At 37.8% G+C, this 72,089-nt stretch overlaps 1 protein-coding gene, 1 non-coding gene and 1 pseudogene across 2 annotated transcripts; 2 read left to right on the forward strand and 1 right to left on the reverse strand.

Moving 5' to 3' along the window:
• Positions 1-20,589: 20,589 nt before the first annotated feature.
• Positions 20,590-22,587, reverse strand: LOC145005758 (polyubiquitin 4). Its single transcript, XM_078964866.1, has 2 exons — positions 22,478-22,587; positions 20,590-21,840 (listed from the first exon to the last, which is right to left on the reverse strand). Exon 2 carries the CDS (start codon positions 21,838-21,840, stop codon positions 20,695-20,697), a length of 1,146 nt encoding a protein of 381 aa, XP_078820992.1. The 5' UTR covers positions 22,478-22,587; the 3' UTR covers positions 20,590-20,694.
• Positions 22,588-32,713: 10,126 nt separating this feature from the next.
• LOC145006405 (uncharacterized) lies at positions 32,714-34,413 on the forward strand (annotated as a pseudogene).
• Positions 34,414-56,409: 21,996 nt separating this feature from the next.
• Positions 56,410-56,516, forward strand: LOC145007789 (small nucleolar RNA R71). The gene has a single exon (XR_013663154.1). It is a non-coding gene; the product is annotated as a small nucleolar RNA R71 (small nucleolar RNA).
• Positions 56,517-72,089: the final 15,573 nt, after the last annotated feature.

The following is a 72,089-nucleotide window of genomic DNA, read 5'->3' on the forward strand; positions in this document are numbered from 1 at the left end:
GTTATAAAGGCCATGTAAATCGTTAAATGAAAATGTTGATGTACGTATGAAAAACCCTAGAAAATCCCTTATTTCCTATCAGTTTGAGATGTAGTCTTCTACCAAGACCCGAATGTTTTGTAAGTAAAATGATAGTTTTCTTTTAGTTGTTTAGTACTAAAGTACTTAGTCTAACTCATCGTTTATGTGAAAGAATCACAAAATAAAGTAAACAGGAAAATGTACTATTGTAAGTGTTGTCACTGGGTACTAGGACTAACACAGCATATGTAACTGTTATCCCAAGGTACTAGGGTTAACACGACCTATATAACCTAATGAACATCCGAAGATTGTCCAATTGTCCTCTGTAGCAGCAGCAGGGGGAAGGAAGGGTTAGTCCCTGTAAAGGTACTCCTAGTATAAGTAATAACCGTAGGCATCCGTAGATGTTCAATTGGTTCCTCAGGAATTTCTTTAGTTCCACTCGTGCTTGGTTTGTCGAAACCGGAGGGTGTGTTGATGGGTTCTGTAATGTGTCTTCCTTTAACCCTCCATGTAGTCTGCTCAGATAGGCCAACGGTTTCATCTGCGTTGTCAATTGGAGCAGACCAGAAGTAGTCATCGCATCCTTCAACATTATCTTTGTCGACCAAGATTCTTAATTCTGCCGTTTGCCTTTGAGTGACCCCAGTAACAACATAAACCTAATTTAACACATTCTGAACCTTTTGATAGACCATGGCCCTTTCCTTGAGTTTCGGTTTTAGTTCTTTGGACGGACGAGCAAATTCAACCGAGTTTTCTGATATTAGTGGTTTTTCATTCTCGGTTTCATTTTTCATAAACTTAGAGCAATCAACTTCGTCCTCTACAGAGATTTCACTCATCTCGCTTTCCATATCAAATTCAAACATATTTTCTAAGTTTATTTAATGTTCATTGTCAAGTTTGGTAGTTGAGAGATCGAATGATTGAATAGTTTCAGATTTAATTTTTAGCCTATCATTTTCATCTAGGATATCTTTTAGCATGCTTTTGTGTTCCTTAGAGTCGATGAAGGTTTCTATCTTTTCCAGACCTAGCCTATAAGACATAGATGTCTCTTCGGAGGACACTACTGATTCACATTCTGCTATGATCTCATCTTCCTTAAATTCAAGAAAGGGAAATATCATTTTATGAATTTTCTTTCCAATTTCACAGCTTAAATGTAATTGAGCAATATTAGTATACAGTCGCCTAGCAATTAAACAGAAAACATTTCTTTGTTTTAAAAACTTTAAATTGTCTCTTTGCAAATAAATACTTTCGTCCCTAGATCTAACTAACTCTGCTTCCTTCAGCTCAAACCACATTCTTCTTTCCGCACTTTTTGAAGACAACCTGTTGAGTTGGTCAGTTAGGTTAGAATTCGCTAAGCGAGTTTATATGAGGCTACTACTTAGGTTAGAAAATTTAAAGTTTAATTCATTTAATTCTTCTTGATAATCTTTTTTTGGAATTTTTCGCAGTCGTTGATCTTCTCACTCACTGCCTTGGCCGCAAAACACTTATTTTCGGTCAGGTTCGGTTCCTTATCTGCACTTTCGGTTGATGGATCAGCAGTAACAATAAAACACTTTCCAGCTGAACCATCTTCCTTTGCCACAAAAGCCTTTCCATGAGTAGGCCTTCTAACCTATTCATCTTCAAAGTAGGTTGACTAAACTTCTATGCCACCGAACTCATCTTGATTTCCTCTAACTTGCGCATATAATACGCCTCATCATCTTCACCCTCTCTCTTCTCAGCCATTTTTCTCAACATGCAATCTTTGGCAAAATGGTTCTTGCCATGATAGTAGTTACAGTCGTATCCAGAATCTCCTGCAAGCTTGCTCTCCTTTTTCTCTTCATCCTTTTGAGAGGAGACTTTTGGTTCATCCTTTAACTTCTCAGAACTATAACTTCCCTGCCAGTTTCGGTTCTTGCTGACAGGAAATTTTCTCCTTGCAAATTTCTTTGGATTTGTGACCATCATCGCATACTCCTCACTTGTAAGGTCACATTCAGACATATCTGACTTTTCTTCTTCTTCTGCAATACTTTTTCCTTTAGAGACAAGAGCCAACGATCCAACACCAGAAACCACTTTCGCTTCCTTGGTTACTACACTTTCAGGGGACTTAAGTATCCCTACAAGTCTAGCCAGAGAATAAGACTTAAACTGTTCATGTGCCTTCATAGTGGAAACTACAACCATCCATTCCGGTCTCAGTCCGTTCATGAACGTCAATTTTTGTTCGATCAACGTTCTTTCTATTCCATGCTTGATCATCTTACTTAGGAGATGATTAAACCGATCACAAGTCTGTATAAGATTCTCTTCAGGTTTCTATTCGAAGACTCCAAATTCTGACAGTAGTAGGGTTTGAATTGAGTGTTCCAGATCTTCATCAGTTGAGTAAAGTTCCTTCAGCCTATCCCAGATTTCTTTAGCCGTTGTGCATGAACCAACCAACCGAAAGGTGTCAGATTGCAGGGCGAATTTTATCATTCTCATGGCCTTCACGTTACACAAGAGCTTATCTTTCTCATCCTGAGGCATCTTCTCTACATCTGTCACAAGCTTGTTGTAATCCTTTTGGGACTTAACAGTCGTGTTCGTTCCTGAATGTACAAACGGTCCAAGAGTGATAGCTTCCCAGATGAGATAGCCATTATCTTCAGATCCAACCACGTAGTCTTCAAAGTGATGAGCCCATACTTTGTAATCTTGAGTATAGAGTATGGGTACCCTTATTGTAGATCCAATGTTGTTTGAGAAGTTGATGGGGTTTGTATACGAATCATCGTGAGACATGGTGAGTTGTTAGAATCAAACCTGTAATCTCAAGATTATGGTTTTATTAGAAATTGAGTTACCGTCGATATGAAGAAGACGGCTTCTATTTATACGATAAAAGCGGAAACCCTAAAGTAATCTGAATACAGAAGGAATGTGTATTGATCACACAATCTCCAGCTCTGATACCAATTGTTAGAACTAAGTTCTTTCATGATCGAATGATTCTAAGCAAGTTAATAAATAATAACGTAATAAAGAACATGAGAATTGCACTGAATAGGTCAAATGATTATAACTTCAACACCTCAGATGAGCTCGACGAAGAACTTGAACTGTAGAGGAGTTTAGGGTTACAATGATAAACGTAATGAACGACCGCCTTCTATTATGAATACATGCATGCATATTTATATCAAAACCCTATTAGCTAATCCAGATAACTATCAAACTATTCTAGATAACCACGGATGGACAGGCCCAATCCGGGTACAAAACTTATGGCCCAAGACGCAACACAAATGGATTCAACAATGTCTCTACAATTATGGGGTCATAGTAGCCACCATGATGCAAGAAACTTTTATTGTATACTTGTAGTGTTTTTCATAAGCAACTATCTCTTTAGGAGTGTCCTTCATTTCATCGATCTAATCAAGTGGCTTTTCAAGGACGTATTCCTTATCCTCAAAGCGAAGCACCATCTTTATATTATGCATCCAACCATTGTAGCTGGTGTTATCCAATTGCACCTTTGCGCAAATGTTCAAAAGGGAGAAGTTGTTGTTGGAGGAGGAGGAGGAACTAGAAGCATCGATAGGATTAGACATCTGAAAGAAAAGAAAAGAAAGTTTTAGTTAGATAATACAATTCTTTAATATAACACCCAAATGAAATATCAAGTCTAGGATCCAACTTCACCATCAAAAACGAAATTTTAACGAATTAAGTTTTGAATGAAATTCCTAGATCTTTTGATAATCATCGAACTTTTCAATGACATATTTAATCCCGATTACGAACTTCTATTTGTGACTGGGATACCGAATATCACAAATAAGATGTGAATAACCATGCAAATTAACTTAGTACTCTCGATGTCATTTATTATCTCATTTTACTATGCCGGTAAGCCACACGCACTCCATTAATCAACGATAATTTACGAGATACCCATTACCAACATTATTAGTCGATATTATGTCCCGGTTAACCACACACGCTCCACTAACGACCAATAAGGTGTAATGTGTAATTTCATGGGTTAGCATACAATTTCACATTTTTCCTAAAGTAAGTAAGATTGAGAATTCTTGTAAAATGTATTTAGTTACTTTATAGTTCATTATACTTATTAAAGAGGATTAAGTGTCCTATCAAAGCGATTCGGCTAACGATCCTCCACCAATCAAGGGAGTGGTGGGTAAGAGTGGATACCCAATGGTAGTTATTTTCACGCTTCCTTAAACTCCCTTTATAGATCGGTTTCGTAAATGAGGCACACTAACGGTTCGACTGACTTGTTATATATATATATATATATATATATATATATATATATATATATATATATATATATATATATATATATATATATATATTAGACTTTTAATGTTACATATAGTATAAGGGTGTATTTTTAAAACTTTTCAAAAATACTATGTTATATTTTGAAATTTCAAAATTAATGTTCAATTAATTAATATAACCAATCATGAATTCAAGATATGGATATCAAATTACGTTTTAAAATTTTCAGTTTTATCTAATTAAAACAATATTAAGGTAATTATCTTTATCAATCCATGAGATATTTGAAAAAAAAAACAATTTTTTTAGGATCTGACAGCACAATATGTCGTGGTGAGCAAGCACCACGCCGTGTTGGGTCTAGAAAACGTAGATCAACACGCCATGTTTGAGGAGCTCCACGATGTGTTCCAAGAACAAAATGTCGATTCTATTAAAACCTCCTTGTTCAAGTTCACATTAGTATCAAGTCAATAGAAAACTAAACCTGGCTCTGATACCACTAATGAGTTTTGAGCATACCAACAATCATATATGTGCATGCAACCCTAAAAATTGATCTACGTTTTCTCTACATGAACATACCATGTGAACAACAATAAGTAAACCCTATGATATTAGCATATAATTGAAAATTATATTATAAAGGGTTACAAAACGTACCTTGATTGTTATTAAGCAATACCAATCTAATTCCTTGATGTTGTTGAAGCTTTGAGAACAAGTGTCACAATAGTCACACCTCTAATGGCTCACACCCAACACTAGCAATTGAAGGAGATTAAGGAGAAGTATAGAGGAGGAATAATTTTGGCTAGGTTTCTCTAAGAACAAGTGGCTGAAATCCTTAGGGTAAACCCATTTATATACTGTAGTTAGGAAACCCTAGATAAGCCCAAGTCCAAGATAATCTTAAACCGGATAATTATCCACTTTCCTGATTATTCAATTATAAGGACTATTCTAGAAACCATAAGGCATGTTAAAACCATACATTGCCTATGGAGGGTTCTAGATTGCCTCTTGCTCAACTATTGAGCAATTACATTTCAATCCCTGCACTTTTAATTAATTTTTTTAATCCCAAAATTAATTATAATTAATTTCTGATTAAATATTAATTCAAAATTGCTATTTCTAATTAATGTATTATTCTCATAATATATTAATAAATTAATTAATATAATTTATTAATCAAATTAATAAATCAATCTCTTTCTCCAAAATCTTTCTTCCTAGTTGCTAGTCTTGAGGGCAATCCAAAAGGATTATGCTACAATCAATTCAAGTACATACCAATTATAGTTATGCACTTAGACACCTAATCCAACAGTATAATGATATCATATACATTTATATATGATGATGGTGGAATGGTATTAGGCCATGAGCATACATATTCGATAAGATGGAACAGTATTGGCCCGTAATCTTATGTGTTCGATAGGGTGATGATGGAACAGTATTGGATAGTAAGCATATAGGTTCAATAAGATGATGACAAAAGCCTATAGGTCTGATGGGATGATGGTGAGTGCCTACATGCCAAAGAGGATGGTAGCGGAACAATATTATACTGCGAGCCTACATGCTCAGAAGGATGGGGAGTTAGAATGAGATCATAAGCCTATAGTTTGTATGAAAATTATATGTGATGGAATATGTGGTGTATTGGGGAACTCACTAAGCTTTGTGCTTACTCGTTGTTTATAAAATATTTTTTAGGTTATTCCAGTGATAAGGATAAGGGTGCAACATAATTGTACTCACATCTTTATTGTGATTATGTTTGTTTAGATTTCCACTTAACTCTATGATATGATTTTATGATGTTTGAACTTAATGGATAACTATGCTTCTTTTTAAGAATATGGGTTTTGGTTGTTTAAATTATAATTCAAAAAAATAGTTGAAAATATGGGATGTTACAACTAAATTGGTCAAAATCTTAGACCAATTCATGGTATTCCTCCTGCACTGTCTCTCTAGGATATCTACCACAAAATCCATGCTCTGACATATACAATAGTCACACTCGAATTGTATCTTCATCTGATAACTTATTAAGTAAGTTATTGAAGACATGTTTTAAATTAATAACTTTCACCGAGTCTAATGTTATTCCAACTAGAAACATGCAGTTTCTAATTTGTATGACCGATAAACAAGCTCCTAAATATTACTAAACCACAAACTCATGGCAAGGCAAAAAAACTCACTTATCAAAACAGAGTTGGTTGTCGTCTATAACAAATCATTATTCCCTAATATACAAGTGAACATAGATCACTAGATCCTTGCATTATAAGTAATGACATAGTAATGAGTGACATTCTACACCCATCAGCGCATTGACCCACTGACCGAAATAGGCTTCCTTGAAAAGGATAACTCGTGTCAAGGTAGGCTACAACCTAGCCTTTATTTCCCGAACCAATTCGGGTTTGCATGTTGTAGTGACAAACGCGTCATATGTTTTGCCATGCTACAAAATTACTAAATCTAGCATATTATCTCGAAATAGGAGTTTCAAGTGTTACAACTCATTATAGAATTTTTCTATGTGTGTTGAACTAGTTCTATGGATTCCAGATTAGTTCTTCAAGTTCCAGAGAGTGTTATGGAATGTTCCAGAGACTATTTTCTAAGATTTTTCTTGTCATAATTGTTCCTAATACAAATATAACTCACATAAAAATCCTAAATACCACAAACATCTACTTAAAACAAATTAATAGATAAAAATATAGAATACACTACATTATGGATCATATAATAATAAAAAAAGCGAATAATAAGATTAAAATAATGACAAGTGCCAAAAAAATGAAGTTTTTCACTATATGGCGACATTTTGATCAAAATATTGCTTGTCTGAAACGCATGTATAATCTGAAATGTCCGAAATGTGTTTATGGACTCTGGAATTTCAAGTTTGAAATATGAATCTTAAACAATTCACCGACATGGTACATATAGGGGCCACAATTATAGATTGGGTTAACCATGTAAGTGACCTGTAAAAAAACAAAAAAGTACATGCCCAAATTTTGAAATGTCATGTTCTCAAATATATAGTTAGTTTGCAAAAAGAAATGGTAATTTATAAAATAAAAAATATTAAAAAAAAACCTCAAATATATGTTTTGTTTAATCACATTCTCATATATATATATATATATATAATCTAGTTGACAAATACAATAAATCTTTATAAAAACTTAGAAGATTCTCAAAGGATTACCAAAACTAAAAGTTAAAAATTAAATTTTTTTAAAGATCATTAAAAAGAATTATCAAAAGGTAAACAATATCACCGTCTTTAAACCTGAGATGGATCAATAATTTTATTCATGTATGATTGATTTAAACCTTATTTAAGTGGTTCTTTATGCCCTCACCATAAAGAATACCTCTTTTTATCTAGCCATGTGGAAGAAATTAAGGAGTTGCATTCTATGTGTTTAATGAAATGCCTAAGTGAAACTATCCTTCATGTTTTGCCCCTGTATCCAAACTAATTAAATCATGTTCACCCTAAAGTATATGAAAACAGTAAACATTGTTATATTTTTCTTTTATAACTGCTAAATAGTGAAGTTACAAATCTTTCTAATCCTTTGTTTTTAATTTCTTTTTCTGTAATAAAATAATGACATATGCAAATCTTTATGTTATTTATCTTTTAATGAAATATCTTAAACAATTTTGAACTTTGTATTGTTCTTTGATACTAAGATCTCATTTTAAATATGTGTATTCTATATTACTAATCAAATTGTGGAATGGTTCAAATGTATCTTTTTGGGTTCGAAACCCAGATCTTGCCAAGGTAACTGTTGAAGGAAGTAGTCTAATGATAACCATTTTTCTGGTAGGATGTAAATAGTTAGTGTTTCCACTTTGGCTGGAGCATGGTAAAATATTAATATTGTTGGCTATTGTCTACTAATTTTATATAATTAATGATTGTTGCAACTAGTTTAAGTGTCATGTCTTTTTTTCATTAGACTATATTTGACTATTTTACGATTATTAAATATTATTTTAACTAATTATCTCTCTATTGAACTTTGTAGCTTCTAGAGTTTGCAAAAGGCATTTTCTCCAGATGATAACAGGTAACAACTACCATCTTGCTCTTTATACACATATTCTAATTCATTTACTTATTCATATACATATGTATATAATTATGAATATACATAACCACATGTATATGCATATATTTATATGCATGTGTATTAGTTGCATATGTATATATTTATATGCATATCCATATACAATATATATATATATATATATATATATATATATATATATATATATATATATATATATATATATATATATGAATCATATGCATATAAGCATATTTCAATCTTGCTTTCGCTCAATCGTTTCAAAGCATTGAGATTGCCTTGTGTCGATTTGTAGGGGTTGAAGATATATTAGACACTTCTTTAGCCATAGAAATTCAAATTTGGTTTTGTTAATTCGTTGGTTTGCTCCATTGAAGTTGTTCGTCATTGAACCTGCACGCGCGCGCGCACACACACACACACACATATATATATATATATATATATATATATATATATATATATATATATATATATATATATATATATATATATATATATATATATATATATATATATATATATATATATATATATATATATATATATATATATATCAATTTGTTATTAGAAAATCTAGTTGGCAAATACAAATAAATCTTTATAAAGCCTTAAAGATGCTCTAAGGATTACCAAAAACCTAAAATTGAAAATTAAAATTTTGTAAACATCATTAAAAAGAATTAGCAAAATCTAAACAATATCGTATCTTAGGGTATTGTCTGCAATTATCCATGAATCTTAAAATCAAAAAAATAAATTAATATGTTGTGTCGTATAATCCTTAAATTTAACGACGTTTGGAAAATAATACATGAATTACAGACAAACTCGAATTTTTACCTACACGTATATAAAAAGAAATCAAGTAAGTTTTTTTTTAAAAACTAACGAATGAAAGTTCTAAATTTACGTTGAAACATTGACTACATCAAATTTATACCGACACACACACATACACACACACACACACACACATATATATATATATATATATATATATATATATATATATATATATATATATATATATATATATATATATATATAAGTTTGTAAAAATTGGGTTTTGTAAAAATTAGCGAAAAAAAAGTTATTAATGGAAATGGGACTATGTATACTATCGGTGATAAATACGAAAGTTTATAAAATAAAAGGGGTGAAAGAGATTTTAATAAACTCAAAGTTGAGGGGGTGAAATGATATTATAAAAAGTGAAGGAGTTGAAAATATAATTTTAGAAAGTAGAGGGGTTGAAATGATATTTTACAAAGTAGATGAATGCAAATTGTCGATGGTAAAAATCAAGTGGATCAAAATGACATTTTAAAAATTGAATGAGTAGAAAAAGTCATTTTCTAAAGTAAAAAGTGCAAATAAAATGTTATCTTACGAAGTAAAGAAATGCAAATTATCGATTATAAAAGTCCCGGAGCTCAAAGTGATATCTTAAAACGTAGAAATGTTAAAAAAAAAAAAAAAAAAAAAAAAAAAAAAAAAGACATTTTTCAAAGTAAAGGGTTGCAAATTGTCGGTGGAAACATCCATCGACATTGTTCTGTAATATATAACGAGGATGTTTCTTTTGTACGTTGAATTTTAATAACTGTATTGATAAAAGTTAGGAAGTGTTGCATTTGTTTGTAGATAGATATACAAGGTCGATGTAACGCTCATTGTCAAGTATTTCCATTTCAGCCCTTAATATTTTAATTTGTTGCAATTAAGGCCAGTACGTTGTGCGTACTAGGCTGGTACGTCGATTGTAAGTCATCAAGTGAGACGCGTCAAAGGTGGAGTACGATGGACGTACATGTAAGTACGTTGGGCATACTTATGCAGTCCTTAAACCCTAAATTTTTAGGGTTATGTACCCAATTTAAACATATTAATCTCTCGTGGCCTTTCTTATGACCAACCTCCATCCCTCTGAACCCTAAAATCAAAACCCTAGCTCTTACGAGCGAGATTTGAAGCTTGAGAGTGATATTTGAGTGTTCTTGGTAGTGAAGGAAGATCATTCAAGAAGTGTTTGTGAATTCAAGCCTTTAGATCCAGGATCTACATCTCTTTGTTCATCTTTTGAAAGTATAAATTTCATACCTTGGAGCTTTTTTTGCTAGATCTTATTTAGGCCTGGATTCATATTATTTTTCTCCCAAAACCTTGATCTTTGTGAGTATGGGATACTCCATAGCATATAATTTGTCCTTTCAGACATTTTAGGGTGCTTAGATTCATAAAATTGTTAGCTTAGTCCTCTCATTTCTTCCATGCATGAGTTATGGTGTTTTTAGTGAAGTGAAATGTTAGGGTTTTGAGATTAAGCTCTCTTTATCCATGTAAAGGCTTAGAGTGAGAAACTTTATGTTTTAGGATGTCCTTTAAAGGTCAGATCTAAGGTTGGAGTAATTGTCTTAATGATTAATACATTAAAAGTTGAGTTATGAGATTCAATCGTGTACACCGAGCATAATCCTAGCTACGACCAGCGTAGCCAGTTGCGAGCTCATTCCTTCCTAGCCAAGTACTCTACGCCTAACATGGAGTTATGTCTGCCATGCATACAACCCTTGGTTGACTTTCTTTGACTTTTGGGCTAATTGTGTTTGTAAGGAACTAGTGAGGGTTTTGGTCTTGGAAGGGGCAAAATGGTCTTTTTCCCTAAATATGGATTAGACTTGGCTTGGGATTAATGGAGTATGGAAATTACCTTAATTACTGATTAGGGTTAATTGGTGTAATTATTAGGCGAAGTCTAGTTTTGGCACTTCAGGTGTAAGTATAATTAGTTATTTGTGCAAAGTGAGTCTCCTCACTATTCTTACATGTGTGGTAGAATATATTTGTATATGTGATAACCAGGTGGTTCTATGTGTTATTATTGTGATATGTGTTAATGTGTGTTTTGAGACTTCGGGTAGTCTCCAGGGTTGCTGATAACCCAAAGGGCATGTTGTTTGCTTACTAAGACTTTAGGTAGTCTCGATGGTTGTTGATAACTCATAGTTGTCTATTTTGTGTTGTGTTGTATGAGTTATTTTAGGGAACTCAATAAGTTTTTTGCTTACAGTTGTTGATTAAATGTGTTTCAGGTACTTCTGAGAATCATAGAAAGGCGAATGCTTGATCGTACTCATTCGCTTGCAGTTTATGATTCTAGATATTTTGGGACACTCTGATATTTTGATGATGATTTGTATTTGACTTTGGTGATTTTCTTGAGATAGTTTTTATGAACAATGTTTTTATATGAATTTAAAAATGAAAAATATGGGTTAAAATTTTGGATGTTACACTCAGTATCATTAACTAACTCCAATATATACCGTTGAATAAAAAGCATATTATATTGACCAAATTCATATGTAGGAAACATACTTAAAAATAAGCACGAAAACATAAAGAAGCTGGAAGCCTATTATATGTGACCTAACTCATACAAAACATAAAAAACAATAAACATCAAAAAAATTACGACGAAACATAGATAAACTCGAATTTATACCGATGCATATATAAAACAGTTAAGTTTTTTTTTCAAAAATTAACGAATGAAAGTTCTAAATTTATATTGTAACGTTAAACATCTCAAATTTATGTCGATACATATAAAAAAGAGAAATGGAAAAAGTAGTCTCTTTAAGTCAACGAACGCAAGTTATTAAGGAAAATCAGTATATATATTATACAGAGAAAATCGAGAAAGTTTACAAAATTGAGATAGTAAAACCATAAAGATGTTGAAAGTGATATTTTAATGAGTAGAATTGTGAAATATATTATTTTATAAAGTTTTTTTAAAAGTAAAAGGACAAATAAAGTCAATTACAAAAGTGGAAGGATCCCAACGTGAGTGGAAACTTACTGACATTTATTTAAAAAGAAAATACTAAATGGCAACTTAAAACTTTAATTAATATATATATATATATATATATATATATATATATATATATATATATATATATATATATATATATATATATATATATATATATATATATATATATATATATATATATATATAATCTCTCGGTATTATTAATAATAATACAAGAATTGAATTCACCATCTGTGGTTTTATATAATATCAGAACGATGAAGTCACTTCACGCCTTTCAACCTTAATCGACGCTAAATCAAGCATCAACATCAATCTTTTCTACTAAATCCATTTTTCTACCCTCCAATCACAATGGTTCAAATTCTTATCCCTTTCATTGCAACCAAAAATGTTGCTCATTCTCACCATCGATGGGCCTTCCTTCTAAACCGAGAGAACTTTCAGTTCTGGAAAACAATGGTGGAGCCTTTCTTCTCAACATACAAACTTGATGGGTATCTTCATGGAACAATTCCATGTCCTTCCTCTAAAATGCTAGCTGCAGAAAACACCATTGTACCTAACCCTAACTTTTCCATCCGGATAGAAAACGGCGTTTGTGTAAATATGGTTCAGTTATCATCAATATCAGAGCAAGACTATGATAACTTTTATGGAAAACACATCTCCCATGAAATATGGGACGCTTTACACCGTACCTAAGAACCTACAACTCTCTCCCATGAACTCACCCTTAAAACCAATCTTCTCAAAATTGAAATTGAAAGTGATGAGTCTATTATGGCCTACCTACAATGTGAAAAAGGATATGTTGATTCCCTTGCCTCAATTGGTGAACCAGTACGTGAGAAGGATCTAGTTCTAACAGTTCTAGCTGCATTATCACCTCGTACAAAACTAAACAGACTGGTTACCAATCTTGCTGCTCGTGGTACTGTCATTCACATCGACGGTGTTCAAGTTCTTCATGCAGATCATGAATTCGTTCACAGGAGAATCCAAACCAAACATAAATCAAGCATACAATGTCCACACCAATGCACCCATATCAAAGAACCAACCACTAACCAAGTATCTTTGATCTTTGGCTCCAACCTGGTTATCTGATACTCGAGCAAACAGCCATGTATCTCATGACTTATCCAACTTGGATTTTTCTAAGGCCTGTCAAGGCCCTAACACTCTACACGTTCGTAATGGTAAAGTCTTTTTATTCTCCATGTAGGCTCAAGTAATATTCACTCACCATACAAACACTTTCACTTGTCAAATATTTTACACTTTCCTTTCATCTCTAACAATCTTTTTTATGTTCAAAAAGAATTGCGCTGATAATAACTACTACTTTGAATTATATGTTCATTTCTTTTTTGTGAAGGATCCGTTCACTCAAACTACCTTCATCATCGGGTCCAAGCAATAATGGACTATATACTCTTAACCTTCCTCAACCTCAGTCAATAAAGTTGATCAACTTATTTGTTGAACGTGCCTCCTATGATACATGGCACCAACGCCTTGGGACATCCAGTTCATCCTCGATTACTTCAATTCCAATGTCAAATAAAACTTTGAATCAATTATGTACAACTTGTCTGTAAAAGCCACGTTTCTAGATACAAGTTTTTATTTTGTAAGTTGAGAATTTTGGGATTTTGCCAACACCACGGCGACGTAAGGAGTGGACCATGCTACGGGACACGTCATTAAGTGGCGGCGTGGTGGCAGCTGGGTTCAAAACCCTAGATTCCGAGCCTTGAGCCTTATTTAAGCAACCTTATGATTAGGATTTCAGCTCATTCTCAGCCTCCACCCTCCAATTAAGAGAAACTCTAAGTTAAGAGTGTGTGTCTTTATATGTGTTCTTGGTGTTTCAAGTGGTTGAGAGCTTTTAGGAGAAGAAGAAGAAGGTGGTCATTCATTGTTAGTAGAGTTGTTGGTAGAGAGTTTTGTTGAAAATAAGCTAGACTAGTTGTTATTGTGGCATATATTAAATGGTTATTAGGGTAGTTAAGATTAGTTATTTCAGGGTATAACTATCAAATGAAAGGGTTCTTTGAAAGGTTATACCTAGGGGTGAGCATTTGGACCGGTGGACCGGACCGGACCGGTGAACCGGACCGGACCGGACCGTTTTTTTGGACCCCCGAGCCGGTTCTTGATTCTAAGATTTCTCGCCGGTCCGGTCCGGTTTTTACCGGGTTTAGAACCGGTTGGACATGATTAAAAATTTTTGTGATGTTTTTTAAACACACATAACTCATTTGTTTTAAGTCGGATTGACCTGCGGTTTTTTCCAACATTTAGTTTACAGTTTGTAGATGAATTTAGACTATAATTTTGTTTATTTTGGTATTATATTTACCGTGTTACAATCCTTCAAAATAGAGCTATCAAAGCTGAAAAAATTCAGCTTTTCAGCAACATTTTGTAAGTTGTGATGTTTTTTAAACACCCATAACTCATTCGTTTTAAGTCGGATTGACCTCCGATTTTTTCCAACATTTAGTTTACAGTTTGTAGACGAGTTTAGACTATAATTTTGTTTATTTTGGTATTATATTCACTGAGTTACAATCCTTCAAAGTAGAGTTTTCAAAGTTGAAAAAATTCAGCTTTTTAGCAAGATTTTATTATCTGTGATGTTTTTTAAACACCTAAAACTCATTCGTTTTAAGTCGGATTGACCTACGGGTTTTCCAACATTTAGTTTACAATTTGTAGATGAATTTAGAATATAATTTTGTTTATTTTGGTATTATATTCATTGAGTTACAATCCTTCAATGTAGAGCTATCAAAGCTGAAATATTTCAGCTTTTTAGTATTATTTTATACTATAATTCCGAGTCCGCGTTTAGCACTTGTGGTAGAGTTGTAAGTAAGTATCAAACTAGTTTATCGACATTGATAGTTGAAGCTTTGTTATGTACCCAAAATTAGGTGATAATGTTTACAAATCCGATAGTTGACAATGTTGATGACATCTTGAACGATGATGATATAGCTTTGGGTAAAAAAAATTACAATCTTTATTATTTTTTTATACAATTATTCCTTTTTATTAAATACTAACAACATTTTCATTTTTGTTTATGTAGAGATTGCACAAGCTTTAAATATGTTACATATGGATGATAATGATATGGGGAAGAGGCCAATGGAAGATTAGATTATAGGTTTATGAAATTTGATAGTTTGATTGATTTTAAAGTTTAAACTATGATTTTTGTTGTTACGGTAATACTTTTGTATGTTTGTCTTAAAATTGTTTAACTTTTGTTGGTGAACTTGATTTATATATTAGTTTCTTTTATTTGGAAAATTAATTTTTGCAAATTGCAAGTTATAATATTATACATCAATGTAGATTAGTTAGACGTGAAACGGAAACATATTAATTTTGCAAGTTATAATATTATACATCAATGTAGATTACTTATTATACTCTAAACAATTAAAGTTGTACCGGTCCAAACGGATCCAAAAACCGGAAAACCCGGACCTGGACCCGGACACGGACACGGACACGGACACGGACACGACTCATCCGGTCCGGTCCATGGTCCACAAAATTCTCTATAACCGGTCCGGTTCGGTCTGGGCCGATCCAAATGCTCACCCCTAGTTATACCCGTTGAATTGGTTGCACTTGTTACAAACGATGCAACTATTAGAATATTTATTTATATGTGTCCACTCTTGTAATTATGTGGGTGTTGTTTTTTTATTAATAAAAAAATTCTATTTGTTTCTTGCACAATATCTCCTTCTATCTTCTTGTTTTGATATGCTTTTTTCAACAAAGTGGTATCAGAGCCCGGTTGAGAAGAAATGGAGAAAGCGTTGAATTGAGAGGCAGAAATAGGAGAAGAAAGAGATGAGGGTTTGTAGAGCCATCAATGGTAAGAAATGGATAAAACCCATGGAGGGTCTTTGGTTTCTTTTAGAATAAGGAAGAAGAATCGCAGAAAAGAAAACAGAGGATTATCGGGAGACCTCGTTGAATATTTTTTAAGCGATCGTTATTTCCAGATTGTTGGTGTTTCTTCTCGGTATCATAAGAAGATCAGATACATGGCATGTGGTTTATTGCAATACATGGTATCGATATGTTATGACTTTAAAAGGTTGCACCAAATATACTAGGGTAAGAAGACTAGAAGAGAGGAACTATTGGGTAATAAGGCTGTGGGGAGTGGTCGCACCTAACCCACTGTAAAGTGTTGTCACCTCTGCGCCACTATAACTTCACTACCAACCCACTAGACATTGAAAATGGTTACCACTTAACAAATGCATTTTTGTATTTCTTTTATTTTTTTTTTAATATTATATTAAATAAAAAACAAAATACAAACCATAATTTAAATAAAAAACACACGTTACATTAAAATTAAAAACACATTACATTAAACACAAATTAAAATCCTAAAATTCTTTTAAAAAAACATAAAACAATTAAAATCCTAAATTACTTAAAACCATAAATATTATAACCTAATTTTTATATTTGTTCCGGACTTGTTGTTGAATTTTAAGAAATGTTGCAAGATTTTCCGGGTCGATATCTGGTTGGAGCTTTGTGTTTATGATTTGAAGATCGGTAAGAGCTATTTTTGGCGACGAGCTACCTCCGTTGTTTCGTATTATTTTTTCTAGAAAAACTAGCACTTTATCTATGGATGCCGCAAGCCCGTCTTCGCTAGTTGTTGGTGTTTTTCCGCTTGAAAACACTCCCTTTCTCGCTTTGTCCCTTCCCGGTGGTCAACGAAGTTGGACGTCCGGTGGACCTTCCCTCTCGGTGGCGTCGAAGTCATCGTTGAGGTCGAGTCCAAAACCCACATCCAGCTCAGACATTCTTGCCCTTTTGTTGAAACCGGTGGTATATCCCGAATGTGCCGTTTCCGGATATAGAACTCATTTTGGACCGTTACGACAAACTTCCCACGTTTTTTGGTGGCCGAACGGTTTACCATTGGTGGTAATTTTGTATTTGTAGGCCGTGGTTGCTAAAATGTTAAAATTGTTGCTATCACTTCTATGCATATTTTTAAGATTATCAAATATGACAATGAATTTGGTACAAGCCGCTCGTAAGTCACGTCGTTTTACATTGATCGAGTCGTACGTACGCTCCGTTTTCTTTCCAAATAATGTGTGGAAGTGATCTAAACTACGACACCAAAAACTTTGAGCCGTTTGCGAGTTTCCGACATCCCGTCTTGCGATATAAAAATGCAAGCTTTCGCTAAAACTTCCTCCTTGTCTTCGTTCCATTCGGTAGTTCTTTTTTTTTGGATCTTTTATTTTTTTGCCTTCGACAAGTTTGTTGTGTTTTTTGGACCCGTTCGTCGTCGTCGTCATTGTCGAGATTTATAGGTTGAGATTGAGATAATGGGACTTGAGATGGTCAAAATTGTTGAGGTTTAAAAGAAGGTTGTTAAAACTATTGAGAATGTTGTTGTTGAAAGGCTTGGAATTGGAGTTGATTGAATTACTGTGGTTGTTGTTGGTAGAAGTTTGGGGGGTATGAGGTGGTGAATAGAAGTTGTTGTTGGATTGGAGAGATTAACAATTGCATGTAGCTAACATTTGCATTTGGAGTGTTTGGGATGTTTTGATTGAAATCCATGTAGAGAGAAAAAAATATATAAGAGAGATGAGTGTTTTTTGTAGATGGTAATAAAATGCAGTGTCTTTTGAAGTGTAAAATGTAAATAGAATAGTAAGTAATTTATAAGTAAAGTTGATTGTGTTTAAATTTTAAAAATAAATTTTTTTTTTTTATTTCTTAAACGGTCAAAAAAGCTGCTTCCCCACCAAAATCCACCCGTTACAAAAGAAAGCATCTCATTGGTTGTCACATCTCGTCTCCGGAGCCATGTCACACGCAACCCACCGGAGTTGGGGATTGTGTTCACGCGTGGGGAGCCCATCCACATCAGCCAAGACGCTTGGATACTCCCCCATACCAGATAGCCTGAAAATCGGGGTGCAGCGGGAACCTATCATGTGAAGTTATGGATACATAAAACAATATGGGGAATCTATCAAAAGATATGCACGAGTACGGACAAAAGCCATCGTGATGTTTTTATGTTCAAAAGAAAAGAGAATTAGGACAACTCATGTCCTTTGGCTGTCAACTCAACAAAAAATTAATGAAGAAAAAAAGAGATCACCTGGGTATGAGAGAGGATGTCAGAAGTGAATAGTGAAGAAGATTTTTTATACGAAAGGAGTAAAAAGGCTTCAGTTAGTAGTGTGTGTGTGTGTGATTAAAGACCCAAAAGAAAATACTTTGGGCAATGATCTCTAGCACAGTGGAGATCGATGAAGGCTTGTTTGTTCTTTTGTGAATATGACTTTCGGTTGATTGCTGCAATTCGTGGTGTATGATGAAACCAAGTGAGAAGATCTTGGTTAGATTGATGATATGTGGAGTTAATAAAATGTATGTTAGTGTAGACAACCTTGTTACCATCTTCATTTGCAGGAAATGTTCTTGTAGAAGATGATGTTTGAGGGTAACTTCAACAAATTTTGTATGAGGCTAAGATGAATAGCCTCGAAACCAAGTGAAAAGATCTTGGTTGGTTTGTTCTTGCAAGTGCAAGAAATTCTTTGTTTAATGTATGGCTTTGGATGATGCTCTCCATAGCATTTTCAATTTGGTGTTGGAAGAATGGATTGATGTTGATGTTCTTCAAGATATTGGTTAAGTCTAGCTTAAGGGGGAATGTTGAAAATAAGCTAGACTTGATGTTATTGTGGCAGTTATTAAATGGTTATCAGGGTAGTTAAGATTAGTTATTTCAGGGTATAACTATCAAATGAAAAGGTTCTTTGAAAGGTTATACCGATTGGAATGGTGGCACTTGTTACAAACGATGCAACTATTAGAATATTTATGTATAGATATGTTTAGTCTTGTAATTATGTGGGTGTTGTTTTTTGATTAATAAAAAATTCTATTTGTTTCCTGCACAATATCTCCTTCTATCTTCTCGTTTCGATATGCTTTCTCCAACAAGTTTATCATTCAAGCTTTTTCAGGCTTTGAAGGTATAAAGTTCACACTTTTCTTCTTAATAAAAAATTCTATTTGTTTCTTGCACAATATCTCCTTCTGTCTTCTTGTTTCGATATGCTTTCTCCAACAAGTTTATCATTCAAGCTTCTGAAGGAATAAAGTTCACACCTTTCTTCTTATTAAGTTTTTATGCATTCTTAAATGTTCATTAACGGTGACCATACAAAGATTTATGAAGACTAAACCTGGTGCATGTAAACCTTCTTAGAAAGGATGTCACAAAAAAATGCATTCTTCGTACTATGCTAATGGACGGATCGATGATGGGAGATGGCAAGACTAAGGATGGTATATATACTCATTGCTTTAGCTGCCATACTTGAAGCCCATCGTAGTCGTGTCCTTATTGTTGACTTTTACCATTTGCAACCAGACGTGCTTTACGACTAAGGATATCCCAAAATGAAATTTTGTGTTTGAAAATGCACATGGTGTGAACTGTGAAGGGCAATAGTACCCACGGGTCAAGGAACACGAGTCTAAGTCTAACTTGTAACAAGAGCAAGGCAAACCGATAGGGGTATGATATTCAAGTATTCAACCTTATATCTAGGTTTGGAAATACCACGTTGAGATCAAGTAAGCATTGGATGTTTTGGGTGGGGGGATGTAATCGGTTGCCGTAAGCTTGTCAGCTTGTCGTATATGGTAAACTAGTCCTAACGGCTAGAATGTCAAGCTGGTAGATATGTTTGAAACCAAACTGGTTTCAAACAAACCAGTTACATTTTCAGATCAGTTTCGGTTTACAAATCAATTTCGTATCATGAACCGGTTTTTTTCCCCACCACTATAGAATAGATAACATCTCTATTGTTTTATAAGCATAAAGTTCATGGTTGTCTTGACAGGTAGTGCCAGATGAAAGCCAATTGCAAGCGTAGTTGCAAGTAGGAAGGTTGTAAAAAACTAAAAATAATGGGTTATGAGAAAAGGTCGTGGTCATAGGTTGTAGATTACCACTAGTTTTGATGACGATTGGACCCGATAAGAGGATAATCAATGTTGAAGGTGATGATTGATGAAGATGGAGGAGATAAGAGAGAAGAACATTCGAGTACATTAAAATGAACCTAACGTAAGAGATGAAGCTGATCTACATGATTCAAAAAAAAAAAAAAAAAAAAAAAAAAAAGCATTCAAAACAGATCAAGCTAAAACAAAGTAGAATTATTCACCAAATGAGTTCATTATTCTTATTTAAACGAAACCAGTACCATCGATCAAACACTTAAAACCATCCATGAAATCTCACACATCCCTAACACAAAAGTTTCAATTTCCTCCACGGAGACGAAGAACAAGGTGGAGGGTTGACTCCTTCTGAATGTTATAGTCAGCAAGGGTCCGGCCATCCTCAAGCTGCTTTCCGGCGAAGATCAGCCTCTGCTGATCCGGTGGGATACCTTCCTTATCCTGAATTTTCGCCTTGACATTGTCAATGGTGTCGGAGCTTTCCACCTCCAATGTTATCGTCTTCCCAGTCAAAGTCTTGACAAAAATCTGCATACCACCTCTCAAACGAAGAACCAAATGGAGAGTTGATTCCTTCTGAATGTTGTAATCTGCAAGAGTACGGCCGTCCTCCAGTTGTTTTCCGGCGAAGATCAACCTCTGTTGGTCAGGTGGGATTCCCTCCTTATCTTGGATCTTAGCCTTCACGTTGTCAATGGTGTCGGAGCTCTCAACCTCCAGAGTGATTGTCTTTCCGGTGAGGGTCTTCACGAAGATCTGCATGCCTCCCCTGAGACGGAGGACAAGATGGAGGGTGGATTCCTTCTGGATGTTGTAGTCGGCGAGAGTACGGCCGTCTTCAAGCTGCTTTCCGGCGAAGATCAACCTCTGCTGGTCTGGAGGGATGCCTTCCTTATCTTGGATTTTGGCTTTCACGTTGTCGATGGTGTCCGAGCTTTCGACTTCAAGGGTGATGGTCTTTCCGGTGAGGGTCTTCACGAAGATCTGCATCCCTCCCCTGAGACGTAGGACAAGATGGAGGGTGGATTCCTTCTGGATGTTGTAGTCGGCGAGGGTACGGCCGTCCTCGAGCTGCTTTCCGGCGAAGATCAATCTCTGCTGGTCTGGGGGAATACCTTCCTTGTCCTGGATTTTTGCTTTCACGTTGTCGATTGTGTCGGAGCTCTCGACCTCGAGGGTGATGGTCTTTCCGGTGAGGGTCTTGACGAAGATCTGCATACCTCCCCTTAGCCTAAGAACAAGATGGAGGGTTGACTCTTTCTGGATGTTGTAGTCGGCGAGGGTACGGCCGTCTTCGAGCTGCTTTCCGGCGAAGATAAGCCTCTGCTGGTCTGGGGGAATGCCTTCCTTGTCTTGGATTTTGGCTTTCACGTTGTCGATGGTATCGGAGCTTTCGACCTCTAGTGTGATGGTCTTACCAGTGAGGGTCTTAACGAAGATTTGCATCTGTAGCCAAAGAACGAACACGATAAGAATATAAACAACCAATAGTAACACAAATCATATAAAATCAGATGTAAGGTCATATATTATGAAGCCTATAACATCAATCGAATATAAAGCCGCAGATTTCTTGATCAAGACAAAAGATGATATCATAAATCAAAATAATGAAATCAAATAGAGCATCTAAGTTAATGTTACAGTTGAGATGACAATCACAGATTCGTAGTCTATTGCGAACATCAATTTCGATTATACGATTCAGATCTAAGAGACCTGTTGATCAGATCAATATAACTCCAACAAACAACAGCGGATCGTGATCATATCAACATCTAACGAATTGAGACAACAAAACTCTGAAGATAATACGAGAAGCGAAAGAGCGATCAATAAATTTTACCAAATCGCTGTTTACGGAAGATTTTAGAATTATTCGTCAAGATTATAACTCAATAAATTCCAAAAATTTGTTGCAAAAAAACACAAATTCAAAGAATAGAGTTGCAGATCTAATCGATCTGTTAAACAAGATCGAATTCGATGCAACAAACAACCACCGACCGGAATAATTAACCTAGCAAAAAATTCACGAAAATAAAAAGAAATCGAGAACACTAAAATGGAAAAGGCAACATACCTTGAGAGAATTGAAGACAAACAAGAACAGATGAAGATTGAGAAGATCGTTGTGTATGAAACTGAATGAATATTGAGGTTGATTTATAGGATGAGAAAGAAGAGGCGGTCTCCGATAGAAAAATAAACGTGACGTAGGAATCAGAAGAAATCGGTTGATAGTGCGACACGTGTACGGTAAAGATTGAAAGGTGGATATGTAGTTGCTGTCAAGTTGTGCACCACACGGCAGGGTATGGAATCTAGAAAGGGTGTGGTGCGTAGTTTCCGGGTTGCCTTTCTTTTGACTTTGGATAAACAAATTGTCAAATTGAACAAAAGCTAAAGCTAAAGGGTTAAATACTTAAATGGCATTTTCGTCATTCACAACTCCAATCATCGACCTAAAACGTCATTTACGCCACTTGCTTATTTATCTATTTACTTTTTGGAAGACCAAAGTAGTGGTGATGATGGTGACAAGCTCCACCCAGTAGCGTCGTGGTACCAATCAACTTTTTTTATGAGAAAGAGAGACGGGCATGGTAGTCATAATACGTTTGCATTTTATTGATAGATTTCAAATCTTTTTATATACAATACAATAAAATCATAAAAACCTCTTACTAGAAAATAGGAGATAATAACAAACCGAATATATTCAAATCAATTTTAATATTTTCTCTTAAGTTGGACATTGTCGGGAAGAAAACAAAGATGTTGAGTACATAATCATTTTGTGAACATGTGAGCAAGTTGCAAGTTGGTATCAACCTGCAAAGGTTGAACTTTTTTTGATTCAACTCTCTCACCAAGGAAATATCAATCTATCTACATATGTTTTGTGTGTTCGTAGAAGACAAAATTATTAGCAATGTGACGGGTAGCTTGATTGTCACAAAAAAAGAATTGTAGAACCATGTTGTTCAACGTCTAATTCCTTTAACATCCAATGCAACCAAATAATTTCACTTACAGTAGTGGTAGTGGTCATGGCTTTATATTCAACTTCAATGGAGGATCGAGAAACAATGATTTTTTTTTTGTCTTCCATAAAATTGGAGCCCCTCCTAAAAGAAGGAGATAACATGTGCGGGAACGCCTTGTCATAGGACATCCAAGCCAATCTGTGTCGAAGTAAGCTAAAAGACGAGTTCCACCTTACCGAGGTAATATAATTCCTTGACCTGGGGTAGCCTTGAGATAATGAAGTACTCAAAGAAGGGCATCTAGATGATGTTGCCTAGGATCTGTAACGAACTGGCTAAGAACGTTGACAGTAGGCTATGTTGGCTCTAGTTGCTTGCAAGTAGAGGAGTCTCCCAATCATTCGTCGATATTGATTTGCATCAACCTTTGGTTGACTTTCATCTTGATCAATTTTATGGTTTTGCTCTGTTGGAAACGAACTAGGTCATGCCCCCATCATACCACTGTCTTTCAGAATGTTGAGAGTGAATTTTTTCTGACTGATCATCGAATGTCTTTGCCACCTCGATGCCAAGGAAATACTTTAGAGCACCTAGATCCTTGGTGCTGAATTTAGTATGTTGACACTCCTTTGTTTCTTAAATATAGTATGCATTGTTACTCACAATGATCACATCATCAATATAAATGAGAATAGCAAGAAAGATGTCATTATGATTAAAAAGGAAGAGTGAATGATCATACTTAGACTGTTTGAAATTAAGACTCGAGAGAATAGTAGTGAACTTTTTTGTACCATTTTTTAGATGCTTGTTTCAAACCATATAGAAACTTTCGCAAATGATAAACTCTCGTATCATTAGCTTTAGAGAATCCTTAGGGAACTTTCATATAAATGCTTCATCCAGATTACCATGTAAAAATACATTATTGACGTCAAGTTGGTGTATCATGAGCTTTACAACGGGAGAAAATGTGTCGTGAAAATCAACTCTCTCGGTTTGAGTGAAGCCTTTAGCAACAAGTCGGGCCATATATCGTTCTATCTCCCCATTAGGCTTGTATTATATTTTGTAGACCCACTTAGAGTCAATTACTCGTTTTCCCTTTGGGAGAGTCTCTAGAGTCCACTTCTCATTTTGTTCAAGAGTGTGAATTTCCTTTTTCATGGCATCAACCCATCTTGATCATGCATGGCTTGTTTGAAACAATTGGCTCTTCATTTGAGGTGATGTTCGCTAAAAACATTTAATGAGAGTCAGAAAATTTATCATAAGATAAAATGTTGGCAATTGAGTGTACCGTTGAGGAACTTTGGTTTGGTGCAAGTTGTGTGTGGTCAACCAAAGTGTAACGTCCCCTTAAATAATGACATAAAATTGTTATTTCTAAATTACTAAATCAGTAACCTATATCATTGTTCCAAAACCAAGTCAATAAAAATGGATCTAAACATCATCCAATCAAAGTAAAATCACATAATACATAAACATGTAGTGTGTGCTCTACAATCATCCCGTGCTCTGCCATTTGAAAACTGAAGTATCTGAAACATAAACTAAAAAGCGTAAGCACAAAGCTTAGTAAGTTTCCCAATGTACCACATACCACACATACATAAATAAATAAACACATAACGGGCCCCGCCCTGTCATCAGGCCCCACCCGACATCAGACCCCATCCAGCATCGGGCCCCGCTTGGCGTCGAGCCCCACGCGATATACAGATCCGTTAGTCATCAGGCCGCGCTTGGCATCGGGTCCTGTCCGTTATAAACATATAAACATATAAGCACACAACATATGCCATCATCACAGACATACATAGCATACAGACTAGCCTCCGGGCCTCGCCCAACATCGGGTCACACCCGGTAGTCATAAAACACCTACATATAACTAGCATAAAGTATACTCATCAAGCCCCGCATGGCATCAAGCCTCGCTCGGAAAAATAAAACACATAACACATGCAGGAGTCATGCAAACAACAAGCATACTATGTATAACGAACCATGGGTCGGCATTTGTGTCTTCAACCTGCTAAATATAATGAGGAAACTCGCCTTGCACTGTCAAATCATACAGAAAAATCCCTAGCAAAAGAGGATATATATATATATATATATATATATATATATACACACACACACACAAGGATTGTTAGGTAGGTTTAGACTCTTATTGATTTGTGAATGATGGGTTGTTACATATAGGTAATTTGGGAAAACTTACTTGAACTCAACTGATTGCATGCACCCCATCTTCTTTTAGAAAATCTTTTACTTAAAAAAATATATTTCTTTCCAAATCCTCAGTTTGAGTTCATAAACACTTGAGAATGTGTCTGAATCCCTCAAAACAAGGCTCTGATACCAACTTGTAACATCCCTTTAAATAATGACATAAAATTTTCATTTTTAAATTAATAAATCAATAACCCATATCATTGTTACAAAACCAAGTCAATGAAAATGTATCTAAACATCACCCAGTCAGAGTAATCACAAAATGCGGAAACATGTGGTGTGTGCTTTGCAATCATCCCGAGCTCTACCATTTGAAACCGAAGTATCTGAAACATAAACTTAAAACCGTAAGAACAAAGTTTGGTAAGTTCCCCAAGATACCACATACCACACATACATAAATAAATAAACACATAATGGGCCCCGCTCTGTCATCGGGCGGGCATCTGACCCTATCCGATATCGGAGCTCGCCTGGTATCGAGCTCCGCTCGGTATACAGATCTATCGGTTGTTAGGTCTCTCCTGGCATCGGGCCCCGCCCGATATAAACATATAAGCATATTAACACACAACACATGTCATTAGTGATGTCTCTTTGAGGTTCATTCTCTGCGACAAGATGATAAGTTAATCCTAAGCCTGGTGTTGGCGAGGTAACGAGAATTTGGGTTTTGATGGCAGTGAAGTCGTTGTCGGGACCCATAAGAAATTCATACAATTTATCCTACTTGTAACATCCCAAACGTACTAAGTAAAATTTATGTTATTGCATGGAAGACCCTGGGGGAGCTCGTGACAGTTGGATATAAGACCATATGGGGTAGCTTATGGCATTCCCATGTAAAGACCATGTGGGGTAGCCCATGACACGATGATATAAGACCCTGGGGGAGTCGATGACATCCTTACAGGTTTATGTATGTGTATCTATTATGTTAGACACTTCTGTGATATGATATGCTAGGTTGATTATGTATATTATTGCATGAAAGACCCCGGGAGGAGCCCGTGGCAGTTGGATATAAGACCATGTGGGGTAGCCCATGACATTCCTAGGTAAAGACCATGTGGGTTAGCCCATGACACGAAGGTCTAAGACCCTGGGGGGAGCCCACGACATCCTTACATGCTTATGTATGCATGGCTTATGTGGTATATGTAGCTTTTATAGCTAATCTGATATGTGTCACGTGGATTGTGTGTGGGGTATGCTCTGGGGAACTCATTAAGCAGTAGCTTACAAGTTGTGGATTTCTTTTAGGTACATCAGATCCCAAAGGTAAAGGGTGTGGCGTGATGGCGCGGCGTGCACTCTCACACATGCATTTTATGGATACTCTGATATTTTAAATAAAAGTTGTAATTAATATGAGTTTGAAAAAAATATATATATGAGATTTTGTAATTTTATGGAAATGTGTTTGGATAATCAAAAATGAAAATTTTCTTTTGAAAAATCGGGTCGTTACAAAAAGCCAGATCCATAAGCTCCTCCTTGATTCCCATCTTTGCAACAAGCTCCATCTTCTTGAAAATGGGGCAAACATCCCAAAAATGGACTCTATAAGCTCAAAATGTCATCATGAATGATATATGATGATTTCTAGGGTTTTAGAGGGTGGGATATGAAGATATTAGGGTAGGGTTATGAGATAAGGAGCTTAAATAGGGTCCAAGACCCTTAAATAGGGTTCTGATCTAACTAGCATACGCCCAACATAATTATGGTACGCCGAGCGTACTTCGAAGAACATTCACGACTATCCTGGTCAGTACACACAACATACTCCAAGGTATGCCCCACATACTGCCTTCTTCACTAGTATGACCCGCGTACTCTTTGTGTACGCCCCGTGTACTCGGCTAAGCCTAAAAACCAAAAAACTTCCGAAGGCCATAACCTCTTCTTTCTAAGCTCGATTCTGATGATCCTTATATCCACATAAAGGTAATGAGAAGCCCTACACTTATATTAACTCATACTTTTCTTAAAACCTTCCCTACAAAAATCCATTTTCCCACAAAAGCCCGAACTACCACTTTACCGAAATACCTCTAAGCTCCGAAACACGAATTGAGCATCCAGATCACTTCTAATACATCAACCGTACCCAAATAGGCCTAGATCTTACCTTCTTAAAATCCATAATCCTTAACAACAGCCTCGGACTAGGAGTCAATTTAGAACAGGCGTTACAAGAACACTCCAAGGTGGATTAAGGTTTTGTGGCTAAGGTTTAGGCTGATGGTGACATTAAATGAGGCCAACCCTTGGAGGTTAAGGTGCTTAAATAGTATGCAAACCCCGAAAATTAGGGTTTCACTCTAGCAACTTTACTCGTCGAGTTGGGGGCTCCCAACACGTCGAGTAGGTCTCTCAAATCCCGCGCCCAATTTCCATTTCTACTCGATGAATTTGGGGCTTCCAACTCGTCGGGTCCCTTTGCAAAAAATAAGAATTCTTATTTAAAATACCTACCAGGAACCGAGTGTTATAGTACGTCCAACATACTCGACGAAGACCGCGTCCATTTTAAGTGACCTACACCCAAAGTACGCATCAGGTATAACCTACGTAGGGACTAATTTTGCAATAAATTGTTATTTTTAGCTGGAAATGAAAATACCTGGAAACGAATGTTACACTTTTCTTGGTGTTCAAGAAGACATCTGATGATTCCACAAGTGTACCCATTTCAAGTACTTTGGCGTAGGAAACATTGATTGTATCTTATCCCAAAGGGATTTCAACTTGATGTAATAAGCTGATATAGAGGTCTCGTCTTGTCGAGTGGTAGTGAGTTGGTTCTTGAGTTCATAATCCCTGGGAGCACTTTCCTTCCCAAATATTTCATGAAGATCAAACCAGATTTCCGAAGCAGTATTTGCGTACTTGAAGCTGCTTCTTATTTCCTTTTCCATGGTTGTGGTAAGCCATCTCTTTATCATCGCATCACACCTCATTCATGCCATGTGATCCTTTGACATCTTTTCTGGTTTCACAATGGTGTCGTCTATGAAGCCAATCTTGTTTTGGCAAACAAGGAGTTCTCCATCTCTTGGACCCAATCAATGTAGTTCTTATTAGACAAAGCCTTGTTGACTTGCATTTGTATTGGATAATCGGATGAGTGAAGATAGTAGGGTGAGTCATGATCCGATGTATTATTGTTGTTCTTGTTGGAAGAGCTGGCATCGTCCCCTGGCATGTCGATGCAGGTTTAGGGTTTTGTAGAGTAGCTAGGTATCTTGCTCTGATACCATCATAAATTTGATACGTTGTTATTTTATTCATAGATCTCAAATCCTTTTATATACAATACAATAAAAGGATAAAAACATCTAATTATGTAATAGGAGATAATAACAAACAATATATATTCAAATCAATTTCAATTGGTAGGAGAATAGACAAATAAGAGAGAGTATGACAAAAAGATGTTGAGGGGTTGAAACTCGGCATGATGAGGCTGGGGACAATATTTTCTGAGCCTAAACTTTGCCGAATAACATGCAAGACTATACACCATAGCCTAAAAATAGTAGGGAAATTTATTAAAATAAGGAAACAGTTGACGAAAATGGCAATAAAACAATACAGCTTAACCAAACACATACAACGACTAAAATCAAGAAAAACAACAAAGGAAGCACCATGATTTTTGATAACAAAACTGTAAATAATAGTTATTATATATTAAAAGATGATGCAAGGTAGAAAATCTCATATATAAATAGAAATATTATCCATGATAATGGCTAGAAAAAGACCAAAATTTTAAATGAAATAAATGTTTGGGTGGTTTGTAAAAAAAACAAAGAGTTTAGGCATAACTTCTATAAATTGGATGATTGTTGAATAACAAAGAAGAATGAAGGGAATATTTCTGTAATTTGAATTGAAAACTCAGTAAAATACGGTACATCGTTAGTTTTTAAAGGTATTAAAAAATAAATAAAAAAAAAAGTCTCCAAAAGATTCAAACTTGGGCACCTCTTATTAGTTGGTATGTTACTAACCATCTAACCTAAGAAAATGTTGCATAAATTTTAAACACAATTCATATATATAAAGTAAAAGACAGATATAATTTTGGGGCTTCAAACCGTAACGAGGCCCAAGGCCGTCGCCCGGCTTGCCCGCCCTATTGGGCCGGCCATGTGAGATTCATAAAATGATTCTTCACGATGATTATGTTTGTTTTTATAATTTTGACTTTAGATGTGTCAAAATCTTGAGTGGACTACTCGAACATGAACATAGTGTTTCTTTTTCTTCCCGGGTATTGCATTCTAGTTGCTGATAAAATGTCAATGATAACTTTTCTTTCTTAGCAACATATATGTATATATAGCCATGACATTTCCAATCTTTATTTAACAAATTAACAAAGTCTGTCAAATTAATAAAATTCACAAATAACAAAGGTTTTTACAAAAAGAAGACAATCATAACCATCAAGGAAAAGAAGTAAACAACAAATTTTAATGATCAAATGCTCGAGCATAACAAAAATCAATATACATACCATACATACTAAAATTCATATTACTTGTAGATAATACTTTCATTATTACTACACACATTCATGGATCTAATATCTACATACTAAATTGCGTACATTTACTGAACAATATAACTGGTGGAATATTTAGCTGAATCAAATATAACAACATTCAGATTAATAGTTAGAGAATCTTGGATATATATGAGTATTGATTTGAATGTTCTAAATACAATCGTTTTACAGCTTTTATTGAATAAGAATGGATTGGTAAACCAAAAACTGTTAGTTACCATTTACTAATCAAAACGAGATGAACGATGATGCCCCATAAAAATTGCAATAAGATCCATTTCCATATACTCAAGAAAAGGAAACCTTTTGAAGCTAAAATTACATATTTAAACATTGCCATCCTTTTATAGAAATGATGATAAAGGTTTGGATCACAAGGTTCCTCTATTTTGTCAATTTTGAAATTTAAAGGGTACAATTATATGAAATGATTAATAATAAAGATTTCCCCTTAAACTATGTGAGGTTAACATTTTTCTCACTATTATTGGCTTTAACAATCTTGTATGAGTGTTCGGATAGACGCATTTACTTTCAGGCAGAAACACAAACACTTCCATTTGTTCGATGATTTATTATTAAATTTGAATTTCTGTATCAGGTTTTTTTATGCAGTATAGTTTAGTGATTTGTGATTACATTAGAATTTCTACGTGTTTAGTAATTTCTAATACATCTGAGTTTATACAGGTTTGGTGTTCGGATTGCATTTGAATTTCTACAAGAGCTAAATTAACTATTTCAAGATTGGGTTTTATTTTTTTTATATTTTTTTCCCTTAAATATTCATATGGAATTAAACCACTCACCAAATAGGTGGCAAGGTAGCACTACAAAAGGACAAGCATACCCAAGTAGTAGGAAGAATAAATCGTTGTGCTAATCCCGTGTAGGCATCTATCATTAATGCATGAATAAAGAGTTGAAATCTGTTTGAAATAATCTTTGAATACCAATCTTCGAATTTTTATATGAGTAATCATATTGTTAATTATAATTTTTTTCTGGCTTGATAGTTAATCAGGTTGAAGATTAACAGTAAATTTTTGTTATGTTTTTTATGAGATCTGATTATTTTCAGGGATGTAATGATGATGTCATCAACAAGATTAGTGAATGTAAAAAGACCAATTATATAGCTTGATTGCAAGCCTTGAAATTGGATTAAAAGTTATCGTTTAGACACAATGCTCCACTGAAATGTATGTAATTCTAAGTTTTATTGGATATGCACTGTCTAAGATTTAGATGGGGTTTATTTAGCACTACATATTAGTGCATTCATAGTAGGGTTTTTTTTCTGTTTTTTCTCGGAAATCAAAGACATTGTTTTTGACTGAACTATCAACCCATTAAGAGAGGAACACCTTGTCAAACACCTTAATGATGTCCATTAAGATATATAAAAAAGAACCCATAAGACTAACTAATCATCAATTTTTTACTTAAGCTCATCTCACCAATTCAGTTTACAGTCTTTATAGAATTCATTATGTTTAACAAACACTATATAACATGTGTTGTGTGTATGGTCTGATTTTGATATGTAGATTAAAACATGATCTTTTGTTGGTTCACTACAAGAAATGGTGACATTAGCGGCGACATGTAATGGATGCGTTACATGTCACCGCTAATACCCGGTGTCGCAGCTAAAGGTGTCGCCGCTAATGACTACCTAATGGAGATCCGCGTCAAATGAGCCCTATCCGTCTCACTTCACTTTAATCCAAGGGTAAAAAAACGCGCATATTTTTCCCTCTAGGTGTCTCCGCTAATAGACCCTTGCCGCCGCTATTGCCCGTTGCCGCTAAAGGTCTTTACAGATAACCCCCCATCCGCTTCCTTTTCTGTTTCACTCGTGACTACTGCGCGCCTTCGTTCCTTTCCTTTCTACGCTTCCTCCGTTTTCTGTGTAAAGTCCGGTGACCAAAGGCGCTTTCCCAGCCACTGCCACTCCGTCCCTCAATCCTCCATTACTGAAGACTTGGACCAAACAGAGCTAAAACCATGTAATATACATATTGTTTAAAAGCTCTTTTAATATTTAATATTTTTTTAATAAAATCATCTAATAAACGATTACACGAATATCTAACATAATGCATGATACAAAACATGGGAAAGAATCTCATGAGCTTGAGAATGTTGTTTTAAGAAAGAAAAAAAAAACCTATTAACTTAGAAACAATACATTTGTATTGTATAAATTTATCCCACATCGTTGAAAAATATAAATGGGACGTTTCCGTTCTCTTATAAAACGTAAGACATGTGAGCTATTTTTGTAGAGACCTGTGCTGTAAATCTATTGAGGTTTTCTTTTATCTCCCATTCTTTCGAGATTGATCATTATAGTTTTCTGCAATATTCTTAGAGCCTTTTATATTGAAAAATGTATGTACTTCCAGGATCTTGGGTTTCTATTTTGCGTTCCCTTTTCAAATTCACAAAAAGTTTTATTTGAATTTGATCGGCTGAATCGCGTCTTGGTCGTTTAGTTAAGTTGAAGATTGGTTGCCTAATCCTAATCCGAATGAGATCTTTTCACTCGTTTGTATTATTGTAATAATGGAAGAATAAATCAATCAACTAGAACACCAATTATATCATGATAACAGTCGTTTGGTTAACCAGTGCCCTAATGGCATCACTGCAAGACAGTATGAATAGCTTCAAGAAGCAACAAGAGAAATGCCAGTCAAGCCCAAAGAGCAAAAGCATTGCAGGTTCTAAAACAATCGTTAAGACAGCAACACCTGCAAACACCTAGACCAAATTATCTTCTCCTTCATTTATATTCCCCAATGACACGAAGAGGTTGCAGCATATTAATAATATAAGGAAGTGACCTATTGAAGCTCAGATCTATCGTGCGATTGATCTGCTGTTTAAGGTACAAACCTTATATGAACCTTGGTTCGAGTATATTTTCTAGAGAATCGAGAAATATTTTGTATATTTTATTTGTGCACCTAGTTACAGTTGTATTCAACAGTATATGTTTATAAAATATGAATGTAATGTAACAATGTCAAAAATATAACATGGTCAATTATGTTTATTTAACTTCTTCAAAGTATCTTTTTGGTGGAATTTTTGATAGTTATGGGTGCATCTTATTCTATTAGTTAATTTATAGAATTAGGACACATGGGTTATAAAAGTGCCATTGACATATTTTCTTGGCACATCGTTTTGTTTTTGTTTTCATTATCTGTATTTGCAGTCTGATTATATGATATTGTGAATTAGTGATAATGTTTATAAGCCCATAAATGGTTTGGTTTGTTTTTGGTATATGTTGGATTTCTTTAGATGATATTCTCTATTTAGCCATGTTAGTGATTGGTATTCACCAATAATTAATTAGGGTATTTAGGTTATAATTACACAAATATATGAAAGTGCATTGCTAAATTTATTAATATATTATATATACAGAAAAGGCAATCCTTCACAGCGGAGCAAATAACTGAAGCATGTTGTGATGATGTCAAAGGCAACAAGGCCGTGTTTCAAAGTTTAGCAAACAACCCAAAAGTTAATTATGATGGAAAGCGCTTCTCTTACAAGGTACTTTAAATCTTTTAATGATATATAATCTGTTAACATTTAGTGAAATAAATTTTTTTTTTTTTTTTTTTTTTTTTTACAGTTGAAGTATAATGTGAGAGACAAGAAGGAACTTTAGAGTTTAATACAAACATTTGCAGAAGGTATTTCTGTTGCTGATCTTAAAGATGCCTACCCTACTATCGTGGAAGATTTACAGGTAATTCTAGCATCCTTAGAGTCATTGTTGAATTCTTTTAACAACTCGGTCTTCATGTTGACAAATATTGTTCAATTCAGGCCCTGAAAGCTGCTACAGAGATATGGCTATTATCAAATCCCGACTTGAAGGAAGACATAGCCTACCCCAATGATCCTCAGGTTCCCTTTAAGGTTGATGATGAACTGAAAATTTTATTCAGGGCAATTGAGTTGCCACACGACATGCTAGAGATCGAGCTTGATTTGCAGAAAAATGGCATGAAGCCTGCAACCAATGCTGCTATGAGAAGAGTAATGGCACAAAATGGTAATATATGTAACAAACCAAAAGAAAAGAAGAAGAAGAAGGCCAAGATTAGTAAATGCACAAAGCCTACAAACGCTCATCTTCGTGAGCTTTTCCGAAACCTTAATGGGTAGTTGGATTGCTAACGTGTATCGAGAGAGTGGTAGTATTACTAAGAATATGAAAACTATGTTATGATAAATGTAATGTATGTTTTATAATTTGTATCAAGATTTAGGGTGTGTATGGGGCGGTATGATTCGGTTATCGGACAAAATCGAGTCATAACCATTACAACTGATTAATGCATTTCAGTAGCCATTGGGTATGGTTAAGATTCGTTATGGATAATGGTTTTTATTAGTTAATGGTTAATCTTGATTAACAATAATGTTTAAATATGATATAAAAAACGAAAGTGCATTGTTAAAAAACTACACTGTTATAAAAAAGTGAAAACAGAAAAGCATGTTATATATATATATATATATATATATATATATATATATATATATATATATATATATATATATATATATATATATATATATATATATAGGATAAGGATAACATAAGAATACCAAAAAGATTGAGAATGCTAAAACACTTTTGGACCAATCATTTTGCAAGGGTATATTAGTAATTGTATATTTAATTTAAATTAAAACAAATTAAATTCAAATCTTAATTTCCTATGTGAGACCCACTATTTCTCTAATACCTTTACAATATTATTACTCCAAACATGCTACATGTATATTCATAAACATATTTTATATACATGGTCTTATTACAAAAAGACTGGATACAAACCGACAATTAAGATTTTTACAAAGTTTTATATATTACATAACTTCCTAGGAAATTATAAACTAAATACAAAAACTATAATATTATCTGTTCTACATCTTCTACCACTACATGACTATACTGGATGCTTATCACCTGCAATAGTTTGAACATTGAGAGGGATAAGCGGGTGACGTTTAGTGAGTTTAATAACAGTTTCAGTATAACGTTATGCATACACATATCAATATGACAGAAGCAAAGAGGGACAAATAACAACAAAGACATATGTAAATCATATGCCAAACTTTCCATATCAACAAATGATATGCTTCAAAGATTTACAATCAATGAGATATAACAATTTAAACTTGATATACATCAATAAGACTTTAGACCAAGTGGCACATAAAATAAACGATTTTTGAATTAACATTTTGCTAGAATATACAAGTTTTCAGCCCTATCTAGCATTCTGCATATGCCAAAGTGATGCTTACTCATTCACTTCATGTTCAAAGGCTACATACCAATCTATCTAAGTGATGCTTAGTCATTCACTTCGTCGTTAAAGGTATAGCTTATTATCATAATAACACGGGAAAACACATTGCACATATAACACATAACATACAGTTATCCCTATATTGAACTCACCGTGGAATAACCGAATGATAAAATGCTGATTTGGGTAGCACTTCGTCTCTAAAAATGACTTTCTTTAACGAAATCGGAGATTTTTGTTGAAAAACTGGCCTTGCGCGGGTAGAGTCTCAACTTGAAAATATTATTTTCTCGGGTCTTCGGTGCGTCGGGACTTGCTTCGGATGTCGGGGATGTTTCCTAGGCTTAGGGGTGGTTTAGATAGGCTAAAAATAGAATATAGAGTGAAAGAGATTCCAAAATTGTAAAACAAATCCGGAGACCTCGCACCCCTTTTATAGGTGGCCGAAGCCTCAGAGTATGCTAGGCGTACTTCGGTACGTTGGGCGTACGAGGTCTGGCATCTGCTCGATTGTCGAGTCTCAGACGTGTCATCCATGCGAGATACATGAATTTACGTGAAGGAAGGGTCGACGTGGCTGTCTCCGGATCACTTACGTGCGAAGTACGCTGGGCGTAGCCTCGTGTATGCTAGGCGTACAGCTTGAGACCAGCCTCGAAGTTTGTGTCCAAAACTTCAAAATTTTGTATCTTTCGCATACAAGCTCTATTTTGACATTATTTGTATGCATGCATAGGTGAAATTATGCTCTACAACTTTCGTTTAAACTCCGTCGGCTAATTTTAACTTTATTTTTAATATTATATTTTTAATAGACCGGGATAGAAAAATATGTTAAAAATTCATAACTTCTTCATCCGATGTACGTTTTCGTCTGTCTTTTTACCGTTGTACTACTATTGACGAGAACTTCGATTCTCGTTTAGGTTGAGTCGGCTAAAAATCACTCGATCTTTATTTCGAGTTTTTAGCTGCATACTACTATACCGAAACTTAGAAAAATCATAACTTCCTCATACGAAGTCATATTTGGACATTCTTTTTATGAAAATTCTCGGTTTAACGAATACTACGACTTTCATTTAGATCAATAAAACTAAAAAGTAGTTTATTGAAAACTCATTTTTTACGCTAAATAGTGCTTTGCCGGTTTTGTCGCAGATCTTCAATAAGTCATAACTTCTTCGTTATAACTCGGATTGCGATGATGTTTCCCCTAAATGTTTCTAACGAGATAATCTACAACTTTCAATAACATTATTTTTAATTATTTCTAACTTTATATTTTCGTTAATTTCAATAGTGGACTTTTGATCGGATTGTCATAAGACTTCCAATACTTCCCAAATGATTCTAAACATAGTTTTACAACAATTCTCGTAAAAACTATCTTGTTAGAACTGAACACTCAAAAACATATAATATTATTCATTTTTAAACAAAACACGATAACTGAACGTGTATGTTACAAATACCTCATCCTTTTGAGTATTTCGTCCCCGAAATTACAATGATTTAAACAAATGGGGCTATTTCACTCTTATCTCATTCTTATTTTCCTAAGTATAATTTGGGCCTCGATGATGTTTCCACTTAATAAGCACCAACTCCACTTCTTTATTATGCCGTTGAATCATAAAAGTGACCCCTTAAACTTAGTCTACCGCAACCTTCCAAGATCCGCAGTCAACTCTGATCAGCAACTCATCCGAAGTCATCATCATCTGCACCTGACTATCTAGTTTTCTTAGTTTAACTCTTTATCTGCTTTTCTTAGAATACTCTCTTTTGTCCAGCATGCCTTGCATGGCTACGCTTAGATAGTTGAACAAATATAATTTTCGAGTCTCTATAAATAGAGCTCAATACTTCTTATTCAATACATCTGATAACACTACACATCTTGAATCTCATATCTTGTGTGATTACTCTCATCTCCTTCTTACTCTCAAAGTTAAGCTGAATATAACTGAATATTATCTCTCTTCGGAGCAAGTCATTTTTGACTTAATCACTAAGTTTGATCTCACTTACTAACTTGGTTTGAATGCATTCCTTGTTAAGAATCAACTTATGTGTATACTTGATATAATAACTGCTGTCATTTACATTTCCTTATATTTCCGCACCTAAATCTCTAATTATCTAACTCTAACTTATTATTATTGTTGAGCTTTTAGATCCTTTGAGATAAAGTATTTCGCAACTATACTTGTTCTAACGTTTGTTCAAGTGTGTCTCAAGTTTTTCTCTCAACATACGCAATTCAATCCTTCTTTCGTTTACGATCTCTTCAGGCTCTTCTACATATCTTAATTTTTTATCCAGTTTCACTTTGGATAACGGAACCATTTCATTGTATATGGTTAAACATTTACGCAGATAACTCACATAAAACACATCATGAATACATGCCAAATCTTCAGGTAATTCCAAGCGGTATGCTTGTTTACCAATGCTCTGGATGATTTTGAAAGGACCAACAAATCTAGGACTCAATTTTCCTTTCTTCCCAAATCGTATAATGCCTTTCCATGGGGGACACGTTAAACATTACAAAATCACCCACTTGGAATTCCATGGGTCGTCTTCTCTTTTCTGCTTTGAAGTTCTGTCGATCCTGGGCCGCTTTCATTATTTCTCGTACAATTTGAACCTTGTCAATGGTGTCTTGGATCATTTCAGGGCCTCCAAGGATTTTCTATCCTACATCACACCAACATAATGGAGTACGACATTTACAGCCATATAATGCTTCATATGGTGGCATTTTGATTGAAGTATGGTATCTATTATTATATGAAAATTCGACAAGAGGTAAGTATTTATCCCAGTTACCACCAAGTTCCAGGACACATACACGAAGCATATCTTCCACTGTTTGGATTGTTCTCTCTATCTGACCATCTGTCTTGGGATGATATGATGTACTGAGAGCAATCCGATATCCCAATTCACGTTGCATACTAGCCTAAAAATGAGAAGTGAAGCGAGTATCATGATCGGAAATAATCTTTAGTGGCACACCATGTCTCGTAATAATTTCATATTAGTATACTTGTGCATATTCCATTGGATCTGTTTCATGCATGGCAAGATAATGTGCGCTCTTATTCAGTCGATAGATAATTACCCAAATGCTATCATTCTGTCTCGCAGTCTTTGGCAATTTAGTAATAAAATCCATGGACAGCTCCTCCCATTTCCACATAGGGACATTAATACTTTCTGGACTCCCGTATGGCTTTTGGTGTTCCTCTTTGACTTGTAAGCACACTAAACATTCCTGCACGTATCTTCCAATGTCTCTCCTCAATCCAGGCCACCAATAATTAGCTCGTAAATCATATTACATTTTACTTGTACCAAGATGTATTGACAGTTTAGACTTATGGGCTTCATCCAAAATCTTTTGTCTTAATCGATTGATCTCTGGAATCCATAGCCGATTCTTACATACTTTCAGTCAACGTGGATCATCAAGTAAAATATCAGCATAATGTACCATCCCTTTATTTTTCACATTTTATGGCTTTAAGGCCTCTACTTGCCATTTCTTTAGTTCATCAAGAATAGTGAACTTTACGGTAGGTTAGGTAAAAACATAACACACACTACTATGATAAACCTTCCTGCTAAGTGCATCGGCAACTACATTGGCCTTTCTATGATGATACATGATTTCACAGTTATAATCTTTGATCAACTCCATAGCTTGCTGTTCTCTCGTATTCAATGTTTGCTTACTGAATATATACTTGAGACTTTTGTGGTCAGTAAACAATTGGCATTTTGTAACAATTGGCATTTTGTACCAAAAAAATAATGCCTCCAAAGTTTTAGGGGAAACACTACTGCAGCGAGTTCGAGGTCATGGGTGGGATAATTCTTTTCATACTCTTTTAGTTGTCTTGAATCATAGGCTATTACTCTACCACACTGCATCAATACACAACTGAGTCCCAACCCAGAAGAATCGCTATATACGGAGAAATCATTATCACCTTCTGGAAGTAATAAGATTGGACCATGAGTCAAAAGATCTTTTAGAGTTGAGAAAGCTTTTTCTTGGGCTTCACCCCATTCAAACTTTGTTTCCTTTCATGTAAGACTTGTGAGGGGTACAACTAAACGTGATAAATCTTTAATGAATCTACGGTAATACCCCGCAAGACCCAAGAAACTGCATATTTCAGAAGCCTTACGAGGCGCTTCCCAATTCTGAATGACTTTAATTTTGGTAGAATCTACTGATATACCGTCACCAGTAATAACATGGCCAAGAAATTGAATTTGGCAAAGCCAAAATTCACATTTGGAGAATTTAGCATATAGTTTCTCCTTTCGAAGAAGTTCTAATATTTCATGAATATGAATGACATGATCAGCTTCAGACTTGGAATAGATTAGAATATCATCAATGAATACGATGATAGATTTATTGAGCATTGGATGACATACCCGATTCATCATATCCACAAATATGGAAGGAACATTTGTCAAACCGAATGGCATGACAAGGAATTCATAATGCCAATAACGAGTATGGAAAGCAGTCTTCGGTACATCCTGCTCGTGTACTTTGAACTGATGATAGCCAGACCTCAAATAAATCTTTGAGAAATAGCTAACACCCTGAAGTTGATCAAACAAGTCATCTATGCGAGGTAGTGGATACTTGTTCTTGATGGTTACCTTATTTAGCTCACGGTAATCAATACACATTCACATCGAACCGTCCTTCTTCTTGACAAATAGTACTGGAGCACCCCAAGGAGAGGTGCTCGGTCAAATAAAGCCTTTGTCAAGTAATTCCCACAGTTGGATCATAATTTCCTTCATCTCATCTGGCGCAAGACGATAAGGAGTCTTTGCAATCGGAGCAACACCATGCACAAGGTTAATTCGTAATTCTACTTGCCTATCCGGAGGAAGTCCAGGCAATTCTTCATGGAGAACATCAGGATATTCATTAACAACAGGAACATCATTTACAATTTTCTTCCCCTCTCTTGAAATATCAACTATATAGGCTAGATAAGTAGAACATCCATTCGATATGAAATTACGAGCTTTTAGGAAAGAGATTATTTTAATGATTTTAAGTCTTTGTTCACCGTAGACATAAATAGGATTCTCCCCTTCAATAGGAATGTGTACTAGCTTTTCATAGCATAAGAGTTTTTCATGGTTCTTTGACAATCAATCCATGCCGAGAATAATATCAAAGTTGGGCAAGGAGATAGGAATCAGGCTAGCAAGAAAATTATAACCTTCAATTTCTATGACACAATCCCTATAGACTTTATCAGCAAGTAATGATTTACTTCCCACAATATCTACATGAAATGGTTACGCGAGTGCATAGCAAGGAATTTGAAAGGAATGCGCAAATTCATGAGAAACAAAAGAATCTGAGGCACCAGAATCAAATAAAATATGAGCATGTCTAGAGTTGATGAGAAATGTACCGGTCACAACATTTGGGCCTTCACGTGCCTCCTCTGTAGTAATTTGGAATGCACAACCTTTAGCTTTTGGCACTTGCTCCTTTTTAGTTGGAGTACTCTTTGGTTGTTGGATGAAAGCTTGACTCCCCGCCATTTGACTAGTAAGAGTAGGGCAGAAACGCTTCATGTGGCCAGTAACACCACAAGCAAAGCATGTAACATTCTTCATCGGGCAAACGGACTTCATGTGGCCTATTTTTCCACATCCATAACAGAGCACTGATCCTTTTTCTAATCTGCATTCTACCGGATAATTCTTTCCACAATTTCGACACGATGGCGACTGGAGAGAAAAAGATTGTGACCTACCGCGACCACGAGAGGTATTATGAGATTGCACTTGTTTGCTAGGTTCAGATCGAATGGATTGAGCTAGTGGAATAAAGGAAACAAGAATAGTTCGATCAATATGTGGATGCTTCAGAAGAGAAAGAGTCGCACCACGTATCTCTAAATCATGCTCGTGCTTTCGAGCATACTCAACTGATTTATCTAATAATAGAAAATCCCGATTAACCATGAAACTGCGGATTTCATACCGTAGTCCTTCCATAAATAACTGAATTTTATCGTCTTCAGTTGGAATATACTTTGCAACAAATTGTGCTTTTTGATTGAATTGAGTTTCATAATCATTCACCGTCATTCCTCCATGTTTAAGCTCGAGGAATTCTTTCTCCAATATTCTCCTTATGTCTAGAGGACAATACTTTCCTAGCAGATGAGTTTTGAACATTTCCCAAGATAAATTATCCTGGTCATACTCGTTGAGAGCTTCAAATGTTGCTTCCCACCAGACCAAGGCTTCTCTGATGAGCATTGCAGAAGCATAATTAGCCTTATCTTCATTAACCACATGAGAAATACGTAATACTTTTTCTGTGTTCTGGATCCATGTAAGAACAACAATGGGATTAAGAACACCTGAAAACTCCGTAGCACCATTACTTTTGAAAGTTTTAAATGAGGGATGTTCCACTTCCACTTTTGAAGATTATCCAGTGGCTTTCTCTTTACCTTTATCATTATTCTTCTTGTGTTATTCGAGAGTCTGCCAAATAACACCAGTAAGTTTATCCACAAGTCGCTCCTCACGAGGGGAAACTGGAGTATTTACTTCATCAGGATGAGGATATCCACCCACATCTGGCGTATGACTACTCACCTGTTCAGCCACTGATCTGAAAATTTGGAGTAATATAGTATTTTAGAATATTATGATTTACCATTACCCAATACTTTACTTAAGTCTTTCCTATGGTTTGTATCCATATAATTACAATGAATCTGTTCATATATTAAACTTCTGACGATGTAAGTCTAAATACAATTATGTGGTATGTAGTTCACTTAAACTACTGGTCCCATACCATGATTGTGAGACCCACTATTTCTCTAATACCTTTACAATATTATTACGGCTCAGATGTTGTCCGCGGTCGAGAATGAGAACCGAGGTGAAAAGGTTAGAAATGATTGTGGCCCAAAGCCTGATCACGGCCCGAGGGTTCTCGGTCCTGTTCACGGTTGTGAGTTTCCTGCTATTCTTGACTACGAGTTGTGGTCCGAAGGGAAAGAAAGAAAAAGAATATGAGGCATCTCGATTCTAAATGCCTCCCTTCTTGAACCATTAACACTTTGAATACAAGGTGTAAACACTTTATAAAACATTATTCGAACTTATTTAAGATAGAATAAGATTTAAGTTAGCCTTACAAGTAGAAAATAACGAAGTGTTACACCTTACCATACCAATGGGTCGAAGGCACCAAGACAGGCCCATTTAATGATATGTGGTACTCTACTTGATGTAGTGTTATGTGGCATGATTGTTGGTTATATGCTAGGAAGTATGATAGTTTTGTATGTTTTATAGTTGTATGAAAGACCATGGGAGAGCCCATGACACTTGGATGTAAGACCAACTGGAGAGCCCATGGCTTTCCTATTAAAGACCATGGGAGAGCCCATGATACTTGGATGTAAGACCATGTGGAGAGCCCATTGCTTTCCTATTAACGACCATGGGGGGAGCCTGAAACATCCCAAAATACAACTCAATTTTTTTTTTATAATAAAATCATATGCTGAACGTCATATCATAAATCCATACGTCAATTATCTCAAACCATAATAAAATGTCGTGATACAATTGTATCAAATCAAACTAAGTATCAAAACAATCTCCCAGGACAAAAACTGAAGCTGTGGTGTGTGTGGTTACATCAACACGAGCTCTTCCCTTCGCTTGCAGAAGTACCTGAAACCAAAACTGAAACAGTAAGCACGAAGCTTAGTGAGCTCCCCCAAATTACCACATACCATACAAACATAAAACAACTACTGGGCCTTGCCCACTACATCAGACCGAAATCCGGAAACTGCATCGGACCGAAGTTCGGAACTAACCAGGGCCTTGCCCTCTGCATCGGACCGAAGTCCGGAACTACTGAGGCCTTGCCTCCTGCATCGGACCGAAATCCGGAACTGACTGCAGCGGACCGAAGTCCGGAACTGAATGCATCGGATAGAAGTCCGGAACTACTGAACATAACATAGCATAAACATATCAACTAACACAACAACACATAGCACGTAAACCTGTCTGAGCCATGAAGGCGTCAAACATACTAACTACTGCATCAGACCGAGGTCCGGAAACTACTGCTAGCTAAACGTGCCAACATTGTGGCCTTAGACCCGTTCCTACTGGAAGGAAACTCACCTCGTGAACTGGCTGCCGAGTGTATGGCTCTGGAAGCTATCTGCTGCTGCTCCAGTATCTCCCCAACTACAATTCCACAAACACACTCAGTCAAATACTAATAACTACATTGGGGTAAAATAACTCTTTTACCCCTGGCTAAAGTCAACTCTCCCGGTCAAAGTCAACTTACAGTTGACCTGACTCGCCGAGTTGGGCCGCCAACTCGCCGAGTCCCTACTCTCACTTCTCAACCCTGTTCACTGCTAATCGTCGAGTATGGCATCAACTCGACGAGTTCCCTTTCGATCCTAAAACTCAGAATATCTACATCCGACTCGCCGAGTTGTATGAATAATTCGATGAGTTGTTCTTGAATCTATGAAGATTGCCTTAGACTCGCCGAGTTGTATGAACAACTCGTCGAGTCCCTCCATTACTGAGTCTGACCTCCGGCTCACTGAGTCCATTCTACTACTCACTGGTCCCCACTCGGAATCACTCAAAAGGGGAAGAATCGAGGACTTGTGGCTCGACTCGCCGAGTCCGAAGAACGATTCGACGAGTCGCATGCATGCAGTTACTAAAAACTCGATTCTGCTTGAATCCAGCGCATATAACTTGTAGATCTGGGCTTCTTATACTCGATTAACACGTAAAGATTCTATCTTTACATGTCCATAAGCATCCATGAAGATTAAAAGGCTCAAAAGGCATAATAAAGGCTAGATATAGGGTTCTCATGCAAGGCAACTCGAAAAAAGGAAATAGATCAGGGCTCTAAAGCTCCTAAATGAACAGATCTAGGGATATCTCGATCCCACAAGGCATCCATACAACTGTAAAGCTTGGAAAACATATTAAAATAGCCTTAGAGGTGTTCTAATGGAGGTTTTAAGCACAAAACAGAATAATTCCAAGATATACCTCTATGAGACGGGTCGTTACAATTCTCCCCCACTTGACTCAGACTTCGTCCTCGAAGTCTGCTACGGCTAAATCTGCAAATAACTCCGGGTAGTGCTCTCTCATCTCATCCTCTGCCTCCCACGTCCACTCAGACCCCTTCCGGTGCTTCCACTGCACCTGCACTAGCTGAATTACCTAATTCCTCAAGGTCTTTGTCTTCCGGTCCAGAATCACGACCGACTTCTCAATATAATTCAGGCTGCTATCAACCTGAATATATTCTAAGGGAACAACTACTGACTCATCCACCAAACACTTCCTCAACTGAGACACATGGAAAGTGTTGTGGATCTGGCTAAGCTCTGCCGGAAGATCCAACCGATAAGCAACCCGACCCACTCGGGCCATAACCCTGAAAGGACCAATGAACCTGGGGCCCAGCTTGCCCCTCTTCCAAAACCTGATGACACCCTTCCAAGGTGAGACCTTCAGAAGGACCATATCGCCTACCCGGAACTCCAAGTCTGAACGCCTCCTTTCGGCGTAGCTCTTCTGCCGACTCTGCGCAGTCTGCAATCTACTACAAACCTGCTGAATCAACTCGGTCGTCTTGAGCACCACCTCCGTGCTCCCAATGACTCGCTGACCGACCTCGCCCCAATAAATCGGGGTCCTGCATTTCCTCCCATAAAGCATCTCAAAGGGAGGTCGATCAATGCTCACTTGATAACTGTTGTTATACGAAAATTCCGCTAACGGAAGATACATATCCCAATTGCCACCGAAGTCTAGGACACATGCCCGAAGCATGTCCTCGAGATTCTGAATCGTCCTCTCGCTCTACCCGTCCGTCTGAGGGTGGAAAGCGGTACTGAAATGGAGATGAGTACCCATCTCGTCGTGAAACCGCTTCCAGAATCTAATTGTAAAACGGACGTCTCGGTCTGACACCACCGATACCGTCACTCCATGACGTGCCACTACCTCCCGCACATAGATATCGGCTAATTTTTCCGCCGATATGCTCTCCTGGATCGGTATGAAATGAGCACTCTTCGTCAACCGCTCCACTACTACCCAAATCGAATCTACCACACGTGCGGTCCTGGGAAGCTTGGTGATAAAATCCATGGTGATGTCCTCCCATTTCCACACGGGAATGTCTAACGGCTGCATCTTGTCGTGAGGCCTCTGGTGTTCTGCCTTGACCTTCCTGCAGGTCAGGCACCTCTCTACATACCAGGCGACATCCCGCTTCATACAGGGCCATCAGTAATCGGGTAGAAGATCTCTATACATCTTCATCGCCCCTGGGTGGATAGAAAATCGAGACTTATGAGACTCGTCCATCAACACCTGCCGTACTCTGCCCTCGTACGGTACCTACACTCTCCCATGAAGGGTCAAAAACCCCCGACTATCATAATCAAACGAAGCTACTCGGCCCACTATCCTCTCACACTTCTGCCTCTCCTCCTTGAGGCCCTCAACCTGAGCCTCCCTGGTTCGTTCCAACAACGGAGTAATCACTGTCATCCTCAGACATAAGTCTCTGATAGGGGCTACTGTCACCTTGTGGCTTAGGGCGTTGGCCACTACGTTGGCCTTCCCTAGATGGTAAAGGATTTCACAATCATAATCCTTCAGCACATCCAACCACCTCCTCTGTCTCATGTTTAGACTCGGCTGATCCATAAGGTACCTCAAACTCTTGTGATCCGTGTAGATGGTACAACGGAGCCCATAAAGGTAATGTCTCGAAATCTTGAAGGCAAACACCACCACCCCCAGCTCTAAATCGTGGGTAGGATAGTTAGCCTCGTGAGGCTTTAACTGTCTCAAGGCGTAAGCTATCACATGCCCTCGCTGCATCAATACTGCTCCCATACCTGTGACTGAGGCATCACAGTAGACTACAAAATCCTCTATTCCCTCTGGCAGGGTAAGGATTGGAGCCTCGCACAATCTCTGCCTGAGGGTCTCAAACGCCGCCTGCTGCTCAGGCCCCCAACGAAACACCACCGACTTCTTGGTCAGTAGGGTGAGCGGTACTGCTATCTTGGAGAAATCCTTAATGAATCTTCTGTAATACCCTGCCAAACCTAGGAAGCTCCGAATCTCGGATGGAGACTTTGGGACCTCCCACTGCATCACGGCCTCTATCTTGGCTGGATCTACCAAAATACCCTTCTGGTTGACGAGGTGACCAAGGAACTGCACCTCATGCAACCAGAACTCGCACTTGGAGAACTTTGCGAAAAGTCTCTCCCTCCTCAAAACTTCTAGCACCTCCCTCAGGTGCTCCTCATGCTGCTCCTAAGTCTTGGAATATACCAAGATATCATCTATGAATACTATCACAGACTGATCCAGCATCGGTCTGCATACGCGATTCATGAGATCCATGAACACGGTTGGAGCATTAGTGAGCCCAAAAGGCATCACTACAAACTCGAAATGACCATAGCGGGTCCTGAAAGCAGTCTTCTGCACATCTTCGCCTCTGACCCACATCTGGTGATATCCGGAGTGTAAATCGATCTTGGAGAACCAAGATGCCCCCTGAAGCTGATCAAACAAATCGTCTATCCTCGGGAGGGGGTAACGGTTCTTCACCGTTACATTATTCAACTCCCGGTAGTCTATACACATACGGTGCGACCCATCCTTCTTCTTCACAAACAGGATCGACGCTCCCCAAGGTGAACTACTCGGCCGAATAAAACCCTTGTCTAGTAGCTCCTGCAGCTGCGTAGATAACTCCTGCATCTCAGGGGGAGCTAGCCGGTACGGTGCCTTAGCTATCGGAGACGCACCAGGAATTAGGTCGATCCCAAACTCGACCTGCCTCTCCGGAGGTATTCCCGGTAAATCCTCTGGAAATACATCCGGGCAGTCTCGCACCACCGAAACATCATCAACTGTCATCTTTCCCTTCACCCGGGCATCCAAGACATAAGCTACATAACCGGCACAACCCTGCTGAAAATAGCGCCTCGCTCTCGCGGCTGAACAAAGAACTGGTCCATGTTGTGGCCTCTCTCCCTAAATCACTAACTCTCCCCCACTGGGAGTACGAACCCTCACTAGTTGCAGCTCGCAATCAATCACCACCCCGTTGGGACTCAACCAATCCATGCCCACTAAAACCTTATTCCCTTGCAGGGGAATAGGGACCAAGTCCACCAGAAACTGCTCGTCAAACAACTGAAGAGAACATCCTCTATGCACTCTGGCGACCCTCACGGTCCTATCATCTACTATCTCGACCTCTAGTGGAAATCCAGCTCCCCTGGAGCTCTACTAAATCTCTTGCTAAGCGCTAGCGATACAAACGATCGGGTAGCCCCTGAATCAAATAATACTGTAGTAGGAATGTCGTTCAAAGAGAACGACCCTATACAAAACATATAACCATAAGCAATAATCAATAATAATATAGGGATGAAGGGAAAAATACATACCCGTTACCACATCAGGAGTCTCTCTTGCCTCCTCTGTTGTCATCTGAAAAGCTCTACTCTTTGCCACTGGCACCTCGGCTCGGCCCTGCTGGCCATCTGTAATCCTCAAAGTAGCAGGGGCAGGTGCAACCACCTTCCATGCTGCAACTAAACTCGGACACTGGGACTTTTTATGTCCTCTCTGATTTCACTGAAAGCAAATCAGATCTAATGTTGCAATAGGGGTAGCAGGGGCCGTACAATCCCTGCTCAAATGCCCAGTCTGAGCGTACTTGTAGCAGCCGGAACTCCCTGCCTTGCACACCCCGTCGTGCAATCTCCCACACTCGCCACATCGACCGTGTCTCTTCTGACTCCTGGATTTGTGATCTGAAACCTTGGGCTTTTTGCCCGAACTACCTGTACCGAAACCGCCTCCGGTTTCCTCTTCTTCTCCATCTCAAGGTCAATCTCCCTCTCCCGAGCCCTAGCAATCATGTCATCCAGCGTTTTACAGCTGGACCGACTCACAAACTGGCGGATATCGCTCCGTAACATCTCATGATAAGGGGCCGTCTTCATTTCGTCATCGGCTGCATACTGAGGAATGAGAAGAGCCCTCTCCCTGAATTTGGCAGTGATCTCCGTCACGGTCTCTGTAGTCTGGGTGAGGTCCTGAAACTCTCTGGCTAACTGCTGCTCCTCAATAACCGGTGCAAACTCCGCCCTGAACCTGGTAGAGAAATCAGCCCAGGTCATGGCATCTAGAGCTGCATCATCTCCAATGGTATGACCAACCTCTTCCCACCAATCCCGTGCTTTGTCATTCAGAAGATTGGACGCCAATCTAACCTTGTCCCCCCGGGACACCTGCTCGTGCGGAAAGCGTTGGCCACATCCGCCAACCATCTAGTACTCGCTATGGGGTCCCGCACCCCATGGTAATGTGGAGCTCCACATGCCCTGAACTCCCTAAATGTAAGTGTGCGCGACCCCATCATGACCGCTACCTCAGCACGGAAAGTACTCAACCTCTCGTCCATCATCTCTAAGATACCCTCCTTGATTGAACCGAAGATCATAGGAGTCTGCTCAAGTATGGTGCGAGTAATCTCTGAAGAGAGAAACTCCCTGGTCTGCTCATCCAACCGCCCGGCCTCCAGGCCTGATCCTGATCCCCCTCCGGCACCTGAACTGCCGACTGCTGGTCTAGGGCGTAATTCCACCATTCTGAAACACAATCATAATAAATGTCAGGAACACTGATATATCTCAAGGGATCATTGATAACAATACTAGCTTCCTGGTCTTGTCTCAGCCTTCCTTGATTCGAGTACGGATCCTCTGCTTTCAGTAGTACGGGCCCATACTACCTTCCACATTTATCCGTACTTTCCTCAAGAACTTCCTTGACTCCACCAAGTCACTTATACTACTATTGATCTCTGCTTCTCTCATCCTAGGCTTGCCCTAGGGAAATCTCTGACTCCACTCAAACCAGTCCTTAGCTGCTGAAGGCCTCCTTGTAATGCTAATTAGCCATCACCTGAATACCATCACATGTGATGAGGCTCAAATAATCCTTCGAGTAAAATACTCGTCCCTACAACGGTTAGACTCAAACAAGAGCTGCGCAATAGGGCCAAACCCAACACTCTGAGATTATTCAACTCTGATCACATGTGACGTGACGTATTCACCTAATGGCTAACTCCCATCACCAAGAGTTCTACAAAGCACAAAGCAAGCAACATTCGGACACAGGAAACTACTCAAGCAAATCTATTCTCATAACGAGAAACTGTAGTAGCATACAATGCTAAGCTCATACTAGCAGGCATAACCTAAACAGGCTATCTTACTATTGTCTACTCAATACTAGCATGCAAATCTTGTAAAGCTGAAACACATAAAGCATCCTCCTAGATCCTTAGTCCTATTCTAGCATGTTGTTCTACTGAAACTAAAACTGACAATCATAACATAACTTGTATGGGTAATTTGGGAGTACTTACTTGAGCTCGGCTGATCGCATGCACCACACCCTTATCTCGTTTAAAAAATTCTTTTCTTTCTAAATGCTTTTCAAAATCTCTTCTGAGAATATATATATATATATATATATATATATATATATATATATATATATATATATATATATATATATATAGTTTTAAAATCCTTTTATCTTTCCCTTAGTTTGAGTTCAGATACACCCGGAAGTGTATCCGAATCCCTCAAACCAAGGCTCTGATACCAACTTGAAACATCCCAAAATACAACTCAATTTTTTTTTAATAATAAAATCATATGCTGAACGTCATATCATAAATCCAACGTCAATTATCTCAAACCATAATAAAATGTCGTGATACAATTGTATCAAATCAAACTAAGTATCAAAACAATCTCCCAGGACAAAAACTGAAGTTGTGGTGTGTGCGATGCCATCAACCCGAGCTCTTCCCTTTGCTTGCGGAAGTACCTGAAACCAAAACTGAAACTGTAAGTACGAAGCTTAGTGAGCTCCCCCAAATTACCACATACCATACAAACATAAAACAACTACTGGGCCTTGCCCACTACATCAGACCAAAATCCGGAAATTGCATCGGACCGAAGTCCGGAACTACTGAGGCCTTGCCTCCTGCATCGGACCGAAATCCGGAACTAACTGCATCGGACCGAAGTCCGGAACTGACTGCATCGGACCGAAGTCCGGAACTGACTGCATCAGATAGAAGTCCGGAACTACTGAACATAACATAGCATAAACATATCAACTAACACAACAACACATAGCACGTAAACATGTCTGAGCCATGAAGGCGTCAAAATACTAACTACTGCATCGGACCGAGGTCCGGAAACTACTGCTAGCTAAACGGGCCGGCATTGTGGCCTTAGACCCGTTCCTACTGGAAGGAAACTCACCTCGTGAACTGGCTGCTGAGTGTATGGCTCTAGAAGCTATCTGCTGCTGCTCCGGTATCTCCCCAGCTACAATTTTAGAAACACACTCCGTCAAATACTAATAACTGCATTGGGGTAAAATGACTCTTTTACCCCTGGCTAATGTCAACTCTCCCGGTCAAAGTCAACTTACAATTGACCTGACTCGCCGAGTTGGGCCGCCAACTCGTCGAGTCCCTACTCTCACTTCTCAACCTTGTTCGCTGCTACTTGTCAAGCATGGCATCAACTCGACGAGTTCCCTTTTGATCCTAAAACTCAGACTATCTGCATCCGACTCGCCGAGTTGTATGAACAACTCGACGAGTTGTTCTTGAATCTATGAAGATTGCCTTAGAATCGCCGAGTTGTATGAACAACTCGTCGAGTCCCTCCATTACTGAGTCTGACCTCCAGCTCACTGAGTCCATTCTACTACTCACTGGTCCCCACTCGGAATCACTCAAAAGGGGAAGAATCGAGGACTTGCGGCTCGACTCGCCGAGTCCGAAGAACGACTCACCAAGTCGCATGCATGCAGTTACTAAAAACTCGATTCTGCTTGAATCCAGCGCATATAACTTGTAGATTTGGGCTTCTTATACTCTATTAACATGTAAGGATTCTATCTTTACGTGTCCATAAGCATCCATGATGATTAAAAGGATCAAAAGGCATAATAAAGGCTAGATATAGGGTTCTCATGCAAGGCAACTCGAAAAAAGGAAATAGATCAGGGCTCTAAAGCTCCTAAATGAACAGATCTAGGGATATCTCGATCCCACAAGGCATCCATACAACTGTAAAGCTTGGAAAATATATTAAACTAGCCTTAGAGGTGTTCTAATGGAGGTTTTAAGCACAAAACAGAATAATTCCAAGATATACCTCTATGAACTCTGACTTTGGCCTTGGATCTTTGCTCTACACTTCCTCTTTTTGATCCTTTCTTCTTCTTCTTCTTCTTCAATCCTTCAAAATTCACACAAAAACACTTTAATCATACATGGAATGGTTTAGGGTTTCTCACAAGCTTTCTGAGGGTGAAGGAGGTGAGTTGGGGGCACAAAACATTGCTTAAATAGTGAGCAAACCCGGGGATTTAGGTTTTCTTCCTGGCAGGCGGACTCGCCGAGTCCCGGATATGGACTCGTCGATTCGCCGACTTACATGTGCTCGAAATCCCCATCTCTACTCGACGAGTCGGGCTATAGACTCGCCGATCCCCTCTTGAAAACTTCAAAATAAATAACATGGAAACAACATACCAGAGACGGGTCGTTACAGAGCCCATGGCACTTAGGTGTAAGACAATGTGGGTAGCCCATGGCATTATAGAGTAAGACCTTGGGAGAGCCCACGACATCCTTATATGTTTGTATGCATGGATTATGTGGTTTATGTAGCTTTTATAGCTAATATGGATTACATGATTGTATGGATTGTGTGGGGGTAAGCTCTGGGGAACTCACTAAGCATTAGCTTACAATTTGTTGATTTGTTTAAGGTACTTTAGAGCCTAAGGTCAATGGAAAGGTTTGATAGTGTGGCATGCACTCTCTGGCATTCGACTCGATGGGACACTCTGATCTTTGAAATAAAATGTTAATGTTATGGATTTGAAAACAATTGTCATTGTTACTTCATATTTCATGGGAATATTTTAGTTAATTAAAAATGAAAATTTTATTTGAAAATTTGGGTCCTTACGTGGTATGACATGAACACCTCTCACTTTCTCCATTAATCACCTCGTATGATTTCAAAGATGGAACCATGACCGAGTTCAACACGCCATATGATTTTACAAAACGTATCACAATGTGTCCCCCGATTGGAAATTTAGTCTCCATGTTTCTTGTGGTTGATGCTAAACATGAGGAGTCGGTGAACAAATCGGTGGATCAATGATCGGATGTAACTTTCTTGAGAAGATTTGGACGCAAACATCCGATTGGAAATTTGTTGCCAAAACATAAAATCTTAAACACCGGGCATAAAACCTCATCTAATAACTTGGTAAAACAAAGAAACGTGTTGTGATATAACTTCATACCTACCATACAAGCCCATCCTCCATGCAAACTCGACAAGGCTACACTTACAATATTACCCACCAAGTCTAAAAGTGATCGCCCTTGGGCACTACAGGTCCATTGTGTTCCTCTAAAAATTAATGACATAAAAGAAAATCAATGATAGCTCCCAATAAAGGGGTTCTTGAAGTGTAAATAATTTTCGCCACCCGTTACAATCAAACGAGAATCCATCACCCTTGTAAATCTTTTCCAAATATTGGTTCAATTGATCCATAATTCCATGATATGTCAACCAAACCCAATCAAGCACAGGAGTAACCACAAAATATCTTGAATCGTTCCAAAACTTCTTGTTGGATATCCTATGGAAATCGGTAAAATGGATGAATATTTGAAACATCACATTGGGCTTGTTGAGAACCTCTCATTGGTGCCATTTCTATCAAACAACAAAAAAAAAACCAACTAAAAGCAATACTCAACAAATTGGCAAGTATAATCATATTGTTTCTATAATCACTGAATTCACGTCGTGACCTACGGTCACATCGTGATATTTTTCGACAACAGTTCACAAATCGGGACTCATGCTGGTCAATTATGGTTCATAATATGCAAAGGGTTTCGAATTTTGACCAAGATAGACATAATAACCTGGCATGAATTCATCATTTCATATTAAAGGAAAGCATTTTTGACAATCAAAACCCTAAAATCGCCCCTAATCTCATATCAAGAAGAATATAAAAATTTAAGTGTAATGGGGAAAATACAGCGGCCCAGGTCGTGATGTCAAGAAAGTGGGATGAAATGTATCTATTTTAGGTTAAAAATGAGAACTACCCCCCCCCCCCATCCTTAAGCCTCGTCATGAATTTTAAAAGGCCACGACATGGTTTTCTGGTGAATCTTAAATGACATAAATTTTCAAATCATCACGATGTAACTTAGAAAACCAAGTCGTGGGTTTTTATAATCTCACAAAGACTCAAAATTTTCAATCAAAATTTAATCTATTTAAATCACAAACATGCTTTAATGGCCCCGCACTTGAATAGACGCATGAAACAAAGACAAGAAGATGAATTATCCTAGACAAAAATTAAAATGAAAAGCATAAATTAATTAAAGAAAATGAAAAGAAAATGCAAACCAAAAAGATCGAGTTGCCTCTTGACAAACCCTTCTTTTGGAGGGGTCGTCAGCTGGACTCCTTCCCACTGTATTTCGTTGTGGGTTGGAGTGGGATCTCCCAATTCTCCTTCATTTCCATCCGCGTTCTTTTAAATTTCACAATGCATCTTTTATATGCCTTCTTTGTGCTTTCCTTCTTCTTTTTGATGGCGTTCTCGTCATGCTTGTGTTTATCCCCTTTGTTTTATCCATCCATCTTAGTACTTTTTTCATCATCTTTATGTCCTTTTATTTCCACATCCATCTTATAAAGTGTAGATTCTTCACTACTATTTTCCTCTTCTTTATCACCATGTTGTTCATCCATAACATATTCCTCAAATTCCACCTTGGGTGTAGTGAATGCAAACACTTCAAATGTCATTGAGGTTGATGATCTATGCTTCATGAGCTTCACATTTGCTTTTGTCTTGGGCCATTTCCAAATTAAAATTTCTTCCGCCATTATTCTTTCTATTTTTTCTAGCTTATTGGCACCTTCCATTTCTTCTTTGTTCTTCATCACATCATCTAGACCCTTCACACATAATACTTCAATCATATATAAATTTTTGGTGTCTTGCTCTTTGGTTCACTCAAACTGTAATTTCTTCGTCTTTCAATCTTAGTGTAAGCTTGGCATCATGGATGTCGACAAAAGCACGAGAGGTGATTAGAAATGGTCTTCCTAAGATAATGGGAAGGCCTTTGTCTTCTTACATGTCTAGTATTGCAAAATGTACAGGAAAAAAAATTTCCACACCTTCACCAATAAGTCTTTAATAATCCTGCAGGTATAGGTAACTGAGTGATCTTCCATGTGTATGGTCATCCTTGTGCTCTTCAACTTTAGCAACTTGAGCTTCCTGCAAATGATAAACGCATTATATTGATACAATCCCCTTAATTAACTAAAGCATTTGTTTTAGTAGAATTGTCGAATTTACAAGCCAAAGTTAAAAGCCCCGGATCTCCCATATTCGTTGGCAACCCTTCAATCATTGCTACAAAACATTGCTCATTTAGTATTATGGTAGAAGTCTTCTCCAACTCTTTATGATTGCTTATCACATCCTTAGCGAATTTTGGAATTTTAGCCATGGGTTTGACGAAAGGTGTGTTAATAGAAAGGGATGGACTTGTTCCATGAATTTCTTCTGCTCTGGCTCTAGTGGGTTTTGTTTGGATTGAGATGGGTAGGGTAATGGTGGTTCATAAGATTTAATAGAAGAAGAATAATCTTCATTTTCCAGTGGCCACGATGTCGTATCGTGGTCACCATGTCATTTAAACTGGAAAAACATGTTCTTCAAGTTTTCCTCTTTTTCCTTTCAGCTGTTGATTAGGATGCTTCTTGCCTTCTTCAAGAAATACCAGAGGCTCAAAAATAGTTCCTTTACCAGTAGATTTAGCCATCACATGAGGTTGTGATTTTAGATCGGCTTTGCTAGGTAGTAAACGCTCATGCATGAGTTTGGTCAATTTCCTGACTTGAGTTTCGACATTTTCTATGTATGCTTGTTGGTTTCATAATGTAGAATTAGTTGTGTCAAGTGGCTGCAAATTATGAAATCATCGACTCAAAATTGGGTTTCTTTTCAGGATTTGGTTGCTCCTTTTCATATCGTGACTTATTTTCCTTTACTTGTCTTCTTTCGCCTTCTTGTATTCATCATATGGCAACCACTATTTCTTATGCTTCCCTCAATCTTTATCATATCGATCACCACTACAGTACAAAACTTGTACTTTCTGGTTTCCATTTCCATCTAGATGACAATCCTTAGTCAAATGGGCCCCGCTAGAATTATCAAATCTCACTTGTATAACATGTATGGATTGACCCATCTTCATAATTCTTTGATCCATTGTATCTAGCTTTGCAAGTATCGAAGCTAATTTCTCATTTACTCTATACAAACTCACCTTGCTTCTAGTGACATCCTCTATTGGTTTGTGGTATTCCCATGAATGTTTGTCAAATTCTTCGATGTGAGCCTTTTTAGTCATTGGGTCTTCTTTATTATAGGTCCTTGGGAGTCTAGGAGTTTACTTGTTGTCACAATTATTCCATAATAGAAAATGGAAATTTCTTGTTGAACATTGAGATTATCCTGTGGGCATTTCCTTATCATCCCCTTAAACCTCTCCCAAGCTTCGTACAAAGATTCACCATCATTTTAATGGAAGTTCGCGATGTTTTGCTTCAACTTGGACACTTTGGAAGGTGGAATAAACTGTTGAATGAACTCAATTTGTAAATTGGCCCGCATCTTGATCGCTCTGAGTGGAAGTGATTTAAGACAATCTTTAGCGGCTCCTTTAAAAGAATCTGGAAGTATTTTTACAAACCAACATCGCGTGAAACATTTGGCACGTTGAAGTGGTTTGTGATTTCTAGCACCTCATCGATATGCTTGTAGGCATCCTCGTGGTCCTTCCCTTAGAATGGGATATCTTTGACCATAGAGAGAATATGTACCTTTAGCTCAATGTTGGTCACTTGTTGAATCTATGGCGGCACAAGACCTGATCCGCTGTCATCTTGCATCCACATTTTATACTCTCTGATGGTTATCTTCGTGATGTATGCCATCGTGTTGTCGGGTTCCCTTTTAACTTCCTCTTCTGAATCTCTATTGGTTTCTATTTCTGGCTCGTACCCAATGCCTTTCTTGTCGGGAGTGTTCTTGAAAGTTTCTACCTTGTATGTTTGGAACTTGCTACTAGATTCGCCAACCTATTTATCCTTTTTGATTTTTGTGAAACACATATTATGGATCTTCAAGTGGTGGCATGATAGGAAAATTTGACCCCTGGTTATATATTACTGAAACTAACAAGAAAAACTGAAAGAACAAACTAAAACAGAATAAACGAAAAACTAATAATGAAAAGTGCCCACCTCGTGACAAGTAAATCGCCATGTCGTGGGAGCTGTTTAAATTGAAAAAAATAATGTAGAAAATTAACATTTGCGGTTTTTAACGCACAAAAAGTGATTGATTAACCAAGGTGATGTTTGGTTTTCTAAAAAAAAACCTCTTCGAACCACTTTCTGCTGCGCGACGCAACACACACGCAACATTTTCCCTCTCGCGACAGTTTGTTCTTTAGAAGACTTCAAACTGCAAAACCTCCGTGTGTGTGCTGTGTGGCGTAGCACTTGACTTACATCTTCAAACCTCTTCACTTTTTTTTTTTTTTTTTTTTTTTTTTTTGTTTTTTTTAGAATTTTGGTATAACTTATTTTTTTTAACTTTCTTTTTTATAAAAAACTTAGATTTTTTTAAACTTTTATTTACGGATTTGATACAATTTCTTATTATAGTTTCCACAAATTTTGTTGAACTTGAGTTTTTAAAAAAAAACTTTAATTTTTTTTTATCGTTTTCTTGTTAATAATATTTTCAGTTTCAATTTCATCTTTTTTAACGTGTGTAATTTTTTACGAACTTTGTAAACATCATTTGCAATTATTTCTTAATTATTATTATTATTATTATTATTATTATTATTTATGTCCTTTAAAATTAGTTTTTTTTCTTCTAGAATAAAGTTGTTAGCTTCTTTTATTTTTTTTGTAAGTTTTAATTTTTATTTTTTTTATTTTTCTACATGTTCTGTTTAATACTGTTTCAATGTTTTAAGAACGGAATTATTTAAATTTCGGTGTTGACAACTATTTTCAGTTTATAAAATTAGTTTATTTAAATTTCAGTTTACTGCAGCAGTCTGCAAATGTTCAAAAACAAACATGCTTCTTCTTATGGCCTGCAACCGTTTGTTCCACCTCTTATGCTACAAAGGATTGCAGAGGTAGTCCACAGAGTTCACGGATTTTCGCTTCGAAAAAACAAACAACACCTAAAAGTAATTAATTTAAAACTAAAATTACTTGTTCCTGACAACAATGCCAAAACATGTTGTGCATAATTATACGTACTTATTTTAAATTTATAAACCAACCCGACTTAACTAATTAAAATGCAATTAGGTAGTGTACCTAGTCCAATTATCGTATAAAAAAGTAAGTTAGTTGTCAAACACATGGAATGAAATTCTAATTATAAAACAACTACTAATAATTAAACTAAGAAACAACTTTAATCGGGGGTTTTTACTAATTTTGCAAGACCGGAAAGTTAAATCAAATAACTTATCAATTAAACAACTATTAAGACTAAGCAAGCAAAGAAAATGATTTTTAATTCAAGGTTTAAGAGTACTTCCGTTTAGTTCCAAATCGCCCCTCTCATATGGTTGATTTCTAGTGGATAACTTATATTGATTACCAATTCATTAAGTTAGTAGTTATCATGTTGTAATTCCTAGCTTTGCCAATTTATGAATTACCATGCAATTATCAAGAACAAGTTAGACACAAAATTGATATAAGCATGAATTTGACTATTAATGATAAATCTATGAAGTATTTATCCTAGAGCAAGACAGGTAAATCAAGCACAAATTAATTATTAATTATGCTCTCTAAGACAATCAAAGTAGCTAACTTTTAATTTCCTATCTCTAGGATTGCTTAAGCACTAGATCTAATTATTTAATGTTCATAAACAACTAGATAACAAATTCATGCAAATAGAGTGATCATCTACTACACAAAACTTGTATAATAAGAAATATACGCTAGAACTTCAACATGCAAGGATTATGATTAATCGAACACTATTAAAACCAATGTAATATTTCCAAAAATTCGAAATCAACACATAGGTTAAGGGTTCATCTTCACCAAATAGAAGTATAATAAGCAATATACGCTAGAACTTCAACATGCAAGGGTTATGATTAATCGAACACTATTAAAACCAATGTAATAGATCCAAAAATTCAAAATCAACACATAGGTTAAGGGTTCATCTTCACCAAATAGAAGTATATGGTGATTAGCCCATGATTAAAGCATAAACAAACATAGAATCAAAGTCAACTAGACTAGACATGGTAAAAGCTAGAAAACTGAATGATTAAATGTTCTTTTTCTTGTAAATCTTTTCAAAGCTTGAACTTCAAACAAAATTTGATCTTTCAAGGGTTCTCTAGACGTTTTTAGTCACAAACCTTAGCTTAATCCTCAAGCCACTCTATCAATTTCGACCTACAAATTGACTTATATAGTTACCAAAAACTAGTCACTATATCAGGGGAATTAGACTTCCCCTTCGTGGCCCTCACTTAAAACATATATGACCCATGTCTCAAAATCATATGTATCCATAAAGGTGGCCATGTCGTGGCATGCATTTTGCACAACTTCTTCTTTTTTGAATTTCAACTTGTTTTCCTCGAAAATGTCCTTTTTGGCTGGAAAAGTAGAAATTTAACATTATAAGTACCAAATATCTTTGCATTTCACCAAATTATAACTTAAATGTATTAAAATAAAGCATAAATATGTGAATAAATATAACAATATCAGTTGACGAGTTCTGTAACATCCCAAAAATCATGACTGTTGGGCTTTGAAGATTGCGTCTTTTGGGCTAATCTGTTTATGCTTTTATTTATATTCCGGTTTGGGCCTGTCCAACCGTGAGTCTTTTATGCTTTGTATATAAGCTAATGCTTGCATGCATATTAGGTTAAGGTTTTAGAGATCTGAGTATACGTTTTTTTTTCCAGACAACAAAAGGTTTCTTTGATCGTTCTTGTAACCTTCCAATCCTCTATAGTTGATGTTCTTAATCGAGCTCTTCTGAGGATTTTGTTTTAATCATTCGACACGTTTGATTCAATCTTGTTCTGTTCTTTTATTTGTGTTCATATCGTCATTATTTACATCCTTGTTCAAGATCTAATTGATCTTCATAGATTAAAAGAAAGTTTAATCTCATCAATTGGTATCAGAGCAGGAGGCTGTGTAATTGATACACATCTTTTCTGTGAAAAAGATTTCCATTAGGGTTTTTCCGCAATCATTAATATTTATTGAGCCGTCATCTCTTTATTGACGTATCTCGATATTTATTACTTTGCCCTAATATGCTTTATTACAAGTCTGATCTTTGAACAGGTTTTTTCGATCATAATGGACGCGACACAATCAAACGTTATTAATATTTCCAACAGCATTGGTTCGACGACAAGGATTCCGATCTTATACACCCACGATTATGAAGTATGGGCACATCATTTCGAAGACTATGTTATTGGATCTGAGGAAAATGGGTATTTGATTTGGGAAGCCATTACCAATGGACCGTTTTCTCACTCTGCAACATCCAGAATCATCAAGACTCAAAAAGAATACAATGATCTGTTAAAGGACGTGAAAGATATTGCTCAAGATGAAAAGGATAAGTTCCAATGCAATATCAAGGCATTAAGATTGATCCGGTTCGCCCTTCAGTCCGATACATTCAGATTGGTTAGTTCATGCACAACGGCAAAGGATGTTTGGGATAGACTTCGCGAACTGTATTCTACAGACGAAGATCTTGAACATTCTATTCAAACTCTACTTCTATCTGAGTTTGGAGAATTCAGACAAGGGGCTGAAGAATCTGTGACCCAGACGTTCGATCGCTTCAATCATCTTCTCAGCAAGATGATTAAACACGATATTGAAAGGAAGCTCATCGAACAGAAGGTTACATTCCTGAATGGTCTGAGGTCTGAATGGAGAGCAGTCGTTTCCACGGTTAAAGCCCATGAGCAATTTAAATCGTACTCTTTGGCGAAACTGGTGGGAATTCTCAAGTCTCAAGAGAAAAACGTGGTGCAAGAAAAGAATGTCGCTTCCGGTCTCGGTTCGTTGGCTCTCCTGTCAAAAAGTAAAGCTGTTATGGAGGATGAAGACCTCAGCCTGGAAGAATATGATCTCACATCAGAAGATTATGCCTTGATGGTGTCCAATCCCAAAAAGTTCATAAAGAAGAGATTCCCCAGCAACAAAAACCGAAACTGGCAGGGGAGTTACAGCTCTGAAAAGGTGGTTAATGAACCGAGAGCTGAGGAGCATAAGAAGGAACCGAAGGTTGACGGCGACTCTGGAGTGAGCTGTTTCTACTGTGGTGGGAAAAATCATTATGCTAAGGACTGTGTCCTCAAGAAAATGGCTGAAAAAGATGATGGGAACGACGAGGAAGCTGTGTTGCAGAAAAGATTGGATGAGTTGAGAAAGAAGAAATCTGCTGCTAACCTGCCGATTAATGCTCTTATTGTGCAGGGTTCTGTTCTAGGTGATGAGTTCGGTAGCACGGAAGTTTGGTCCACCGACTCAGAGGATGAGGAGGTGAGGCAGCCTACTCATGGAAAGGCGTTCGTGTCTAAGAAAGACAGCAGTGGTGGAAAATGCCTCATGGTTTCTGACGTATCTCAAATGAGGGGATACAACACCGATGGAGGCTGTGATGGACAGAAAGTGAAGGAGGACATGAGCTTTACAGCCAAACCGCTCAGCCAGCAGTTCAATGAGCTTGATGAACTGATAAAGAAGGTACAATCTGTTTTTATTTCATGCAAAGTACCATCATCCTCTTATGAGAAAGAACTAAAAAATGTCAATACAAGAATATCTCATCTAGATAGTAGCTTAACTCAAACTCGGGTAACAAATTCTAACCTAACTGATCAATTGAGCAGGGCAGCATCGAAGAGTGAGGAGCGGAGAATGTGGATAGAGTTAAAGGAGTTGGAATTAGTGAAAGTTAAAGATGAAAACATTTATTTGCAAAGAGACAATTTGAAATTGTTAAAACAACGAAATGTTTTTTGTTTAATTGCTAAACGTTTGTACTCTAATATTACTCAGCTTCACTTAGATTGTGAAATAGGCCAAAGAATTCACCGCATGATTTTGCCCTTCCTAGAGTTTAAGGAAGATGAAATCGATGCTGAAGCTTATAATTGTGAGAGTGTGCTATCGTCTGGTCATATCAATCCCACCTACATGTATGGACTGGACAAAATTGAATCCTTCATTAAATCCAAAGACCACAAAGACATGCTTAAAAATCTTTTGGATGAAAATGACAAACTTAAACTGAGAACCGAAACCATGCAAAAATTTGACTCTTTAAACGCCAACGTAAGCTCAGAAAACAAAATTGATGTTGAAAAGGTATCTGAGCTTAACGAGGACGATAACATGAGCGAAATTTCTGTAGAGGACACGGTTGACTGCTCAGAATTTGTTAAAACCGAACCTGAAAATCACAAGAATCTAATTTCTGAAAATTCAGTAGAGTTCGCTCGGTTGTCCCATCAAAAGTCCCCAAAATTAGTCGAGAAAGCTGTGGTGTATCAAAAGGTCAGGACCACTCCAAATCAAGTTTACAAGGTGACAGGAGTAACTGAACATCAAACAGCTGAGCTTGCAGCCATTGTAAACGAAGACAATGCCGATGGCTGTGATGAGTACTTCTGGGAAGCTCCAATTGATAATGCAGACGAAACCATTGGATTATCTGAAAGAACTTCCTGGAAGAGCAAAGGAAGATACATACCTGAGCCCTTGAATAAACCGAACAACTTCAATGAGCCGAGCACCAGTGGTACAAAAGATATTCCTCAGAAGAAGGATCATTCGGCAAAAGAAAAAGTTCTCTCTGCTTCCTCAGCTCAAAGTAAAACTCCTACAGTTAAAAAGCTACTTGCCAGGGAAACAACGAATACGAAAGCAAATTTTCATCATCAACCTTCTCAGATGAGGAACATGAAGAGGGAAAGAAATAACAGATACCGGAAGAACCTTTCGGAAAGGAAACAATTCTGGCATTCCCAGAATGCATATTTCACTCATCAAAACAAGAATCTGAAATGTGAAAACAATCCAGGAGGAAAGAGTGAAAGTCACCAAAACCGAAAGCCAAGGTTCGATTCACAAGAAGAAATTAACCGAAACCAGAGGCTCGGTTCTGACAAGGATTTCAACCAGAACCAAAGGTTCTGTTCCAAAGGCAGCTCCAACCGAACGCAAAGGTTCGGTTCTGAAGACAAAAGAGAACAAAACTCTAAGGTCGGTCCCTCCAATGATCAAAAACAAAAGGGTCACCTAGAGTCTCCTTCCAAGACTTCTTCTCTCTCTAACTCTTCTCATTCTTCTAATTCCTCCTCATCCTCCGTTTTATCTCAATCTCGTTCTAAATCTGCTTCTTCTTATTCTCAAAAATCTCATTCATCAACTGAGCAAAAGTGGAAGCAGAAGGTCAATAAATCCACACCAGAGACCGAATCTAACTCACCTAATCTTAACAGAATCAAGGTTTATACCATTAAAAGGAAAGATGAAGCAACTCTTATAAAACGAACTTATTTTGTTGATGTCTCTGTTATTGTTCCCGTTCCCATGCAAAGCTCACATGGACCCAAGAAAGTTTGGGTTCCTAAATCTATCTAATTCTTGCAGGTTATTAGTGACGAGCAGTTCGACGAAGAATGGTACATCGATAGTGGCTGCTCGCGTCACATGACAGGGAGGAAAGAGGAGCTTAGGGAATACAGATCTCTTGCAAATGGTGGCAACGTCAAGTTTGGAAACAATTCATTCGGCACTATAAAGGGATACGGGATGATAACCAATGGGGACTTCTCTATAAGGAAGGTGGCTTATGTGGAAGGACTCCAACACAACCTCATTAGTGTATCTCAGCTTGTTGGTGGTACAGGACTCAAAGTCTCATTCGATGATGAAGGTTCTGAAATCATAGAGAAAAAGTCAAATAAAGTGATTCTCAAGTCGGAGCGAAAGGGTGAAATGTTTCCCTTAAACATCAAACCCATCAAAGGAAACCCAGCTATATGCTTGTTGTCAAAAGCTCAATCCGACGAAAGCTGGTTGTGGCACCGAAGATTATCTCATCTTAATTTTAAAGATATCAATCGTCTTGTTACTGGAGGTCATGTAAGGGGCCTTCCATTGCTCAAGTTTGACAGGGATCATCTGTGTGCTGCATGCGAAATGGGAAAGCAGAGTCGTCAAAGTCATCCATCTATAATCAACACAAAAGTTGTTGAACCACTCGAATTAATTCATATTGATTTATGTGGTCCTTCATCTATTGAAAGCATCGGTGGCAGCAAGTATATTCTTGTTATTGTTGATGACCTTTCACGATTTACATGGGTGTTCTTTCTAAAGCTCAAATCTGAAGCGACTCAAAAGCTGAAAGTGTTTATCAAGCAAATTGAAGTACAGCTCAAGAAGGTAGTTCGTAACATCAGAAGCGACAATGGTCTCGAATTCAAGAACAGGGAGTTTGAAGAGTTTCTTGCAGAAAAGGGAATCAGTCATAATTTCTCAGCTCCCTACACACCACAACAGAACGGAATAGTTGAAAGACGAAACCGATCCTTGTGTGAAGCTGCCCGAACTATGCTAAGTTTTGCTTCTTTACCTCTTTACTTTTGGGCTGATGCTATTTCTGCTGCTTGTTTTACACAGAACAGGTCATATCTCAACAAAAGGTTCGCGCTCACTCCATATGAGATACTGAACAACAGGAAGCCAAATGTGAAATTTTTCCATGTCTTCGGCTCAAGGTGTTTCATCTTCAACTCTAAAGAACACCGTAACAAGTTTGATGTCAAGGCCGAGGAGGGAATATTTCTGGGTTACTCGCTCACATCCAAGGCATACAGGGTCCTGAACAAGCGTTCGAGAAAGATTGAAGAGACGTATTATGTGACCTTTGATGACAACTATGTCAAGAAGCTACAGGCTAAAGAAGATATCACTGGGGAAATCTTTCCTCTCAATGGCCAAGTTATAGTCTCGGTCGCTAACTTATTCGAGACATTCATGGACCTCTTTGACGAACCGGAGAATGCTTCTCTCTCTGAAGCAGGTGCAGCCGACAACAAGGTTGATCACATGAAGCAGATTGTCGAAGAAGCTGCAAGAAGGATGCATGAAGATTCATCAACCTCTAATGACTCTCCTTTTCCAACTGCCCAAGTTGAGGGGGAGCCAAATGCTCAAGTCCAGGGGGAGCAAAATCCCACAACTTCAACCGAAGAGGCCTCAACACCAGGAAGCTCAGGACCACTAGAATCACATGAACCTCAGGTCTTTCAAAGTGCATCAATTGAGGTGGAACATAATGATGTGACACTCGGTTATGACAGCCAATCTGAGCTAGACGAAATAACTAATGCTGAACTAGACCCAACTTTTGATCCAAATTACCCTCCTCTTATCAAATGGACTAGAGATCATCCCGTCTCTCAAGTAGTTGGGGATGTATCTGAAAAGGTTCTGACCCGATCACAACTGAAGGCAAAACAGACTTCCTTATTTTCAAAAGTTGAGTTTTGCATGTTCAACTCATTCGTATCAAAAGTTGAACCAAAGACAGTTAACACTGCTCTCGATCACTCTGATTGGGTTCAAGCAATGCAAGACGAGCTTAATGAATTTGAAAGGAACAAAGTCTGGCGCCTAATTCCAACTCCTCCAGATGCTTCGGTTGTTGGTCTCAAATGGGTTTTTAGGAACAAAATGGACAAGGAAGGTAATGTTATACGGAACAAGGCTCGTCTGGTTGTAAAGGGATATTGTCAGGAGGAAGGGATAGATTATGAAGAGACTTTCGCTCCAGTAGCTCGGCTAGAATCTGTTAGAATATTTCTGGCTTATGCTGCCCACAAGAACTTTGAGGTTTTCCAAATGGACGTCAAATGTGCATTTCTCAATGGAGAACTTGAAGAAACGGTGTACGTGGAGCAACCGCCTGGGTTCGTGAACGAAAAGCATCCAAATCATTGCTATATTTTGGATAAAGCTGTGTACGGTCTTAAACAAGCTCCGAGAGCCTGGTATGAAACGCTTACAAAATTTTTAAAGATGTCTAAATTCAAACAAGGTTCGGTTGACCCAACCTTCTTTCGTAAAAAGGAAGGTAACCACCTTATGATAGTTCAAATTTACGTCGATGACATCATCTTTGGCTCCACGAATCCCAGCTTAACAGCTGAATTCAGAAAGCTGATGGAGACTAAGTTTGAAATGAGCTCAATGGGTCCAATTAACTTTTTCCTTGGTTTAAACATAAGACAGGGACCCGAAGGCATCTTTATTAATCAGGAAGCTTACACGAAGACTCTCCTCGCAAAGTTTGGTATGATGGGAGACTCAAAAGTTAAAGTCCCAACGGCATTCGGCACTAAGCTTACCCCATCTCTAGACAAACCAGCTGTTGATATCACGCTCTATCGTCAAATGATTGGATCGTTAATGTATCTAACTGCTAGCAGACCTGATATCATGTTTTCCGTGTGTTATTGTGCTCGATTTCAGGCAAACCCACGTGAACCTCACATGCTTGCAGTGAAGAACATCTTACGATATCTCAAGCGAACCACCTCCTTAGGTCTGTGGTATCCATCCAACTCAGGCTTCTTTGTTCAAGCCTATTCTGATGCTGACCTTGGAGGATGTGGAATCGACCGTAAAAGCACAACTGGTGGATGTCAATTTCTTGACGGGAAGTTAGTCAGCTGGCAATCCAAGAAACAGACATGCGTGTCGCTGTCTACTGCCGAAGCAGAATATATTGCAGCTGCATCCTGCACATCACAAGTGATTTGGATCCAAAGCCAACTTCGAGACTACGGACTCAATATGAAGAAGATCCCACTATATTGTGACTCTGAAAGTGCAATTAGGATCTGTCATAACCCAGTGCAGCACTCCAAAACCAAACACATAGCACTGAGGTATCACTTCATCAATGATCACGTGGAGGATGGAAACATCGAAGTTCACTTCGTAAGAACCACTGATCAACTGGCTGACGTCTTTACAAAAGCTCTTCCTGAAGCATCATTCAATCAGATATTGCAAGGCTTAGGTATGATGATTGCAGAATCGGTTCCAAATCCTCAAGTCTCTAGTTAAGATTCAGGAACCGAAGCTAACAGACCGCTCGGTCACTCTCTGCTCTGGTAAAATAAAAGAACCGAACCAACCAGACCGCTCGGTCACTCTCTGCTCTGGTAAAATAAAAGAACCGAACCAACCAGACCGCTCGGTCACTCTCTGCTCTGGTAAAATAAAAGAACCGAACCAACCAGACCGCTCGGTCCCTCTCTGTCTCTACAACATAAAGGCGCTCATTCAAACAGACCGCTCGGTTCTTCCTGATCATGAAACCCTCATCGAAATACTCCGTTCGTTCGGTCTATCTCTGCTTCTTTTGTTTGTACAAACTTATTTATCTGTTTTTATTTCTTTTTCAGAAAAGTCCAAATTAACAAAAATATTTTCTCTTTCTGTTTTTATTTATAAAAAAAAAAAAAAAAAAAATTCCAAAATTACAAAAATATTGTGTTTTTCAGTATTTATTTATCTCTTAATAAATTTCAAAATTACAAAAACATTTTAAACTTCTAGTATGTGTACTTTTTGCTCGGGTGTATACAAGCATCTCATCATGTAATGTTCATCCAGGTATAATTTATTACTATCAGACTAGTTAAACGTCCCTAGAAGCATGCTGTTGTATGTTATCTCAAGCCTCTATAACCTCGAGCATGCCTTAATGATTCGATCAATACCTATCGTTTCTTCCCAATCAGGCTATTCTCAAACTCGGTCTAGAGCTACCTTCTTTTACTCATCTGAAACATGAGTTGCTCTGCTTTGTCCCATTTCAGTAGCAGAAGGTACGTTCGGTCTCTTAACCATCTCTTCAACTTCTTCATTTGCATTCGCTCCCAAAAGTAACCCTTGATGCTCTCGGTCTTTACCACTGAGGCTTATGGTTGCACAACATCTGTGTTTATGATCTTAGATTCGTTTACCACGTTCTGAGTGAAACCCAAAATCCAACACCTAAAATGAATTGACGGTGAGTAATTAACTCAAGCTTTTACTTGGAAATCTCCTTTTCTTTATGAGTGATCTTTTATGAATCTGTCTCGTCCTAAGACATTTCTTCCCAAAGAGGTCTACTTAATTTTTTTTTGAGATTTCTGTCTATATCCTTCCTATCACGAAATACTTCCTTCCTACCTGTTCAACAGATCACATCGGTCTCACAGGTAACTCTACCAACACTCGGTTTTATGTCAAGACTTAATGTTTGGTTTGAGTTCAGCCACCCTTTAGCTATCATCAAAAGATGCCTTTCACTGTTTCTCTAAAGACAACTGATCGTATTTCTCGGGAAACCACACAAACACTTCAGGTCTCTCTTGGCTCTGAAGGAAGCGATTCTTGCCCGGAATCTTCTGCTTTCTGTCTTCTATCTAGACAACACCCACTTCCAAACACATTTGATTTATTTCCTTGTCTTTCACACTCTTATGCACGAAATTTTTTTTCCCAACATTCTAATTGCTGTTTGGCACCTGGTTCTAAGTTTCAGCTGTAACCAAACAAGGGCCCAAGGAATTTCAAACGGTACGAAAACGATTTGGGTGCGTGCAAAGGATTCGTTTCACACCCACGTGTGCTGACGTATTCCTGGGATACACCATAACTTCTAATCGCGCTTTTTCAGGCGACGTTTTGGGTTCCTCATCAATCACGATTTTCTCTCTCCTGAGAACGGTATAAATAAGACGTGATCGTGTTCTTTGGCAGTTTCCTCTCAAAGCATTACTTCTCTGAAAAAGTTACCACTGTTCATCTTCTTCCAAAACTCAACAATGGCGACTTCTTCTTCCGCTCACGATCAATCTGCATCTTCTTCTCTACTCACAATCAAACCAAATCAGAACATGATCATAGAGATGTCTCCATTCCTCTATGACTCATACATGCTATACGTGGTGGAATGTCTCAAATATTCCCCATTGTTATTAGCACTTACGCAAGTGGAGGCCGTCCCAATGTCCCTGCTCTCCCAAGTCTACACCACGGCCAGCTACGACAGGCACAAAGACCGCATCTTCTTTTCTATTCACGACAAGAAGACTTCCGTATCCAAAACACGGTTTTGCTCTCTTCTAGGGCTTGCCGTCGACTCCTCTGTCATCTCACCGGACTTCATCACCACCGCCAAGATCTTTACGATGATGTACGAGATGGGGTATACAGATGTTCTAACATCTATTGCCAAAGTCAAGAAATCCTGTCTTCCATCTCAGTGGAACGGATTGCTTACCCTTTTGATTAAGGGTTTGGCGGAGAGATGTGGTGGTTCCGACACCACAAGCAAAGGATTTCTAACAATCCTGTACGGTCTTTACAATGGCATTAATCTAGACTATGGGTCTATTATTTGGGCTCAAGTAGTTCAGAGTCTCAACACTACAGCCCGGCACTCTGAGATTTTTTGCGCCAGGTTTTGGACCCTTATCACCAGAAGGGCTATTACTTCTCTCGACATCCCAGTAATGAAGAATGTTCTTACGGCTTCAATTGCCACTTTCCACACCAAGAAAATAATAGTCTCAGATCCAAGTAAGTTTCAGCACTATGGACTAATCCCTGAGTCCATGTACAGATGCGTCACACCCCACAGCAAGATCATGGCGGACTATAGCTCAAGGACCCCCCTGCCTCCTAGGGTTCTTTCTGATGAACAACGTGCTGCTCTTGAGGCTCTGGATCAGCCTGCTAACCGGGGCAAGAGAGTGAGCAAAAAGCAGAAGGCGGAGAAGATAGAAACCGCACCCCAAAAGGAGAAAAAGAGAAGGTCCTCCAAACGCAAATCCGAGGCAGAGGCATCTTCTCAGTCGAGATCGAAAAAGGTCAAGAAGATCGCTAAAAGAGCCAAAGGATCTCCTTCTTCTGAATCTGAACCGAATGCACCATCCGAAACAGACGCTACTGATCCTCAACCCGAAACTACACCCGTTTCGTCTCCACAACTACCAACCCCCCAGTCTCTCCTCGTATTCCCAACTCACCCTCCCCACCTAAATCTCCCCAACTTCCCAAATCACCTTCTCCTCCTACTTCCCAAAAATTTCCAACACCAACCCTATCACCCGAACAGAACGTCACAAGTTCTGTTCCAACATCAATTCCCCAAACCACAACCGAACATACTATTCCCTTCTCCGTTTCTCAACCTTCATCCACCATCTCCAAGCCCATTATAACCGAATCCGTCACCATCACCACTACCCAACCACCAGTAACGGTCAACGTATCTGATACGGGGGCTGCTTCTGTGGTTGAAACCCCTGTCATCAACCTTCAATCCACCCCTTCTCCATCTTCCAACTCCGGTGCTACCTTAGGGGGTGATGATGAAGACTTCGATTCCATCTATTACAGCCCCTACCGGATTCCTACCGACACCGATGCAGATACCCCTGCGTCAAGTCAGCAGCTTCAAGAAATTCATGCCAAACTTGACAGTCTGCTGGCTGACAGTAAAGCCTATGGGGGTGCTGTGCTGAAGGCCTTTATCGAGTCAGCGATCCAGACTTACACCGAAGCCTTGGATCGTTCTACTGACGCCATAGAGAATTCAGCGGCCTCGTGCTCCAAAGCCACTAAGGAAGTTTCTGAGGTTGTTCATACAACTCAGATCTTTCTTGATTCTCTCAAGGCTCATGCTGACTCTAATGCTTCCAAATTTCAAGCGTCAGTAGACTCGTTTTCAGCCACCCTTCAGGGAGAAACCAGGAAATTTGAGGCTCTGCGTGCTGACCTCAAAACTGAATCCACTTCTCTCCTCAAATCTTTGGATTCACGTTTTGCCTCTCTGGCAGCCGAGAGCACCCTGAAGGAAGAACTTATCAAACACCAGGCGACTATTGACTTACAGAAGGTTCAACTGGCCCAGGCACAACAAGAAATCACTCTGCTTCAATCTCAGCGTGCAGTTCTTCAAAGTTGCGCTGGTGACGTTAAAAATATGTTAACAGGCGTTCTTGATTCCCATGATCCCTTCCTTACCCTCACTATTCGTCAGCATCTCCAGGCAAAACTCCTTCCTGTAATTACAATCTTAAGTGAAATGAAGGGTGTCTCGGAGAAGCTTGTTCTTCCGAGACAAGGGGGAGAGGAAGGTGTGTTCAAAACAGAACCGAAGGGTAATGTAGCTTCGGGTTCTGGTAAACAAGTCCTTGTTGAGAGCGAATCAGAATCAGATGAAACCATTACTGAAGCTCTTCAACGCAAGAAAAGGGACAGAGAGCTTGATGAAACCTTGAAAATAGCTCGTGAGGCAGAGGCCAGAGAAAGGAAAATCTGGGAGGATGAGGAGGCTATTCAAGCTAAAAAGACTCTGTTCCAAGATTGGGACAGAGACACACTCATCACTCAAGCGATTGAGTTTCCTTCTATTTACTGGTTGGAACCGATTGCATCTTTTGAGTGTGAAAATTCTAGAGACTCGCAGTTTGACATGCCCATTACGCGTAAAGCCTTCACATTTCACTGCTTTGATGTCACTGCTAATGTCCCTCATCCAAACCCGAAGGTTGACAGAGAGCTCATCGATTTCTATCTGAAATCCGGTCAACCACAGTACTTGACTTGGAGTGCCCAGAAAATTATTAAAGTCAAGGTACTGAAACCAACCCAGGCTGGGAGATTTGTGAACGTCAATTTCAAAATCAACAGAGGAACGGCCAACTCCGAACATCTTATTTCTCTGGCAGATCTTCCCAGTCTGAACCCACACGATTGGATCTTGCTATACAACATTCTTCTCTCCAACCAGAGAGAATATGAACCAATTCTTTCTCATCTTAAAAGAATGTTGGCTTCCTACGTCCATGAGCTCGCCACTATGGATCAGGAAATAGCAAAAGTGATGAACAAGAAACCAACTGTCAAGCCCACTTCCAAGACTGGAGATGTTCACAAAATGAAGTTGGGGCAGATCGATTCTTCCAATCTAACGGTTATGTTCACCAGG

Source organism: Lactuca saligna, chromosome 7, assembly GCF_052625555.1.
Source record: "Lactuca saligna cultivar CGN05327 chromosome 7, ASM5262555v1, whole genome shotgun sequence".
In the NCBI taxonomy this organism is placed as follows: domain Eukaryota; kingdom Viridiplantae; phylum Streptophyta; class Magnoliopsida; order Asterales; family Asteraceae; genus Lactuca; species Lactuca saligna.

Bases quoted from the DNA above. Each gene is read 5' to 3' on its own strand.
- LOC145005758 (XM_078964866.1), bottom strand. From the start codon at position 21,840: ATGCAAATCTTCGTTAAGACCCTCACTGGTAAGACCATCACACTAGAG.